At 46.4% G+C, this 72,089-nt stretch overlaps 1 non-coding gene across 1 annotated transcript; it reads left to right on the top strand.

The window, feature by feature from the left end:
- The first annotated feature begins 58,033 nt into the window (after positions 1–58,033).
- Positions 58,034–58,250, top strand: LOC125541990. The gene has a single exon (XR_007297776.1). It is a non-coding gene; the product is annotated as a small nucleolar RNA U3 (small nucleolar RNA).
- The last annotated feature ends 13,839 nt before the right edge of the window (positions 58,251–72,089 follow it).

Raw genomic sequence — 72,089 nt, 5'->3', positions numbered from 1 at the left:
ACTATAACCTGGACTAATAAGGGAAACCGAATATGCACAAGACAGTAACACTCACTTGAAGTTGTAAGGAAACAGTATTATATCTTTGTTTTCATTTATTACCAACGATCGTAGCAAGTTGGCCTCAGTATCTTCGGCACGATATTTAACCTCAGTTGCATCTATGAGATTTGTGTTAATGAACCCAATATCACCAATTTGTCTTTTCTTCAATTCGGCGATCTTCAATCTGCATAATATAGTGAGGATAATTATAAATACATGCAATGAAAGAGCTGACCTATATAGAGAGGCTTAATGACAGAAGTAGTACTACTTACAGACAGTAGCAAGTGATGTTGCTTTATCGAGGGCCTTTTGATTGAAAAACTAGAATAAATCCTCAAATGGAACATTCAACAGTTCAATTCCAACGAGGTCATGCTCCTCTCTAACTCTCAGCGTCAAAGTATTCCTCCCCCCAGACTCTCTGCAGGTTTTCATGTACCAATCATGGAATCTTCGCATCATCGTTGTTAGAGATCTTTCATCTTTGATGAGAGGCTTCCCGTACTCGTATTTGTGTTCCTCCACCTCCAAGAAATCATAATGTACATCGTCGGGCAGGTAATCTCCAAGATTGCTATAACCGGGCACCATCCTCGGATCATTAGCGACGATATCGCTAGACACCTTGAGCCCGAGGCACGATTGGTTCGCTTGTTCGCCGAGCTGGGCAATTTTTTCCCAGCTCATCATTCTTTTATCCTTTGGTCACTGACAGTACTTCCCGACCGCCCCGCTTCGACAAATGTCTTTGCAATAATGCGCTCATAGTTGCCTTTCGGCGGAGACTTTGGTGGTTTTCTCAGGGCAGCCAGAGTGCGCTTCGCTTTCACCGGATCTACCTTCTCCTCCGGAGGTGGATGTTTCTTTGCTTTCACCCCTTGAAAGAAGTTCGTCACTTCGGCTCGCGCGATCTTCGCGTTCTCTTCTGGGGTCCTCTCGTATGGTAACTTCTTTGGAGTCTTCAGAGAAGGACCGAATCTGTATTGCCTCCCGCCTCTGGCTGTACTGCTAGATGCCGGTAGAGCAGACGAAGCGACTGCGGCTGTTCTTCTTTCCTTATTTACGAGGCGGAGGAGAAGGACTACGACGCGCCGGAGCGGCAGCGGGTCTCTTCCGCCCTTGCTGACGAGGCAGAGAAGGAGGAGGCTGGCTGCTCGGGCGCGCCGACGCAGGCGGAGAAGGAGGCGGAGTGCCTCCACGCGCCGGAGAAGGAGGTTGAGTGCCCTGGTCACTCGCCGGAGGAGGAGGCGGAGGAGGAGGAGGAGTGCCCTGACTTGCCGGAGGAGGAGGAGGAGGAGGCGGAGGCGTCCAGTTCAGAAGGTTGATGAGCTCCTTCCGCCATAGGCATGGAGTCAATAGACAAGAACAAAGCCGAGTCTCCCCTTCACCGGTAGGGTGGTCAAGCTGGAGGTCCTAAAATCCCTCTGTTATTTCGTCCACCGTCACCGTGGCATATCCTTCTGGAATCAGACGACGGTGAAAAGTTGCGCCAGGTTCAGGAGGTCGAACAGAACCGACAGCCGCCTTGACTTTAAAGTTCTGCCATTGCGTCCTAAGGTGGCAATGTTGAGACTCCGTGATAGCATCCATGGGGTAGCTAGCAGGAGCCGTCAAGACATGCTCCAGCTGAAGCAGCTTGGTGGACGCCACACTGCTTCTCCGCTGATATGGCGGGGTAGCTTCGGGGGTAGTTTCGGTAGGTCGCTTGCTGCGGGCTACTTCTCGTTCCTCTAGCACTTGAACCCTTTCGTGCAGCATCTGAATTTGGGCATGCTCCACTTTTTTCCTCCTCTCCTGGCATTTGTAACCGCCTGTGTCCAGAAAACTAGCCTTCCACGGAACGGAGCCTGGCGTGCCTCGTGTCCGTCCAGGGTGCTCAGGATTCCCGAGGGCCATTGTGAGCTCGTCGTTCTCTCTGTCTCGAACGAACGTCCCTTGCTGCGCTGCATCGATATAGTGCTTAAGCCTCTTGACTGGTATTCTCATTTGCTTGTCCGTCCAAATGCACTTCCCTGATACATGGTCCAAGGTTCCGCCAGCCCCGAAGAACCAAGTCCGGCAACGATCTGGCCAGTTCATTGTATCTGGTTCGATCCCTTTATCAAGCAGATCATTCTCAGCCTTGGCCCACTTAGGCCGGGCTTTGAGGTAGCCACCTGACCCTGTGCGATGGTGAAGCTTCTTCTTCGCAGCATTTTTCTTGTTTGTTGCCGACATCTTCATACTCTTTTCCGATGTCTTGTGGGCCACAAATGCGGGCCAGTGATCTCTGATCTTCTCATATTTGCCGATGAATTCTGGTGTCTCTTCTTTGTCGACAAACATTTTCAGCTCATTCTTCCACCTCCTGAATAGGTCTGGCATCTTCTTAAGAGCATGAGACTTGACTAATTGCTCTTTAACTGGCTTCTCCGGATCCTCCTCTGGCGGTAGGGTGAAATTTGCCTTCAGCTCAATCCAAAGATCATCTTTCTGCATATCATTGACATAAGACACCTCAGGGTCTTCGTTCTTAGGCTTATACCATTGGTGGATGCTGATCGGGATCTTGTCCCTAACAAGAACCCCGCACTGAGCATCAAATGCTTCCTTTGTCCGGATGGGTTCAATCGGTTGGCCGTCGCGCACAATTGCTGTGATCTCAAACCTTTCATCCGAGCACAACTTTTTCTTCGGGCCTTGTCTCTTTACCGAAGTTGTGGTCGATCTAGAGGGCTAGAAAAAAGAAGAAAGATGAGAGTTAATTAATATAAAAAATGCATCAATTAGCTAGTCAGCACAGGCTTAACTAATATATTTACCTGGCCGAACTCTGTTCGGTCACCGGAGCCGTCACCACGGGCTCCTTCTTGCACCAGCATTGGGTCACCGGAGCCATCATAATCATGTCTTTCCTCCTCCATTATTCGATCACCGTAGCCTGCTTCTTCACCATGTTCTTCCATACCATCATTGTTGTTAAGATACGACAAGACATTACCTCCGGCTAAGATTATGTCCCCCAACACCTCTTCTGCTTCCTCGTCTCGTCCGTGCTCCATTGTTTCTACAAATATTACAACATGGCAATTATTACACAAACATGATAGCATGTGGATATATTAGTGGCAAACGTAGACGTAGCTTATTCCGGGTTTGGGGTGGCCTCGGCAACGCTTCAAGGGTAGGGGCGCGGCAGGAGGGGGTAGGAGACCGACATTTTTCTAGGGTTTGGGTGTCCTCGAGAGTTTTGTTCAAGCGAGAGGGCCGGGGGGTGCTCCCGTGGTATAAGTTATCACTGTCGAAGTTATCCGGGAGGGGGTTATATCGACAACGATGACATACATACATGGGAAAATAATGTTATCGGGGAGGGGGTAGGTCGACCCCCCCCCCCTCGTGTTGAAGTTATCGGGACACGGGGTATATGGACAACGACATACCCGATAAAAAATAAGAAGAAGAAAAAAGAAGAAGAAAAAAGAGGAGAAGAAGAAAGGAATAGAGAAGAAGATTGAAGGAAAAAAAAGAAGAAAAAAAGAGGAGTTCTATTTTCTCTTCTTCTCCTCTATTCCTTTCTTCTTCTTCTTCTCCTCTTCTTTTTCTTCTTTTTTCTTCTTATTTATTTCTCCTCTTCTTCCTCTCCTCTTCTTCTCCTTTCTTCCTCTTCTTATTTTCCTTTTTCCTCTCATTCTTTTTCTTCTTCTTCCTTTCCTAGCTAGATATATAAAACTTTTCTAAAAATGTAACTTTTGCATATATATAAAACTTTTTCTTCTTCCTTCTATTCCTTCTTCCTAAATATATAAAGTTTTCTAAAACTGAAACTAACCTAATACTTACTAAATGAGAGAACATATATATATAACTTTTCTAAAAATCTAACTTTTGCATATATGTATTTTTAAAACATCATTACAATTGAAAAAATACATACATACATACATACAAAGCATATATCCATACATCAACATATATGCAAAAAAACATTAAATCAACATATATGCAAAAAAAACATCATACATATATCCATACATCAACATATATACATGAACATATATGAAAAAAAAGGATTACATCCATTGAAATAAAAATCATATGGCGGCGGTGGCGGTAGGGGGCAGGGCAGGGCGCGGGGGCTCACTATGGGCGGCGTCGGCGATGACGAGGTCGGGCCCGACCTGAGGCAGAGGCGGTGGCGCGCGGGGTAGGGGACGGCCTTGGGGCGACGCGGGGCAGCGGTGGCGTCGAGGCGTCGAGGTCCGGTGAGCGGTGGCGTGGGGCGGCGACGACGTCGGGGCGCCGCGGGGCTGCGATGGCGTCGGGGCGACGCGGGTCGGCGCGGGGAGGTGACCGCGACGGCACGGGGTGGCATGCGGCGACGGCGTATAGCAAAGCCATTGGTACCGGTTCGTGGCACCAACCGGGACCAATGGCCCCCTTTAGTCTCGATTGGTGCCACCAACCGGGACCAAAGGTCAGTTTTCGGCAGCCCAAAGGGCGGGAAACAGAGGCCTTTGGTCCCGGTTGGTCCCACCAACCGGGACCAAAGTCCTTGCGCTGCCCGCGGCCAAAAGTTTAGTCCCACCTCGCTAGTTGAGAGGGGCTCGGAGTGGTTTATAAGCCCCACTGCGGCTGCCCTCTCAAGCTCCTCTCAAATGCAGGTTTACGGGCCTAATCTCACACTATGCTGTGTGTGCGCCTATTGGGCCTTTTGCGGGCCTAAATCCTGGCCTAGGTTGGGTTTCTAGTCGTATTCAGGCCGTGGTGACCCAATAGGTGGCAGTTTTTTTTCCAGTTTTTTTGTTTTGTTTTTTGCATTATTTATTTTCTTTTCTTTTTGCTTTATTTTTTTAATTCTTTTTGCTTTTAGGTCAGAAAAATTATAAACTTTCTGTTAGTGCCATCAGTTTTCAAATTTGAATAGTTTGTGTGAATCACAAGTTTGTGATTAACTTTACTATAAAAATAGTTTTTTTTCATTTTTTTGTTTTGTTTTTTGAATTATTTATTTTCTTTTGTTTTTTGCTTTATTTTTTAATTCTTTTTGCTTTTAGGTTAGAAAAATTATAAACTTTCTCTTAGTGCCATTAGTTTAGAAAAATTATAAACTTTCTGTTAGTGCCATTAGTTTTCAAATTTGAATAGTTGAAATTTGAATTCTTTGAAATTTATGTGAATCACAAGTTTGTGATCAACTTTACTATAAAAATAGTTTTTTTCCAGTTTTTTTTGTTTTGTTTTTTGCATTACTTATTTTCTTTTATTTTTTGCTTTATTTTTTAATTCCTTTTGCTTTTAGGTCAGAAAAATTATAAACTTTCTATTAGTGCCATTAGTTTTAGAAAAATTATAAACTTTCTGTTAGTGCCATTAGTTTTCAAATTTGAATAGTTAAAATTTGAATTCTTTGATATTTGAGTGAATCACAAGTTTGTGATTAACTTTACTATAAAAATAGTTTTTCCATTTTTTGTTTTGTTTTTTGCATTATTTATTTTCTTTTGTTTTTTACTTTATTTTTTAATTCTTTTTGCTTTTAAGTCAGAAAAATTATAAACTTTCTGTTAGTGCCATTAGTTTTAGAAAAATTATAAACTTTCTGTTAGTGCCATTAGTTTTCAAATTTGAATAGTTGAAATTTGAATTCTTTGAAATTTATGTGAATCACAAGTTTGTGATCAACTTTACTATAAAAATAGTTTTTTCCAGTTTTTTGTTTTGTTTTTTGCATTATTTATTTTCTTTTATTTTTTGCTTTATTTTTTTAATTCTTTTTGCTTTTATGTCAGAAAAATTATAAACTTTCTGTTAGTGCCATTAGTTTTAGAAAAATTATAAACTTTCTGTTAGTGCCATTAGTTTTCAAATTTGAATAGTTAAAATTTGAATTCTTTGAAATTTGAGTGAATCACAAGTTTGTGATTAACTTTACTAAAAAAATGAGCATAGATGTGCCTATATAGAGAATTCAACCTAAATTCATAATAAATTTCTATGAATTTCAGAGAAATTCACTCTGAATTTAGGTCAAATTCCCTGTATAAGGGCATCTATTTTTCACTTTGAGAGGAGCTCAACAAGGCAGAGAGGGACGGGCTTATAAACTGGTGTGAGCGCCCTTCGGTTGGCGAGGTGGGACTAAACTCTGACCGCAACGAGGACCAACCCTTTAGTCACGGTTTGTGGCACAAAACGGGACTAATGGTCATGGGCCAGGGGCAAGGTGCATTGGTCCCGGTTCGTGCGTGGGACCGGGACCAAAAGGTCCAAACGAAGCGTGACCACTGGCCCATGTGGCTGCCCTCTTGAGTGTTCTTGGTGAAAACATAGTTGACAAGGAGTGAACCGAGAATAATGGTATTACGAGGGCCGAACCATAAGACATTAAAGCATTTCAAATGAACTCTGAAAAAGTTGAAAGTTGGCATGGTATCATAATTTCACCCACATAGCATGTGCATGTACAAAACGAACAATGGTATCATACTCGTCTGTTACAAAGATGGCATGGTATCATCATAATAGTTGCGGGAGAAAGTCTACACTTTTTCTTCGCTTGTGTCATTTGCTTATTGCGCCGTAACCATGGATAATCTTCATCGTTTATCAAGATGCTTGGGTCATCCTTGACTTTGAAGGGAGGAATTTCATGAAACTTTTCATAATCTTCAGACATGTCTGTCTTGCCCTCCACTCCCATGATGTCCCTTTTTCCTGAAAGAACTATGTGGCACTTTGGCTCATCGTATGATGTATTCGCTTCCTTATCTTTTCTTTTTCTCGGTTTGGTAGACATGTCCTTCACATAGATAACATGTGCCACATCATTGGCTAGGACGAACGGTTCGTCAGTGTACCCAAGATTTTTCAGATCCACCATTGTCATTCCGTATTGTGGGTCTACCTGTACCCCGTCTCCTGACAGATTGACCCATTTTCACTTAAACAAAGGGACCTTAAAATCATGTCCGTAGTCAAGTTCCCATATGTCCACTATGTAACCATAATATCTGTCCTTTCCCCTCTCGGTTGCTACATCAAAGCGGACGACGCTGTTTTGGTTGGTGCTCTTTTGATCTTGGGCGATTGTGTAAAATGTATTCCCATTTATCTCGTATCCTTTGTAAGTCAATACACTCAAAGATGGTCCCCTGGACAACAAGTACATATCATCACAAACAGTGTTGTCACCTCTGAGACGTGTTTCCAACCAACTACTGAAAGTCCTGATGTGTTCACATGTAATCCAGTCGTCGCACTACTCCGGGTGTTTGGAGCGCAGACTGTTCTTGTGTTCATCGACATACGGGGTCACCAAGGTAGAGTTCTGTAGAACTGTGTAGTGTGCTTGAGACCAAGAATATCCATCCCTGCATATTATTGAGTCCCCTCCAAGCGTGCCTTTTCCAGTCAGTCTCCCCTCACACCGCGATTTAGGGAGACCTATCTTCTTAAGGCCAGGAATGAAGTCAACACAAAACCCAATGACATCCTCTGTTTGATGGCCCATGGAGATGCTTCCTTCTGGCCTAGCAGGGTTACAGACATATTTCTTTAGGACTCCCATGAACCTCTCAAAGGGGAACATATTGTGTAGAAATACGGGCCCCAGAATGACAATCTCGTCGACTAGATGAACTAGGACGTGCATCATGATATTGAAGAAGGATGGTGGGAACACCAGCTCGAAACTGACAAGACATTGGGCCACATCACTCCTTAGCCTTGGTACGATTTATGGATCGATCACCTTCTGAGAGATTGCATTGAGGAATGCACATAGCTTCACAATGGCTAATCGGACGTTTTCCAGTAGAAGCCCCCTCAATGCAACCGGAAGCAGTTGCGTCATAATCACATGGCAGTCACGAGACTTTAGGTTCTGGAACTTTTTCTCTGGCATATTTATTATTCCCTTTATATTCGATGAGAAGCAAGTCGGGACCGTCATACTGAGCAGGCATTCAAAGAAGATTTCTTTCTCTTCTTTCGTAAGAGCGTAGCTGGCAGGACCTTCATACTGCTTCGGAGGCCTGCCGTCTTTTTCGTGCAAAAGTTGCAGGTCCTCCCGTGCCTCAGGTGTATCTTTTGTCTTCCCATACACGCCCAAGAAGCCTAGCAGGTTCACGCAAAGGTTCTTCGTCACGTGCATCACGTTGATTGAAGAGCGGACCTCTAGGTCTTTCCAGTAGGGTAGGTCCCAAAATATAGATTTCTTCTTCCACATGGGTGTGTGTCCCTCAGCGTCATTCGGAACAGCTAGTCCACCAGGACCCTTTCCAAAGTTTACGTGTAAATCATTGACCATAGCAAGTACGTGATCACCCATACGCATGGCGGGCTTCTTCCGGTGATCTGCCTCGCCTTTGAAATGCTTGCCTTTCTTTCGACATTGATGGTTGGTAGGAAGAAATCGACGATGGCCCAGGTACACATTCTTCCTGCATTTGTCCAGGTATATACTTTCAGTTTCATCTAAACAGTGTGTGCATGCATGGCATCCCTTGTTTGTCTGTCCTGAAAGGTTATTGAGAGCGGGCCAATCGTTGATGGTTACAAACAGCAACGCGTGCAGGTTAAATTCCTCCTATTTGTGCTCATCCCATGTACGTACACCGTTTGTTGGGGAACGTGGTAATTTCAAAAAAAATCCTACGCACACACAAGATCATGGTGATGCATAGCAATGAGAGGGGAGAGTGTTGTCCACGTACCCTCGTAGACCGAAAGAGGAAGCGTTAGCACAACGCGGTTGATGTAGTCGTACGTCTTCACGATCCGACCAATCAATTACCGAACGCACGACACCTCCGAGTTCAGCACACATTCAGCTCGATGACGTCCCTCGAACTCCGATCCAGCCGAGTGTTGAGGGAGAGTTTCATCAGCACGACGGCGTGGTGATGATGTTGATGTTCTACTGATGTAGAGCTTCGCCTAAGCACTTCTACAGTATTATCGAGGTGCACTATGGTGGAGGGGGGCACCACACACGCCTAAAAGATCAAACAGATCAATTATTGTGTCTCTGGGGTGCCCCCTGCCACCGTATATAAAGGAGCAAGGGGGGTGCGGCCGGCCAAGGGAGAGGGCGCGCCAGGAGGAGTCCTACTCCTACCGGGAGTAGGACTCCCCCCTTTTTTCCTTGTTGGACTAGGAGAGAGAAGGGAAAGAGGTGGAGGAGAAGAAGGAAGGGGGGCGCCGCCCCCCTCTCCTTGTCCTATTCGGACTAGGGGGAGGGGGCGCGGCCCTTGCCCTGGCCGCCTCCTCTCTCTTCCACCAAGGCCCACTAAGGCCCATTAAGTCCCCGAGGGGTTTCGGTAACCTCCCGGTACTCCGGTAAAATCCCGATTTCACCCGGAACACTTCCGATATCCAAACATAGGCTTCCAATATATCAATCTTCATGTCTCGACCATTTCGAGACTCCTCGTCATGTTCGTGATCACATATGGGACTCCGAACAACCTTCGGTACATCAAAACATATAAACTCATAATATAAGTGTCATCGTAATGTTAAGCGTGCGGACCCTACGGGTTCGAGAACTATGTAGACATGACCGAGACACGTCTACGGTCAATAACCAATAGCGGAACCTGGATGCTCATATTGGCTCCCACATATTCTACGAAGATCTTTATCAGTCTGACTGCATAACAACATACATTGTTCCCTTTGTCATCGGTATGTTACTTGCCCGAGATTCGATCATCGGTATCTCAATACCTAGTTCAATCTCATTACCGGCAAGTCTCTTTACTCGTTCTGTAATACATCATCCCGCAACTAACTCATTAGTTGCAACGCTTGCAAGGCTTAAGTGATGTGCATTACCGAGAGGGCCCAGAGATACCTCTCCGACAATCGGAGTGACAAATAATAATCTCGAAATACGCCAACCCAACAAGTACCTTTGGAGACACCTGTAGAGCACCTTTATAATCACCCAGTTACGTTGTGACATTTGGTAGCACACAAAGTGTTCCTCCGGTAAACGGGAGTTGCATAATCTCATAGTCATAGGAACATGTATAAGTCATGAATAAAGCAATAGCAACAAACTAAATGATCAAGTGTTAAGCTAACAGAATGGGTCAAGTCAATCACATCATTCTCCTAATGATGTGATCCCGTTAATCAAATGACAACTCATGTCTATGGTTAGGAAACATAACCATCTTTGATCAACAAGCTAGTCAAGTAGAGGCATGCTAGTGACACTCTGTTTGTCTATGTATTCACACATGTATTATGTTTCCGGTTAATACAATTCTAGCATGAATAATAAACATTTATCATGATATAAAGAAATAAATAATAACTTTATTATTGCCTCTAGGGCATATTTCCTTCAGTCTCCCACTTGCACTAGAGTCAATAATCTAGTTCACATCGCCATGTGATTTAATACCAATAGTTCACATCACCATGTGATTAACACCCATACTTCACATCGACATGTGACCAACACCCAAACGGTTTACTAGAGTCAATAATCTAGTTCACATGGCTATGTGATTAACACCCAAAGAGTACTAAGGTGTGATCATGTTTTGCTTGTGAGAGAAGTTTAGTCAATGAGTCTTCCACATTCAGATCCGTAAGCATTTTGCAAATTTCTATGTCAACAATGCTCTGCACGGAGCTACTCTAGCTAATTGCTCCCACTTTCAATATGTATCCAGATTGAGATTTAGAGTCATCTGGATCAGTGCCAAAATTTGCATCGACTTAACCCTTTACGACGAACCTTTTTGTCACCTCCATAATCAAGAAACATATCCTTATTCCACTAAGGATAATTTTGACCGCTGTCCAATGATCTACTCCTAGATCACTATTTTACTCCCTTGCCAAAAACAGTGTAGGGTATACAATAGATCTGGTACACAGCATGGCATATTTTATAGAACCTATGGCTGAGGCATAGGGAATGACTTCCATTCTCTTTCTATCTTCTGCTGTGGTCGAGCTTTGAGTCTTACTCAATTTCACACCTTGTAACACAGGCAAGAACTCTTTCTTTGACTGTTCCATTTTGAACTACTTCAAGATCTTGTCAAGGTATGTACTCATTGAAAAAAAAAACTTATCAAGCGTCTTGATCTATCTCTATAGATCTTGATGCTTAATATGTAAGCAGCTTCACCGAGGTCTTTCTTTGAAAAACTCCTTTCAAACACTCCTTTATGCTTTGCAAAATAATTCTACATTATCTCCGATCAACAATATGTCATTCACATATACTTATCAAAAATGTTGTAGTGCTCCCACTCACTTTCTTGTAAATACAGGCTTCACCACAAGTCTGTATAAAACTATATGCTTTGATCAACTTATCAAAGCGTATATTCCAACTCCGAGATGCTTGCACCAGTCCATAGATGGATCGCTGGAGCTTGCATATTTTGTTAGCACCTTTAGGATTGACAAAACGTTCTTGTTGCATCATATCCAACTCTTCTTTAATAAATCCATTAAGGAATGTAGTTTTGTTTATCCATTTGCCAGATTTCATAAAATGTGGCAATTGCTAACATGATTCGGACAGACTTAAGCATAGATACGAGTGAGAAACTCTCATCGTAGTCAACACCTTGAACTTGTAGAAAACCTTTTTGCGACAATTCTAGCTTTGTAGATAGTAACACTACTATCAGCGTCCGTCATCCTCTTGAAGATCCATTTAATCTCAATGGCTTTCCGATCTTTGGGCAAGTAAATCAAAGTCCATACTTTGTTCTTATACATGGATCTCATCTCAGATTTCATGGCCTCAAGTCATTTCGCGGAATCTGGGCTCATCATCGCTTCCTCATAGTTCGTAGGTTCGTCATGGTCAAGTAACATGACCTCCAGAACAGGATTACTGTACCACTCTGGTGCGGATCTCACTCTGGTTTACCTATGAGTTTCGGTAGTAACTTGATCTGAAGTTACATGATCATCATCATTAGCTTCCTCACTAATTGGTGTAGTAGTCACAGGAACAGATTTCTGTGATGAACTACTTTCCAATAAGGGAGCAGGTACAGTTACCTCATCAACTTCTACTTTCCTCCTGCTCACTTCTTTCGAGAGAAACTCCTTCTCTAGAAAGGATCCATTCTCAGCAATGAATATCTTGCCTTCGGATCTGTGATAGAAGGTGTACCCAACATTTTCTTTTGGGTATCCTATGAAGACGCACTTCTCCGATTTGGGTTTGAGCTTATCAGGTTGAAACTTTTTCACATAAGCATTGCAACCTCAAACTTTAAGAAACGACAGCTTAGGTTTCTTGCCAAACCATAGTTCATACGGTGTCATCTCAACGGATTTAGATGATGCCCTATTTAACGTGAATGTAGCTGTCTCTAATGCATAACCCCAAAACGATAGTGGTAAATCGGTAAGAGACATCATAGATCGCACCATATCTAATAAAGTACGGTTACAATGTTCGGACACACCATTACACTGTGGTGTTCCAGGTGGCGTGAGTAGTGAAACTATTTCACATTGTTTTCAAATGAAGACCAAACTCGTAACTCAAATATTCTCCTCCACGATCAGCTCATAGACACTTTATTTTCTTGTTACGATGATTTTCCACTTCACTCTGAAATTATATGAACTTTTCAAATGTTTCATACTTTATGTTTCATCAAGTAGATATACCCATATCTGCTCAAATCATCTGTGAAGGTCAGAAAATAACGATACGTGCCGCGAGCCTCAATATTCATCGGAGCACATACATTAGTATGTACGATTTCCAACAAATCTGTTGCTCACTCCATTGTTCCAGAGAACGGAGTTTTAGTCATCTTGCCCAAGAGGCATGGTTTGCAAGCATCAAGTGATTCGTAATCAAGTGATTCCAAAAGCCCATCACCATGGAGTTTCATGCACTTTACACCAATATGACCTAAACGGCAGTGCCATAAATAAGTTGCACTATCATTATTAACTTTGCATCTTTTGGCTTCAATATTATGAATATGTGTATCACTACGATCGAGATCCAATGAACCATTTTCATTGGGTGTGTAACCATATAAGGTTTCATTCATGTAAACAGAACAACAATTATTCTCTAACTTAAATGAATAACCGTATTGCAATAAACATGATCAAATCATATTCATGCTCAACGCAAACACCAAATAACACTTATTTAGGTTCAACACTAATCCCGAAAGTATAGGGAGTGTGCGATGATGACCATACCAATCTTGGAACTGCTTCCAACACACATCGTCACCTCGCCCTTTACTAGTTTCTTTTTATTCTGCAACTCCCGTTTCGAGTTACTACTCTTAGCAACTGAACCAGTATCAAATGCCGAGGGGTTGCTACGAACACTAGTAAAGTACACATCAATAACATGTATATCCAATATACCTTTGTTCACTTTGCCATCCTTCTTATCCGCCAAATACTTGGGGCAGTTCCACTTCCAGTGACCAGTCCCTTTGCAGTAGAAGCACTTAGTTTCAGGCTTAGGACCAGACTTGAGCTTCTTCACTTGAGCAGCAACTTGCTTGCCGTTCTTCTTGAAGTTCCCCTTCTTTCCTTTTCCCTTTTTCTTGAAACTAGTGGTCTTGTCAACCATCAACACTTGATGTTTTTCTTGATTTCTTCCTTCATCGATTTCAGCATCACGAAGAGCTTGGGAATCGTTTCCGTTATCCCTTGCATATTATAGTTCATCACGAAGTTCTACTAACTTGGTGATGGTGATTAGAGAATTTTGTCAATAACTATTTTATCTGGAAGATTAACTCCCACTTAATTCAAGCGATTGTAGTACCCAGACAATCTGAGCACATGCTCACTGCTTGAGCTATTCTCTTCCATCTTTTAGCAATAGAACTTGTTGGAGACTTCATATCTCTCAACTCGGGTATTTGCTTGAAATATTAACTTCAACTCCTAGAACATCTCATATGGTCCATGACGTTCAAAACAACTTTGAAGTCCCAATTCTAAGCCGTTAATCATGGTGCACTAAACTATCAAGTAGTCATCATATTGAGCTAGCCAAACGTTCATAACGCCTGCACTGCTCCTGCAATAGGTCTGTTACCTAGCGGTGCATCAAGGACATAATTCTTCTGTGCAGCAATGAGGATAGTCCTCAGATCACGAATCCAATCCACATCATTGCTACTAACATCTTCAACTCAGTTTTCTCTAGGAACATATCAAAAATAAAACAGGGGAGCTAAACGCGAGCTATTGATCTACAACATAGATATGCTAATACTACCAGGACTAAGTTCATGATAAATTAAAGTTCAATTAATCATATTACTTAAGAACTCCCACTTAGATAGACATCCCTCTAATCATCTAAGTGATCACATGATCCAAATCAACTAAACCATAACCGATCATCACGTGAAATGGAGTAGTTTTCAATGGTGAACATCACTATGTTGATCATATCTACTATATGATTCATGCTCGACCTTTCGGTCTCAGTGTTCCGAGGCCATATCTGCATATGCTAGGCTCGTCAAGTTTAACCTGAGTATTCTACGTGGGCAAAACTGGCTTGCACCCGTTGTAGATGGACGTAGAGCTTATCACACCCGATCATCATGTGGTGTCTGGGCACGACGAACTTTGGCAACGGTGCATACTCAGGGAGAACACTTATACCTTGAAATTTTAGTAAGGGATCATCTTATAAAGCTACCGTCGAACTAAGCAAAATAAGATGTATAAAAGATAAACATCACATGCAATCAAAATATGTGACATGATATGGCCATCATCATCTTGTGCCTTTGATCTCTATCTCCAAAGCATCGTCATGATCTCCATCGTCACCAGCATGACACCATGATCTCCATCATCTTGATCTATATCAATGTGTCATCACATGGTCGTCTCGCCAACTATTGCTCTTGCAACTATTGCTATCGCATAGCGATAAAGTAAAGCAATTATTTGGTACTTGCATCTTATGCAATAAAGAGACAACCATAAGGCTTCTGCCAATTGCCGATAACTTCAATAAAAACATGATCATCTCATACAACAACTTATATCTCATCATGTCTTGACCATATCACATCACAACATGCCCTGCAAAAACAAGTTAGATGTCCTCTACTTTGTTGTTGCAAGTTTTACATGGCTGCTACTAGGCTTAGCAAGAACCGTTCTTACCTACACATCAAAACCACAATGATAGTTCGTCAAGTTGGTGTTGTTTTAACCTTCGCAAGGACCGGGCGTAGCCACACTCGGTTCAACTAAAGTTGGAGAAACTGACACCCACCAGCCACCTATGTGCAAAGCACGTCGGTAGAACCAGTCTCGCGTAAGCGTACGCGTAATGTCGGTCCATTCTGCTTCATCCAACAATACCGCCAAACCAAAGTATGACATGCTGGTAAGCAGTATGACTTGTATCGCCCACAACTCACTTGTGTTCTACTCGTGCATATAACATCTACGCATAAAACCTGGCTCTGATACCACTGTTGGGGAACGTAGTAATTTCAAAAAAATTCCTACGCACACGCAAGATCATGGTGATGCATAGCAACGAGAGGGGAGAGTGTTTTCCACGTACCCTCGTAGACCGAAAGCGGAAGCGTTAGCACAACGAGGTTGATGTAGTCGTACGTCTTCACGATCCGACCGATCAAGTACCGAACGCACGACAACTCCGAGTTCAGCACATGTTAAGCCCGATGACGTCCCTCGAACTCCGGTCCAGCCGAGTGTTGAGGGAGAGTTTCCTTAGTATGACGGCGTGGTGACGATGTTGATGTTCTACCGACGCAGGGCTTCGCCTAAGCACTGCTACAATATTATCGAGGTGGACTATGGTGGAGGGGGGCACCGCACATGGCTAAAAGATTAAACAGATCAATTGTTGTGTCTCTAGGGTGCCCCCTACCCCCGTATATAAAGGAGCAAGGGGGGGTGCGGCCGGCCAAGGGAGAGGGTGCGCCAGGAGGAGTCCTACTCCTACCGGGAGTAGGACTCCCTCCTTTTTTCCTTGTTGGACTAGGAGAGAGAGGGGAAAGTGGTGGAGGAGAAGAAGGAAGGGGGGCACCGCCCCCCCTCTCCTTGTCCTATTTGGACTAGGGGGAAGGTGGCGCGGCACTTTCCCTAGCCACCTCCTCTCTCTTCCACCAAGGCCCACTAAGGCCCATTAAGTCCCCGAGGGGTTCCGGTAACCTCCCAGTACTCCGGTAAAATCCCGATTTCACCCGGAACACTTCCGATATCCAAACATAGGCTTCCAATATATCAATCTTCATGTCTCGACCATTTCGAGACTCCTCGTCATGTCCGTGATCACATCCGAGACTCCGAACAATCTTCGGTACATCAAAACATATAAACTCATAATATAACTGTCATCGTAATGTTAAGCGTGCGGACCCTACGGGTTCAAGAACTATGTAGACATGACCGAGACACATCTCCGGTCAATAACCAATAGCGGAACCTGGATGCTCATATTGGCTCCCACATATTCTACGAAGATCTTTATCGGTCTGACCGCATAACAACATACGTTGTTCCCTTTGTCATCGGTATGTTACTTGCCCGAGATTCGATCGTCGGTATCTCAATACCTAGTTCAATCTCGTTACCGGCAAGTCTCTTTACTCATTCCGTAATACATCATCCCGCAACTAACTCATTAGTTGCAATGCTTGCAAGGCTTAAGTGATGTGCATTACTGGGAGGGCCCAGAGATACCTCTCCGACAATCGGAGTGACAAATCCTAATCTCGAAATACGCCAACCCAACAAGTACCTTTGGAGACACCTGTAGAGCACCTTTATAATCACCCAGTTAAGTTTTAACTTTTGGTAGCACACAAAGCGTTCCTCCGGTAAACGGGAGTTGCATAATCTCATAGTCATAGGAACATGTATAAGTCATGAAGAAAGCAATAGAAACAAACTAAACGATCAAGTGCTAAGCTAACGGAATGGGTCAAGTCAATCACATCATTCTCCTAATGATGTGATCCCGTTAATCAAATGACAACTCATGTCTATGGTTAGGAAACATAACCATCTTTGATCAACGAGCTAGTCAAGTAGAGGCATGCTAGTGACACTCTGTTTGTCTATGTATTCACACATGTATTATGTTTCCGGTTAATACAATTCTAGCATGGATAATAAACATTTATCATGATATAAGGAAATAAATAATAACTTTATTATTGCCTCTAGGGCATATTTCCTTCATGTTTCCATTCCATAGCTGTAAAAGTTCTTCAACTAATGGCCTTAGGAACACATCAATGTCGTTGCCGGGTTTCTTAGGGCCTTGGATGAGAACTGGCATCATAATGAACTTCCGCTTCATGCACATCCAAGGAGGAGGGTTATACATACATAGAGTCACGGGCCAGGTGTTGTGATTGCTGCTCTGCTCCCCGAAAGGATTAATGCCATCCGCGCTTAAACCAAACCATACGTTCCTTGGGTCACTTGCAAACTCAGGCCAGTACTTTCTCTCGATTTTTCTCCACTGCGACCCGTCAGCGGGTGCTCTCAACTTCCCGTCTTTCTTACGGTGCTCACTGTGCCATCACATCAACTTGGCATGCTCTTTGTTTCTGAACAGACGTTTCAACTGTGGTATTATAGGAGCATACCACATCACCTTCGCAGGAACCCTCTTCCTGGAGGGCTCGCCGTCAACATCACCAGGGCCATCTCGTCTGATCTTATACTGCAATGCACTGCATACCGGGCATGCGTTCAGATCCTTGTACGCACCGCGGTAGAGGATGCAGTCATTAGGGCATGCATGTATCTTCTGCACCTCCAATCCTAGAGGGCATACGACCTTCTTTGTTGCGTATGTACTGTCGGGCAATTCGTTATCCTTTGGAAGCTTCTTCTTCAATATTTTCAGTAGCTTCTTAAATCCTTTGTCAGGCACAGCATTCTCTGCCTTCCACTGCAGCAATTCCAGTACGGTACCGAGCTTTGTGTTGCCATCTTTGCAATTGGGGTACAACCCTTTTTTGTGATCCTCTAACATGCGATCGAACTTCAGCTTCTCCTTTTGACTTTCGCATTGCGTCCTTGCATCGACAATGACCCGGCGGAGATCATCATCATCGGGCACATCGTCTGGTTCCTCTTGATCTTCAGCAGCTTCCCCTGTTGCAGCATCATTAGGCACATCGTCTGGTTCCTCTTGATCTTCAGCAGCTTCCCCCGTTCCAGCATCACCGTATTCAGGGGACACATAGTTGTCATCATCCTCTTCTTCTTCGTCGTCTTCCATCATAACCCCTATTTCTCCGTGCCTCGTCCAAACATTATAGTGTGGCATGAAACCCTTGTAAAGCAGGTGGGTGTGAAGGATTTTCCAGTCAGAGTAAGACTTCCTATTCCCACATTTAGGGCATGGACAACACATAAAACCATTCTGCTTGTTTGCCTCAGCCACTTCGAGAAAATCATGCACGCCCTTAATGTACTCGGAGGTGTGTCTGTCACCATACATCCATTGCCGGTTCATCTGCGTGCATTATATATAATTAAGTGTGTCAAAAACCATTACAGAACATCATGAATAGATAATTAAGTGACCAAATTAATAGAAGTTCATCATCACATTAAAACCAAAGTACATACATAGTTCTCATCTAACAACATATAGCTCTCCAGAGCATCTAATTATTAAACCATACATTGAAACTATGTAAAACATTTCAATGCGAAAACAAATGCGATCATAATAGCAACCAAGGTAACAATTGATCCAACGACATAATGATACCAAGCCTCGGTATGAATGGCATATTTTCTAATCTTTCTAATCTTCAAGCGTATTGCATCCATCTTGATCTTGTGATCATCGACGACATCCACAACATGCAACTCCAATATCATCTTCTCCTCCTCATTTTTTTAATTTTTTCCTTCAAGTAATTGTTTTCTTCTTCAAGTAAATTTAACCTCTCGACAATAGGGTCGGTTGGAATTTCCAGTTCAACTACCTCCTACATAAATAAAATCTATGTCACGTTGGTCGGCATAATTGTCATAAACAATAAATGAACCAAATAGTTATAAAAAGATAATATATACCACATCCGAATCATAGACAGGACGAGGGCCGACGGGGGCGGATACCAAAACCATCGCACTATATAATAACAAGCAATAAAATAGTAAGAAAATTAGACAAGTATCTATCTAAAGTAAGATTTTTTTTCTTTCAGAAAGAAGATAAGAAAAAGAGGCTCACCATGGTGGTGCCGGCGACGAGATCAACGCGGGCGATCGACGGCGGTGAAGACGGGAATGGGACGTGACAGGCCGCTAAACCTAGACAAATCTCGAGGAAAATGGAGCTTTGAGGTCGAGCTTCGACAGGAGAAAGCTTAACTAGTGTGGCTCGGGCATTTCATCGAACACCTCATGTGCATAGGAGGTGAGCTAGAGCACCACAAAGCCCTCCCCTCGCCGACCAAAGAAAAAGAGAGCACTGGAGTGCTCTGCTCGCGGGCGAGGGGTATATATAGGCACCTCATTGGTCCCGGTTCGTGGCATGAACCGGGACTAAAGGGAAACCTGTGGTCCCGGTTCAAGCCAGCAACCGAGACCAATGGTGGTGGGCCAGGAGCGAGGCCCATTGGTCCCGGTTCGTCCCACCAACCGGGACCAATGCCCCCACGAGGCCCGGCAGGCCCCTGGCCTCACGAACCGGGACCAATGCCCCCTTGGGTCCCGGTTCTGGACTGAACCGGGACTAATGGGCTGACCCGGCCTGAACCAAAGTCCTCTTTTCTACTAGTGAGTAGATGCAGGCACGAGTCGGTCTACTTGTCTCAGACATGATCCTATATACATGATCATTACCTTGAATATCGTCATGATTATTCGCTTTTATATCAATTGCCCAACAGTAATTTGTTTACCCATCGTATGCTATTTTCAAGAGAGAAGCCTCTAGTGAAAACTATGACCCCCAGGTCTACTTTTTTATTATATATTAAAACCAAAAATACCTTGCTGCAATTTTTCATTACTTTATTTTATTTTGTATTTTAATTATCTATCTATCACCATGAGATTTGATCCTTACAATTAACCGCCAAGGGATTGACCACCCCTTGTTTGCGTTGGGTGCAAGTATTTGTTATTTTGTGTGTAGGTACTGCTAACGAGGTGTTTCTTGGTTCTCCTACTGGATTGATAACCTTGGTTCTTAGCTGAGGGAAATACTTATCTCTACTGCACTACACCATCCTCTCCTCTTCGGGGATATCCCAACGCAGCTCACAAGTAGCAGGCGTGTGGAGCTGTGTCTTTGGCATGTGGATTCAGCCGGTGGTTGTTTTTGGTGGATCTACCCGGATCTGGTCTTTGTTCGTCGATGTTCGTGTGTCTTCGACTTTGATCCTTTTGATCTACGCGTCTCTTCATCGGTGACAGTTGCTATTCTGGTGTGTTGGTCCTATGGGGCCTTAGCATGACTTCTCGATTGTCTACTACAAGTTTTTCCAAGCTCCGGCGAGGAAGGGGCGATGACGGAGGCGAGCCTTTCACTCGCTTCAGTGTATGTAGTTGTCGTTAGGTGGTCTATGGATCTGGATGTAATTTTTATTATTTCTGGTGTTCATTGTACTGCCATGATTGAAGAATAATAGATCAGATGGTTTCTCACAAAAAAACTCATGACACCCCTTCAAAATATGAGTTGTCGCGGAAGGAGATCCCATATTTGAGTTCTCGCCTCCACTATACCCAAGCAATTTGATTCAACTATTAATGCATGTAGGTTACCCTTTTAGCAAGCTTTAACCATTGTCGTGCCCGGTGTTTGATTTACAGTACATCACGATGCCCCTATAATCCATGGAATCCTCACAGACAACAACTCCGCAAACGACATTTCCATCTTGTCCGGGAATTGTTGCATCAATGTTAAGGATCTGCGAGTTGGCAGGGGATACTTTCCATGAATTCAGGTGCACCTAGCTTTCCTGCAACTTTGTTGAAATTCATAGGTTCTGCTTGAATTTTACCGCCTTGCGCTTCGGGGCATGGACATGTCCATCATGGACCAATTGTCTTCATTGCCAACATATGTGCCAGCTCCCCACTGCATCAACCAACCAAACACGTTTTATTGTACTCCCAAGTGTAGAGGCATTAGCATTGGCTTCAAATGATGTGTGCATGTTCTCTTTCACAGATAAATTATGTTCTGTGTATGAAAAGAATTGGTTGTGCGCATGAACGATGAAGAGGCCATGACGATCCTTGTTAAAAATCATGGATACAATTTTCCTATGCAAACTTTGTCCATCATCTTTGATGCGAACATACGAGTTTAAAAAAATGACAACACTTTGATATTAGTTTTATCCTCAAGTCTTATGTTACTAATTTTGGGATTGTCTAATTCTATTGCTACATTTAAAAGAATCACATTTACATTTTTAAGCCTCTGGATCAAGAGCTCTTCTAAGGTGGTCCCTCTTAGCGATGTGAGAGAAATATTTGATCTAAGCCACCCATTTATCAAGGGTACATTTAAAAGATTTTCCTCCTCTTTTTTCAGTATACTAAATATTCCATATGAATAAAAAATGTGTTGTAATATATCGCATGTATACACATTACAATCACACACAAAAACATTACAAGTGGCCTCATTAGCATTCATCTAGATTGCAAATGTAATAATCATTGATACGTTTATTCACATCAGTTCGAGTAAGTTAGTAAAGAAAATAAAATGTGCACGTTCCATGTTAGAAACATGTATGGTACTCCCAAATGTAATATATCGTATGCTTTTTTGTTTGTTTCTCGGCATGACAATGTTTGTACACTTTTGCACTACAAAATAAAAATTGCAATACTAAAAGGATCGAGATGGACCTAGGGGGGCTGAATAGGGACAACCACAAGTTTTAATTTGATTATTAGCAAGTTTAGAGTATGTGAAATATAAAGATGTGCCAAAATAAATGCTAAGGGGAGATAAACAACGTGTATGATGCTTCCAAGGTCAAGTGACAAAAGGGAACCACAAGTAAGGAGTTAGGGCTAGGGATAATTGAAGACACAGAGACGAGGATGTATCTCGATGTTCACTTCCTTAGATGGAAGCTAATCATCATTGGAGGGATGGGTGTTACCATGAAGGTTGACACTTTTCTCATTGATATATCACCACAAAGGCAATTCCTAACCACTAGTGGTAGACCTTGAGGCGACCTCGAAACCTTCACAAACTTTTCGGAGCTAAATTACAAGTTGATTCCTCACCGAAGACTCCTGTCGCCTTGGAGTCTTCAACCTCCATTACTAACAAGAAAAAAGGGAAAAATTCTCATAAATTGTACAAATACTGAATTGCTTTGATCTAAAGAGAGAGGAGTCGATCTATGCTTGTGTGAAATTTCTCAAGAATCCCTCAAGAAATCTTTGATTTGGTGCGGGGGGTATGAGAGGAGCCTTTCTCAGATTTAGTGCAACATATCTGAAATGGTAAACCCACCCATGAAAAGGTGGGGGCGGACGGCGGATAGCTAAGACAACAATGCACAAGAACATGGCTGGACAATCCTGTCATTTTAGGCCCAGACAGTCTAGCACCTAGACAGTCCCCAGCCAGTTTGATCGGCGTCCAGCACGACATTTTGGCCCTCGGATATCAACCAACCGCCTAACCGGGCAGTCGGACAATGATTGCACCTAGACACTACCTAGATAGTCTGACCATCGTCTGGCTAGGATTTTAGGCTCTCAGATATAACGCCTAGCCTAACTGGATAGTTCAGCCACATGAGAACTATCCTTTTGATTGGTTTTTGACATAGGCTATTTTGGTGCCTTTTTGGCATTGGGCTCTTGGAAGGATAGGCCGGTGATGATTGTGACTTGAGGTTGTCCTATGCATGCCCTTTGGTTCCCTCTTAATAGTGTGAGATCCCTATAACTCAAGCACAAAATAGAAAAGCTACGCTTCTCTCATTGCCGCACATCTCTTTTAGTAAATTGCAGTTTGAGGTCCATGGTCCACAGCATGACGTATCCACGCGGACTAAAACATGTAAATCTACGTAGCAAATGTATTAGTCCCCTATAAGTACATTGTCGTCAATATGCACATTTTAAATGGTAAACCGAGAGGGTTAGCTCCCCCTAAATCATATAACCAAAAGTGCATTTCTTCAAATAATATGCATTATCATGATGCATACGATGTCATGGCAAGGTTGTGATAAACCAAATGAACTAGATGATACGATCAATCACTAGATACTAATAACTACAACAAATAACCTCAAGTACTTTAAACATAGAATATGCTCCCACAACCACAAACAGGTAAAAAAAATGTAGTACGACACTATATCCACATATGCTTACAACTCATTACAATAATAATTATTAGAAAGTCCACATGCCCATAAGAAGCAACCAAATGGAAAGCAAACAACATGTGACTACGCATGAGACAACCTAATAAACCACTTCTCCCCCTTTGGCATCAACAACGCCAAAAAGGGGAATGGGAACTACACGGCAGCCCAAGTAGATCTTCGGTGGGGGACTCGGTGGGACAACCGGAATTGTCTCCTTCAATAGTTGAATTGATTAAAAGGCCCCCCACCATATTAAGCACCGGAGGTTTGACATCCCAGCAGCTGGAGGACTTTCATCTACATGTGGACCACATTTGCGATTTTGATCATATATAGCCATATTAGTTTCCTTAGAGACACCATTGTACCATCCTCATTATCTCTATTCTCATATTTATTATCGATATTCTCATCATACTCCATATCCATGCCTGGACCAGATGTTCTGCTAGCCCTCCATGCATGACAACCACATCAACGATCAAATGGGTGTGATTGCTAGTGCTACACAATAGTGGCTCAGCCTGCCGATCCTTGAAGATGTGCACTGATGGTGGGTGGATATCTTCAAAATGTTCTTTGTGGGTATGCCCGAGGAGCCCACACACCGCACACCAGTTTGGCAACGTTCATACTTGGATGTAAAAATTTGGCGATGCTTTGCCCGAGTAATTGTACTACATGTCATCCTCCTTCAAGGCCAAGCAGTTCACCACCCCAACATCGCCATCTTGTTCCAGAGATATAGATCGGAATCATGCATGCAACTTTCTTCGCCATGAAAGCCAAAGAAACCCTAGCTATCGGTTTTGATATAATGCATGCAAAACCTCGGGAGACTCTTCATTGGTTAACTAAGGCTGGAAGACGACACTGCACAAATACGCCATGATCGGCCCGAGTATCACTAGAAGCTAGATTTCCATTGAGTCGAAAGAATCTCACGAAAGAAACCATAGCGAGAGGGTAATCTGCAACAACACGTTTCGACTTAACCAAATGTTCTTGGTTAACACTGGTAGAAAAAGGGCCTGTTGTCCCGGTTCCTGAACCGGGACTAAAGGGTCGGTACTAATGCCCTGACCCTTTAGTCCCGGTTCAAACCAGAACCGGGACTAAAGGCCCTCCATGTGGCCGGTCCACCTTTAGTCCCGGTTGGTAACACCAACCGGTACTAAAGGAAATTTTCTGATTTTTTTAAAAAAAAATTATTTTCAAATTTCTGAATTATTTTAACCTCTAATCTCTAATCACCCCTCATCACTGCTCAATTTAATCTCTAATCACCCATCATCATTCCAAATCATCTAACTTCTCGGACGGTCACCCATCCTCCCACTCCCCCAGCCTGAGCACGCTTAACTTCTGGGTTCTATTCTCCCTCGTTTCCAAGTCTGCACTCGTTGTTTTCCTGACAATAGTAAGATGTCAATCCTATTAATCCTCAGGAGTTTAGCTTGAGCATGAAGTCACATATTTCACTGTTTGATTTTGAAACTATTGTTCTAAAAAATAATAATTTTTTAGTAACACTAATATTTCTTGAATAAGTAGTTTGACCATTGTTTGACCACAGTTTGACCATAGTTTGACCAGATTTGACCAAAATTCAAAAAAACTGAAATAATTATTTAATAACACTAATATTCTTGAATAATTATTTAGTAACACTAATACTTCTTGAATAAGTAGTTTGACCATAGTTTGACCAGATTTAATGAAAATTTAAAAAAACTAAAATTTGAGCATAACCTTTTTTCCTTTTGGAATTTGAGGATTCTACAAATTTGCAAACATGCCGTAGGCGGTCTCCATCGGATGTAACTTTTTGAGTAGATGATTTTTCATATAAAAAACTTTTTAATCCGAGTTCGTATGCAAAAGTTATGCCCATTTTACAAATTCCAGAGAGATTTTGTAAATAAAGTCGAAATTCATATTTGTAAATTTTCCCAACAACTAGACCACATATCACATGGGAAACTTATTTTATTTTATTTTATTGACATTTCCATCATTTTCTTTTATTTTTTCTAAAATTGAAAAGGCGGTCCCGGGGGGGGGGGGGGGGAGTTTGAAAATGGGACCTTTAGTACCGGTCCGTGCCATGAACCGGTACTAATGCCTCAAAGCCCATTAGTCCCGGTTGGTGGCACCAACCGGGACTAAAGGGCCCAGGTGAACCGGGACTAATGCCTTAGCCGCACGAACCGGGATAAATGCACCCATTGGTCTCGGTTCAGTCTGGACTAAAGCCCCCTTTTCTACTAATGTAAGTGAACTTTAAAACGCTAAAACTGGTTAAAAAAGCTGATTTATCTTGATCTACTTTAATTGCTAACACAACCTACATGTGATACTTACAAATTGGGATCGCAAAAATCATATATTTTCTCCTTTCCTCTCTCAACATCATTCAAATACTCATCAGCAAGAAAGAGCTGCCTTTTTTACAATCTTTTAGTTCGATATTTTTAAATTTATTTGACAGTATGAGTAGTTCAGATTAACAAGACATACTCCATATCTATACATAGTAATAGTCATTAGCGCTTTTGCCTGCTTGTTCTAAAATTACCACCAAAGTTGCCATAAATTACACACTATGCCACCCATAAGTGAAGAAAACGATTTGATTTATTTTTTCAAAGTTGCCGACGGGTTTGGTTGTTTTAACGTGATACTCTCATATATCACACACACACACACACACACACACACACACACACACACACACACGCACGCACGCACGCACGCACGCACACGCACCCCGCAACGGCTAAGGCATTGCTCTTCCACATTGAAGACCTGGATTTGATCGCCGGTCCTACCTTTTTTCTCTCATTTTCTTACTGAAAAGCAAGCGCGCACCTCCTCCTCCCCGCACGCGTTCATGGGCCGGCCCATGTGCGGGGCATGATGCCCCCTGTTTTTTCATTTTGTATTTTTAACTTTTTGCCTTTTCTTTCTTCATTTTCCGTTTTTTGTTTTCCCTTTTTCAAGTTAATTCAGGATTTCCAAGAATTCCAAATTTCTAAAAGTTGCGAGTTTTGAATAAAAATTGAGAAATCATAAAATGTTCAGGAAAATCATAATTTTTTTATGATTTAAAAAATTGTTCACATATTATAAAAATAATCATGATTTTGAAGAAATGTTCGCGAAATAAAAATTGTTCATAATTTTTTAAAAATGATCATCTATTCAAAACATATTAAAGAATTTTAAAAAAATGTGCATGAAATTTTAGAAAGTGCACACAAAAATTAAAAAAGATCCATAAATAACGAACAAAATGAACCATCGCTTAAATAGATGTTTTTTCAGAGATCTTTAGAGGTTGTTTTACGATTTTATTTAGTCCATCACACGTCGAGCAAAGAAAAGATTTCCTTGTTCTGTACATCGCTGAGCCCCCCTCCCCCAAAAAAAAAAATTACACAACTTCCTATGGGTTAGTTTTTGCAAGATCTATCAAAATGAATAAATGTCTAATCTGCCTCCATACGCAGTTATGTTTATTCTGGTACCATAGTTTTACTAGTCATGAAAAACACCGCGATGTCAGGTCAAGTCAAGACTAATCATTCATCAGTCTAGCTCAGGCAGAGTCCATCAATACAGTTTGCTCAGTCAAAAAAAATCATTGCGTGGCCTTAGGAAATCCAGTCATGACAGGACCATCACATTTTCAGTTTTTGAAATGACTTTTAAAAGTCCTCTGATTCATACGTAGTTTATGAAATGACATTTTAGAAGTCCTTATCTCATCATGGCATATGTTTTAGACTTTTTTTAATTACTACCACATCTGCATAATCTAATTGTTTTTCTGCCGTTGCAACTCACGACGTACTACCCCCGCCGGAGTTTATTAGGCCACATTGTATTTTGGGTCCAACTTTAACCATGTATGTGACTACAAATATATAAAGTATATGCTTTAAAAAGCATATTGTTGGATTTGTATTTGAAAGAGGTATCTATGACATAATTTTTATGACATATTATTTTAATTTTATTAGTTAAATTCATGATCAAACTTTAGTTCAAAATAAAAAGAGCCTAATAAACCGGGAGGGAGGGAGTATTTACTAGCGAAACAAAGAGGAATCGGGCCCCAAGCTAGCGGCTGCGGTGTCGCAATGCGCGTGGGCCGGCGCATGCATGCAGTGTGAACGCCACCAACCAACTTTTCTCAAACTCAGCGACGAGTAATCACTCGCTCTCGCGCGTAATTCTCGATAGGTGCGTGCGTGCGTGCATCTAGGCCGCCCCGGCTGTCCGGCCGGCACGGAAAGCGCTGCGACTGCGACGCGAACCAAATCGTCGACACGATACGCGCTGCACACACACGCACAGAGCACGGGTCCCCGTACGGAAACGTGCGGCATTAAAGTGGGCGCAGCTAGCCGTGCATGCACCGGGGTCCCGGCCGGTGCATATATGCCGCGCTCCGGCAACTGTTTTAGAGTACCACAGCGAGTAGAGGTCGGCAAACCAATTTCTGTTTACCATGACCTGTCCTATATTGGGTCCAGTTCGAGCTACCCAAAGTACCCATGCATATACTTCTTGTTACGTTCGATCACGTCATCAAGGGCGCTTCAGCCTCGGTTGCATTTGCATGGTAGCTAAGCAAAGCAACCATGACTCCATGAGAGTAGCGGATAGTAGCTAGACTAGATAGACTTGAGCCCTGGAGACCGGGCGAGAGCTAGCTAGCTAGATCGAGCTGGGGATCCCGGCCCTTTTACATGTTGCACGCTCCTCCTTGCACTAGAATATGGTTGGGCGTCACATGGAAGGATGCTTCTCATTCCCATCATGGCCCATGCCTCTGCGTGCGACTGCGCGCATGTGTGCATGGCAGTGCCAACTGATCGACTGATGAGGCGTGACGATGGCCGGAGTGAGATACTCTACCGAGGGCGACGCGATGGCGCCGGGAATTTTTTAAGCTCGACCGGCCCAGGGCCGAATGTGGGAGTTGGGCAAGGCAGTTAATGGCGGTGAGCTGGACAAAATCCAAAATCATTCTGCACCACTCGGAGGTTGGTGCATGGCATCGCCATCGCCGCTCCTCCAATTCGGTAACGAACTTTGAAAGGGCCAACGGTTACAGGGAAATATACTAGAACTAGTAGAATATGGGATTGGGGCCTCCCTGAATTGCTGCATGCGTCCATTGGCTCGGCCACCCGGTTCTTGTTTGAAAGATACTACTCCCTTCGTTTTAAAATAGACGACTCAATTTTATATAAAGTTATTATACGGTTGACTTAACTTTGTATAAAGTCAGTACAAAGTTGAGTCATCTCTTTCAAACAATTTTTTCTTTAGATGAAAGAACTTAGCAACATTCTTTTTCAATATGGGGTACTATAATGTACCTGAGAAGATAAAGACAAAGGGTATCTGAGTGTACAATGGATGAACCGGGTCAAGCGGTAAGGCAAAAGTGATTGGCAAAATCAGAAAGATTAAAGCTAGCTAGGACCATGACCAGTTCTCTCGCAAGAGGACAAGATCAGCTAGGGCTGCACCTTTGCCATAGTTCGAAGCTGCAGGACCACGGCCGATTAAGTTACCCTATCTCAGCAGTGCAAGTGCCCCCAGAAGATCCACTAGCTAGAGGACTAGTCCGTCGAGCTTGCGAGATCACAAAGTTACACGACGACGCTTATCATCGGGAATCTAAAAAAGACAAGAGTGGAATGCATGAGCAGCATTCCCTCCGCAAGAAACAGTTGAAAAAGCAAGAACTCTTGTCATTACTTAGCTGCCACTACACTAATTTAACTATTCCATATTTATTTGGATCTCTCCTACTACTTGTACGCGTGTCTCTATCCTTCGCCATATTGATTGTTCCCCTGTTTGGCTGCAGTTTAAGGAAGCTCGAAGGATAAGGGCATACATCATTCCATGCCAAATGCATAATGTAGGTAGCCATATGTTGATGCATATATACACATTATCATATGCTTCCGCAGATGTTTTCAATATGAAACAAAGATATAGTACCGCTTAATCATCCATATGTAGCTGGTTTGAATCTTCAGCTGATCATATCCAGGCTAGAAAATGGGCGCTCTTGATCAGATGCTGAGATTCTCTAGCCATTAATCAAAACAGATCACATTAATCACAGCATGACACACACTGGACAAATGTATTCCACCTAGAGTTCTAGACTGTACTCCATCCGATTTGTTTAACTAAGCTACATGGTTTAAACAATGAGGAGGTGGTCAGTATTTCTAATGCAAGGACAGGCTGCCCTCAATTCCAATCCAGCGACAGTTCCCCGTAACTAACTCCAAAACAATTCTTTCTGGTGCTTTGCGAGATCAAATAAATTATTATGGATGGACAACTGATCGCCTTCTGGACAGAAGTACTCTACAGCAAGTGTCAAGAAGTCAATCCAGATCGAGAAGCAAAACAACATGTAGTAATTAGTGAGACCATTAGCAGTATAATAGCACATCAATTTGGAATCTTTTTGGGACCTTGAGAGAGAGAGAGAGAGAGAGAGAGAGAGAGAGAGAGAGCAGTAGTAGTAGTAGTAGAGGGGGATTAAAATACAGCACTAAACTGACAGGACGTGTACGCTGTCAGCAGAAAAGAAACATTAGTGCACAACACTCCAAAAATACCGCATGCTTGAATGTGTGTGTGTGCTGCGAGACTCTTGGCCTTGACTCGATTCCGGGGCCTTTGCTAAGTCAAACTGATCAAATTCATATCCTCATAATTCTTTGACAATTAGTTTACCAAGGATGATGCCTAAACAGATTCCATTGGGCAGAGGTAAAAAGAGAGACGCGGGTTGAATTGATGGTTGACTAGCAAACTCATATGCATACGTTGGATTCTTTTGTTTCTTCCTTACACTTGTTAAAAACTGTTGTTACATATGGACATAGTAAACACATACAAATCTGGAAAGTTACCATTACATTTTTAATTAATCCTCATTTTAACTCATATATTTGTATTCTTATTCAACAGTTAACTTTTGAAGGTAATATATGTTTGTGTGCTCCTAATTAACTGACTCATACATGCTCTACGCAAAAAAAAACTGACTCATACATGCAGTATTGCATCTTAAGAGGACCAAATACCTACATTTATGCAATATTACCCAAGAAATCCATGGATGAGGAAGGAGAGTTGGAGTGTGACGGGATCTCAATTTCTTTTATTTTATGAAAAATTATCGTTCTCAATTAAGATGACGACCTCAGAGTCTAATCAAGACACATGCATGCAATATTGTATTTCATGAGAGGGAACAATGCCTACATCTATGCTATATATACCGAAGAAATCATATGAATGAGGAAGGAGCAAAGTGGGAGTAGTGTGACAATATGTCTCTTTCTTTTCAAACAGTAGTCCTTATTTTACCTTGGAGTCTAGCTGAGGACCGGCCCGAAGTCATCATATACCCTTTTATTTTTAATCATCATATACGTTTAGCACTTTGTAATATGCTAGTTTAACCGAGTCCTCAAAAATATAAGTAGGTTTCTAGGTGTAGCAACTGTTTTCAGATGTACACGACTGTGCTTACGAATGAGCACAGACTCGATCAGCATAAGTTTAGTCTATTTAATGCCGGCAGAATACAGGAAGAGATAACATCATACTTTATCACCCCCTCCAAGCAATGTCTTATTCTGCGTCCAAAATGCCTCCAAATGCGGTCTCCCGATTTTCTGCACCAAGAAAAATCATGGCGCGCGCAATATTGCAGACCCCTTTGTCATGGAAAAACTTGGCCACAAGGTTATGCGCGTGCAAACGATCCCATGTACCGGATGTCATTCAGATTCAAAGAAGCTTCCCTCAGAAAGCTACTTGTGTTTAACTAAGAACCACTTGATGCTGATTGACCCTAATAATATTATTATAGTTCCCGCCAAAAATATATATTATTATACTAAAACCATAACGAAACTAAATTAGCAGCGAGTTCAGTGTGATTTGACCCATTCCAGATGACCACAATCTATCTGTGTGTGTGCCTAAACGGTTCTCAGTGGGATATGCATGCATGTGAATTTATTTGCAGAGGCTTGGTTGGCATTGTAAGCAACGGAATTGTCTACGTGATTTTTTAGTTATATACCTAACTGGTTTTGGTTTTGTCGTTCATGTTTTTTTAAGACAAGATTTGTGGTTCATGTTGCTAACACTGAGAGGGTGCTTGGATACGTTTTAGTCCCATGACTAAAAGTAGTGGGACTAAAACTTGCTAGCCTCACCCATGCTTGGATCCAAATACTAAAGAGACTAAAATCAAGTTATTGAGCACTTATTATTCTCCAAACTCTTCAATCCAGAACTCGCATGTGTTAAAGAAGAGACATTAAATGATGAGAGCGAGGGCTAATACATATTTTAATAGGTTTCCTATGACTAAAAAATTTTAGCCTTAAGACTAGTCCTAGTCCTAGTCTCTTTTTAGTCAGGGGTGCTTGAAACTTTAGCCTCTAAAAAAGACTATTTTTAGTCAGACTAAAAATAGTCTCTTGGATTCAAGCACCCTCTGAATAATACTGCAAGTATAGTAGTATCGTATGCTCATGTGGCGCATCTTAATTATTATCGTGTCGTGGTCTGTGATGAGGCGTTTACAGGTAGTTTACACCTCATTAGTTAATTTAGTTTTATTAAATAACTAGTCTATCTGACATCAAGAACCAGCAGGCCGGATACTATTCTTTCTCCGGTCAGCATATTGCTGTACATGTCCGCGAATACCACGAGCACGTTCATATCTATGAAATCAATCGACAACAAAACGGCCGGATGATGAAAAGAAATAAATAAGATGATAACGTAGTATACTTTCTCAAGAGAAAACTATGCTCCTATCACTTTCGTATCTGCCAGCATCTAATTAATAATCCAACCTTTTAGGTATTTTATCAATTTACTAGATTTACGTATGTATACCAAATGATGCTCCGTGATTTGGTACATCAAAGTTCTTCAAACAAGAACCAGCTGTTGAGTTTGCAAACAATATACCCTCTGGAGCAAATAAAAATCTCTTCTTCACCTAATAAATTGAACCCTGATAAGCGTCACACATGTGGCATGACCGCATGACAGCTCAGAATATTTTTTATGGCAAATTTAGGGACACAAGTATGACTACTTTAGTTGTCAAGCATGACAACTTTCTTTTCGGATGGCAAGTTTCGGTTTTTTTGGGTTTACTTTTTCTTTTCGGATGGCAACTTTAGTTGTAAAAAAATGTCAGGGCGAGAGTACTTCGTGTCACACGTTTGGCACTTATCATTTGGGAATAACTTAGCATGCCAGATGGCTCGTGGATTTTCGTACTATTGTTGCCGGGATATATTACTCTACTTTAATGTTTATAGGGGTCTCTTTGATTCGTAGGGTTCTAAAAATGTGGAAATAGGAAAACCATATGATAGAAATGTCATGCTCATCTCAATCCTATAGGATTTTGAGGCCTTTGTAGGAATCTTGCTGGAATTTCATAGGTTAGGATTTTTGAAGGTAAAATTCCTATGACGCCCTTTGGTTTGTAGGAACAGATTCCTATTTCTATGTAGGATAGGAACCAATCCTTCATATTTTAAAAGAAAAAAATGAGCACAGACGCAATGAAAAAAAATTCATATCCTATGTATCAAATGGCATCTCTTTCCCTATTAAAATTGATATGCATATCATCTCATTTTCTATAATTTTTCTATTCCTATAATATTTCTATCCTATGAATCAAAGGAGCCCTGAGTTGTTTGATTGCATCATAGAAAAAACAGAGGATTCTTTCAAACATGTTTGAATGGATATTAGAAATCCAATGGAAAGTAGTACAAAACTCCTTCGAAAAAATCCCTATAGGATTCAATCCTATGAATCAAACAACCAACCTAGAAAAAATTCCTGTTGATTCTAATCCTTCAAAATTCCTATGAAAATCCTTTGAATCAAAGGAGCGCCTATAGAATGGTCTGCTATTTTGTGAGTCAGATCGTATGTGCTCCTTCTAGTTTTATTTACACTCATGTTAGCTTTGTCTCAAGTCTCTTGTGACCTTATGGCCATGGAGTCGTGATGGAACCCGACCCTTGCTAGCGAGAGAATTCCTTGTCATTTCTAGCCATGCCTTTGAGTTTGGTTAGGGTTTTTTCTTCTGCTCAGGAAGGCAAGGCGCCCGCGGCTTCCTTAAGATGGAATAAAATTCTCCCTACCTAGTCCTCATCCTGGCAGTGCGTCTAGCATCATCGGATGGCGTGTGGAGGTGTGTCTTCGGTGGATCTTGCGGTATTCGGTCAGCATTTGCCTTCGGTGGACCTGCTTGGATCCGGTCTTTGCCCGTCTTTGTGTGTCTACAGGTTGGATCATTTTGATCTATGTTTCTCTTCATTGGCGACGGTTGCGGGTCTGGTGCGTTAGTCTCTTGTGAATTCTTAGCACGATGACTTTCCAACTGTTAGATACCATAAGTTTTTCCTGGCTCCGGTGAGGGATAGGCTATGACGGCATCACGCCTTCAGCTCGCTCCAGTGCTTACAGTCGTCGCCAGGTGGTCTACGGACATGGATGTAGCTTTTGTTGCTTATGGTTCTCTGTACTTCCACGATAGTTGATGAATTGATCTAAAGTTTTCCCCGCCAAGAAAAAACTTTGTCTCAAGTCAAACTTTGTAAACTCTGATCAAGTTTATACAAAAAAAATTAACATCCACAATACCAAATAAGTAATCAACATTGAATATAGTTTCACGTCATATTTTTCTGAAATTTTATACTATTTCTCGTAAACTTAGTTAAAGTTTATAAAGTTTGACTTAGGTCAAAGCTAATACACAGAGTAAATAAAGATGGAGGGAGTAATGAAAGTGGTATTTGACATTGCAATGGGTTCTTTCAACAAGTTTTATCCTACTTTCTGTTTGGCCAACATTTTCTTCTTCCGTTTCTACAGCTATATTTACAAAATAAGTCCAGTACACCATAATTGAATTTGCCCTGCAAAAAGAAAAACATAACCGAACTCACGGACTACCTCAAGCTGAGCCTAAGAGCATGGTTAATAATATAGCCAGCAGCTGGCTATATAACATTGTCATGTCATTAAGAGCTAGCAATATCATTCACTCATACAATAGGGTTGGCTATAAGGTTGGGTCAAGGCTAGTGATTTTTTTCACTCTCTTTTCTCTTATTTACTCATTTTACCTTGTTTGAGTAAATTTTACTCTTTACCTAGGAGCACCTGAAATGGTTGGATATTGCATTAGCCCACTTCCGCCCTTTTTGCTTGTCTCTTTTCTCCACATATGCAAAAATATCATGTAAACGGGCTTAGAGCATCTCTAGCCGCGCCTCCAACAAGGCCCCCCAAGCAATTTTTCGCCCGCCGGCGCCGAAAAATTGGCCCAATCGCGCCTCAAAGGCCCTTTTTTCGCCGGCTCGGGCCGAAATTGACGCCGGCGGACCAGGCCGAACCCGGCGCGCTGGGGGCGCTTGGGGGCGCCGTCTGAATCGTTTGTGGCACGAAAATCGGCGGGCCCTCCTTGGCAGCGACTCGGCTCTTCTCGCTGCTTCGTCGTCCTCACCGCCTTGGTTCCCGCGGCGGAATCAATGCCAAAGCTGCCGCGCACTGCCGCGCCGGTCAACATCATACATTGATGCCTCACGGGTGGCGCAGTGAAGACGGGACGACGCGCGTCCCTCGCCCGCCACGCATACACACGACGGCCGCGCGTATGGGCGGCGCCTCTGCCTATATAAGCCGCCCCCCTGCGCGCCGGTGACGCACAAGCTCTCCACCGCCGACGCCCCCGTTCCTCGACACCCCCGTTCCTCCCTTTCTTCTCGCCGTTTCCATTTCAACCATGGCCGAGCGCTTTCCAGGCGATGGCGCGGCGGCGAACGGCTTCGGCCGCCGCCACCTTCACGAGGACGAAGCTCGGCTCCTCTACGAGGCCGAGTACCCGGTCCCGCCGGACATGCGGGTGCCCGGGGCATGGAGGATCAGCGCCGACGGGGTCCCGGTGCCACCGCCGCACACCGGGGCGGCGCGGCGTGTGGAGATTACGCGTATCCGCGCCTCTGTGCCACAGGCGGCGAGGGAAGGTCCGCGGTACGTCCCCGACAGCTCGCTCTGGGAGCAGTACTTTCGGTGCCGCCACACCGAGCAGGTCAAGGCCACCAACGGCGTCGTTCCCTTCGGAAGGCTCAACTCCGAAGGCCGCCGCCGATGGTGGGGCGTGCCCGGCCGCACGCTGGAGGCCGTCCTCAAGTACATCGAGGGCGGCAACACGCCCAGGCTGGAGTACCCCTCTCCCCCGTCCTTCTCCCGCCGGCGTGGGAGCTCGTGGACGCCGAGGCACATGGATCCGGGGGCATCCTCCTCCTCGTCCGGCCGCTCGTCCGGCTCTCCCTGCCTCCGCCCTGTCAAGCCGGAGCCCCAGGAGACGCCGGTCAGCCAGCGTACCCACAGCTCTGGCGTCCCATAGCCGACTCCCCCCCACCTCTGGCTGCCTCGTCCTCATCAGGCCGAAGGAGGAGTCCGGCCTCCCCGCGGAGTACGAGGCCATTGTCCGGCGTGGCTTCTCCGACGAGGCCGCCCTAAAGTGGGCGAGGGACGACTACCTCCGTGACGAGATGGTCCGGCAGCGCCGAGCCCTGGAGGAGATAGCCGCCTGCAAGCATGGGCGCGAGGACGAGAACGGCGTGGTGATCCTCGACAGCGACGAGGACGAGGACGCCCCCGGACCATCCAACCCGCCGCGCCAACCTGTGGAGGGGTGCAGCAGGGATGGCGGCCGCGGAGGAGGCGATGACGACGGCGATGACGATGACGACGGCGATGACGACGACGACGACGGCGGCGACTACACGAAGTTCTACAGGCTCCTCGGCATGTAGAGCTTCAAGGGCGGCGGGCGGCGAGGAACGGCGAGGGCGACGGCGGCGACGAGGAGTGGCAAGGGCGACGGCGTTTTTTTCCTTCTTTTGTAAAATATTTTAAATATGTATAAACTCGCCGAAGTTTGTGCTTTATTTGCGCCTTGTTTGTGCCGAATTTTAGTTTAAAAAAATCGTGGGCGCTGCGACTGGGGAGTATCACGCCCCAGCACGCGGTTTGCGCCGGTGCGCATTCGGGGGCGATTTTTAGCGCCTCCTGAGGGGCCAACGGCCGAAGATGCTCTTATAGCTCGCTGTTTACTTGCTCTAAGGGACCTCAACCCAGTCAAAATGTAGGGTTTTTTTACTCGAAAATGAAGTCACTAGTAGTAATGAGTTGGTTTGATATGGTCTACTCTTCAGCTAGGCTAAAGGTACCTGCCGTGAAAAAAAAGGTACCTGCCGTACTACAACACACTTACCATTAAGCGCCCATTACATGCATGTACAGAAGAAGACAGCGCACGCCCATTTTCAGATCAAAAGTACGTGTATATGGCGTGCGTGGGTGTGCGCGCGGTAAACGACCAAAAGTAAATGGAACAATGCATCACTGTACGTACGAGCACATATGTGATAGTATTTGTCATGTACTACCGTTCAATCAATATGTAACTGGCCGCACGCAACCATCACAAGCTACCCGATATCCAGTCAAACCAACTATCTCTTGCTCCCATTTCAAAAAATTCAATTTTAAACATTTCAGAAAATTCTGCAAAAAATGTGGATAGTGTCATTTTGAACATTCGCATTGCACTTTGCCGCTCTCGGAGGACGGCGCCCGGCCGATGGACGAATCTGTCTGGCACGACTCCATATAGCGTCGGCTCAACGGACGCTCGGGTCCTCTACGGCTGGATCACTGCAGTCTCGACAACCAAAAAATCTCTCCTTCCCCATCACCGTCGGGTAGACTATGAGTCCCACCGGGAACGGGCTGCCGTCGTGGGAAGGAGTGGATAAGGGCCGCCGAGGCGCGTATCGCGACGGAAATGGCAGCGGTGGAAGCGGCTGATGCGGCGCCGCGGGCGGCCGCAGAGGAGGAAGCCATCCGCACCCGCAAGAAATGGCAGCGGAGGAACATGCGCGCCCTCACCCGAGAGCAGAATCCGTCGGTCTGTGCCATGGCCGGATTGCCACCGAAGGAGGATAACGACGACGCGTACAACTCTGGCGACGAGCAGATCCGGCTCAATCCCTACCGCATCTTTGTACTTCCGCGAGAAGGACGGCAAATGCGCTAGGAAGGGCAAGGAAGCTGTGGATGATCTCCACCATAGCCAAACATGCCAAATTTTGGTAGTCCGGTGGCATGTTAGTAGTGATGAAGTAGCCGGACGATGTGTATAATGCATCGACGTAGTTGCATGAGTTTGTATGGATTTGAGATTTGATAATTAAGGTGTCCGGATGTGGATTGCATTATTTGAGGCGTGACTGATTAGTGTCCGCGGACGCTTCCCTGAGCGCGTCCGTGGGCGTTTGAGGGCCGGATCTGCCCATCACGGTTGTAGATGCTCTGAAGCTTCTTGTAATTCCTCATTTCTTTATGGTCGGTAAAGACAACCCCCTGCATGAAAAATAGTTGTTGTTGTGCGGCGTTCGTGGATGAACTCGGTGCATCACCACAAACGGCACGCACGGAACCTCCTCGTAAAGATCTACAAAATAAATTTTCAGTCCAATACAATTAAACAATATTGATCCTACGGTAGTCACAACATCATACTCCTTTAAAAACATCAACAAATCCAAGCCAAACTCAAATTTGGATAAAAAAATATGCAAACCCTAGACATGGAAATGCTAGGCTTGTAGAACAAGGATTCACAAAAAATAAGTTGGGGTATAGTCAAAAAAAAGTTGGGGACCGGAGGAGAAACATACCGTAGATCAATCACACAGAAGGATTTAAACGGAAGTCGCACGAGTAGGAAGATAGGGCAAAGTTGTGGTAGGCTTTGCAGAGGTTTCGAGGAAGAATATGGAGAAATAAAAGATATACGGGTGATTTACCTCCTTCCTCGGGCTCTTTATGGCCTCCATAGATCCGTACGACCGGCCATACGAGAGGGAGCGCTTCTATGGAAGGCCGTCGTTCACTCTATTAGCACTGTTGTTTCTGTGCATACCTCATACGACCGATGATGCAACCAGCAGCACTCCCATGAAAAACTGTCGTTCACTCTGATCTTTTTCTCTTCTAGTCGAGATTGTTATATGACCGTCCATACGAGCGCGGGCACTCGTATGAAACATTGTCAAATACTCTAGACTCCTCTATTTCTTAGAAGAAATCATACGACCATCCATACGAGCGGGAGCACTCGCATGAAACGCCGTCGACTACTCTGGTGCCTATTGTTGTTTTCTGTTGGAGCCGCCAGGACATCATAGACCACCCATACGACCTTGGTGGTCGCATGATTGGACGTCTTTTGTTCTATTTCTATTGAAACTTCTATTTTTTTTAATAATCATGCGTGGTTTGTTCCAACATAATAGATAGGCATATATCTTAGGCATTCAAATGTCAGTGCAACACATAACAACTTTGCGCATATCAAAGCCTTCATTAGAACGACTCTTCCAAACTCAACTTCTTTGATTAGAACTTCAACATTCTTTTTATTGAAATGAAAATAAAACTTACGTTTTTTTACTTTATTCGTGTGGGTTGCATCCCACGAAGAACTTGTTTTTGGTCGGATATCTCGACCGTAGTGAAGATCATGTAGGTGCAAATACAGTGAGACAATAGCTTGTAGCATTGACAACAATGTCGTCTCCTGTGTAGGTCTTCATTTTTTTTTCTGGGAAAATGTCTCACAAAAGGATCTTTAGTAGGCAAATCAAATCTAACATTCCCCTCAAACATGTTTATCACAGCTTTGATAGTCCTTAGAAAAGGTCTACTGAGAATTATAGGAGCAATAGGATCTTCTCCCATGTCAACAATCACTAGATTAATCATGAGAGGGCAATCATTTATTTGGACTATAACTCCATGCTTAATCCCTACTACCTGAGTAAAAGCCAGCCTAATCTCAGTAGTAACATATGGATCAAGATTGAGACTATCATATATTGACTTAGGGATAGTGGAAACACTAGCACCTAGATCACATAAAGCACTGAATTTATTTAAATCAATCTCAATCTCTATAGTAGCCTCAAAAGCATCTTCTTGCTTAGCAGGCAACTTATTGTACAACTTCTTTCTTTCATCATCTAATTCACGTACTTAGTTGCAATGTGATCAACAAATACATTACATGTCTCGTCATTTGATACCTCAGGTAGTGGGTGCTTCATTGCTATCATCTTTACAAAGTCTACATCGGTGTAAGTGTACTCTAGCACATGGCTTGTATCATGCTCTTTTACATTTTCTTCATTGTTTCTCGTCATTTGATTAGGACAATTCCTCAAGGATTCCTTCAGACGATCCCAAGCAAGCGCTAGTGGCTCACGATCTTCGTGCTTAAAACACGTTATGTGAGAACGTAGTTTCATAATTTTTGCAAGTGGGAAAAACTTAACCAAAAACTTGCTGCAACAATCATCCTATGATATATTACCTCTAGATAAAGCTAGAAGCCATTATTTTGCTTTTCCTCTCAAAGAGAAAGGAAATAGTCAAAACTTCAAAGCGTTAGGATCATAATCTCTAATGCGCGTCATGTTGCACAATTCACTAAAATTATGCAAGTGCATACTGAGGGAGTCCTGGATTAGGGAGTCCTCGGACAGCCGGACTATATACTTTGGCCGGACTGTTGGACTATGAAGATACAAGATTGAAGACTTCGTCCCGTGTCCGGGTGGGACTCTCCTTTGTGTGGAAGGCAAGCTTGGCAATTCGGATATGTAGATCTCCTCCCTTGTAACTGACTCTGTGTAACCCTAGCCCCCTCCGGTGTCTATATAAGCCGGAGGGTTTAGTCTGTAGGACAACAACAATCATAATCATAGGCTAGCTTCTAGGGTTTAGCCTCTACGATCTCGTGGTAGATCAACACTTGTAATACTCATATCATCAAGATCAATCAAGAAGGAAGTAGGGTATTACCTCCATCGAGAGGGCCCGAACCTGGGTAAACATTGTGTCCCCCGCCTCCTGTTACCATCGGCCTTAGACGCACAGTTTGGGACCCCCTACCCGAGATCCGCCGGTTTTGACACCGACATTGGTGCTTTCATTGAGAGTTCCACTGTGCCATCATGATAAGAGCTTGATGGCTCCTTCGATCATCGGCAACAATGCGATCCAGCGTGAGGTTTTTCTCCCCGGACAGATCTTCGTATTCGGCGGCTTCGTACTGTGGGCCAACTCGCTTGGCCATGTGGAGCAGATCGAGAGCTACGCCCCTGGCCATCAGTTCAGGTTTGGAAGCTTAAACTATACTGCCGACATCCGTGGAGACTTGATCTTCGACGGATTCGAGCCCATGTCAGGTGCGCCGCACAATCACGACGAGCAGGACATAGCTCTGCCGTCAGATGGTGTTCGGGAGATCACACCTGTGCCTACTCCGGCCCTCAATCCGGAACAAATCATGCCATCCGAGGACGGGTGGATAGACCCCGCCACGGAGGCCGCACACTCAGCAGCGATAGAGCCGGATACTGACTTCATCTCCTATGAGACCTGTGTTACCGGACCCTTGGATTCGTCCGCGGTCACAGGCTCCGAACCGCTTGCGTCCGTGCCTATCGAATCTGATTGGGCACCCATCATGGAGTTTACCTCCGCGGATATCTTTCAGCACTCGCCCTTGGGCGACGTGTTAAATTCATTGAGGTCTCTCTCCTTGTCAGGAGACCCTTGGCCGAAGTATGTCCGGCTTGAGTGGGAAGCAGACGACGAAACTCATACCCCACCCACCACCCACTTAATAGCCACTGTCGACGATTTAACTGACATGCTTGATTTCGACTCCAAAGACATCGAAGGTAGGGACGACGATGCATGAGAAGAAAAGGAACCATCGCCCACAGGGCGCTGGACATCCACTTCATCACACGATATATACATGGTGGATACACCATAGAAAACAACGACGAGGAACGGGAGGATGCAGCGAAGGATAGTCCCCTCGAGAAGCGAACGGCGAACAGAGTACAGAGCCGCTGTCCGATCACGGCGACACCGAGGGTAAAACTCATCAACCTGTCTCCGGAGAGGAGAACAGTCCGGACGAAGATGCAAACATCATCCCAGAAAGGCACTTGGAACAAGAGAACCTCCATAGAAGGCTTATTGCCACCGCGAGGAGCCTGAAGAAACAGAAGCAAAGGCTTACGGCCGCGCAGAATACGCTCAACAGCAGATGGAACAAAGTGCTTGACACTGAAGAAAAGTACGGCGACAGTCGCCACACAAAGAGCTATCCAAAGCGCAAGCTACTGCCTGAATTTGACGACGAGGCTTTAGAGCCCATTCAGCCAAAAAATAAAACGGCCGATCAGCCGGATCGGCCACCCCGTGGCCGCGATAGAGCGGCTAACGATGCCGCACACAAGTCAGCACACGATTTACGTGAAGACCAGCACCATAAATCCGGTATGACCAGGTCCATCTATGGATCTAGGAAGCGCGCTCCGACACAGGATCAGGGCCGCCCAAACGACTATACTGACCGAATAACAGCTCGGAATCAAAGCCAAACGCTGCAACCGCCCGAAGAATGCCATGACACATCAAAATACAGGGGTGCCGCGCACCCCCTATGCTTCACCGATGAGGTGCTGGGCCAGGAATTTCCAGAAGGATTCAAACCCGTGAACATAGAGGCATACGACGGAACGACAGACCCTGGGGTCTGGATTGAGGACTTTATCCTTCACATCCACATGGCTGGCGGAGATGATCTCCATGCCATCAAATACCTGCCCCTCAAGTTGAAAGGACCAGCTCAGCACTGGCTGAAAAGCCTCCCCGAAAACTCAATTGGAAGATGGGAGGAGCTTGAGGATGCTTTTAGGGCCAATTTTCAAGGGACCTATGTCCGACCTCCGGACGCAGACGATTTAAGTCACATAATTCAACAGCCCAGAGAGTCAGCCCGAAAGCTTTGGAACAGATTTCTCACGAAGAAGAATCAAATCGTCGACTGCCCGGATGCCGAAGCCCTAGCGGCTTTCAAGCACAGTGTCTGGGACGAATGGCTCGCCAGACTCCTCGGCTAGGAAAAACCGAGGACAATGACAGCCCTAACAAGCCTTATGACCCGCTTTTGTGCGGGCGAAGATAGTTGGTTAGCCCGTAGCGGCACCAACAACCCAGGCACATCCGAAGTCAGGGATGGCAACGGTAAACCGCGACCCAATAAAAGCAAGCGTCGAAACAATGAAGACAGCCCAGACAACATGGCGGTAAACGCCGGATTCAGGGGCTCTCGACCCGGTCAACGGAAAAAGCCATTTAGAGGCAACAGAGATGGACCGTCCAGCCTAAACAAGATTCTAGAAAGATTATGTCAGATTCATGACACCTCTGACAAACCGGCAAACCACACCAACAGAGAATGCTGGGTCTTCAAGCAAGCCGGCAAGCTAAACGCCGAACACAAGGGGAGGGAGACACCAAGCGAAGACGAGGATGAGCCTCGCCAGCCGAACACTGGGGGACAGAAAAAATTCCCACCAGAGGTCAAAATAGTGAACATGATTTACGCAACACACATACCGAAGAGGAGGCGCCAGCACGCACCCCGAGACGTATACGCCATGGAGCCCATCAGCCCCAAGTTCAACCCTTGGTCGGCCTGCCCGATTACTTTTGATCGCAGGGATCACCCGACTGGTATTCGGCACGGAGGATCGGTTGCCTTGGTGCTAGACCCAATAATTAACGGATATCATCTCACCCGAGTCCTTATGGACGGCGGCAGTAGTCTTAATCTGATATATCAGGACACCGTCTGCAAAATGGGGATAGACCCGACAAGAATCAGCCAAAGTAATACTACCTTTAAAGGAGTAGTACTAGGCCCAGAGGCCCGCTGTACGGGCTCTCTAGTACTAGAGGTTGTATTCGGTTCTCCCGACAACTTCCGAAGTGAAGAATTAACCTTCGACATCGCTCCATTCTGAAGCGGCCATCACGCACTACTCGGGAGAACGGCCTTCGCTCGTTTTAATGCAGTACCGCATTACGTATCTTAAGCTGAAGATGCCCGGTCCACGTGGCATCATCATAGTTAGCAGAAACACAGAGCGTTCCTCACGTAGGGAGGACTATGTGGCGGCTCTAGCCGCCAGCCACTGAACGACCTCTCCAACTAGAAGAAATGATCGGTCGTCAAGACCGCGAACGCGGTTATACGAGTCCGGTGCACCACTAGCTGTAACAGTTCGGATAAACCTGTGATTGGGTCGATGGATATACCCCCATAGGTGGTGCTAGGGGCTTCCCGCATGTCAAAAGGGCTATAGTTCGGCCTGACCCTCTTTAGATTGCATTTTAATGGTTCATTAAGAGTAAGAAATTTTTCGCACGAAGACTTTCACCTACGTTTTTCTCTTTTATAGATGATCATCATGCTACACCCTTCTAGAATACGGCACAACGGAGACACAGGCGCAGACGTACAGCAGGGCCCCGCTCAAAGGCTTCTTTTTAGATTAAGACCCTGTGTAAACCTTTTTTACTGTCTCTTGTTTCTTCACTCCCTCCGGATACTCAACACAACCAAAAGGAATGCTGGCGTTATTGACATTTCGTCACGTCATACTAATGCAAGTACCTGGAAATTAAGGGCCCATAATCGAGGGTGTTTCCCAGCCCAGTATATGATGTAAAAGTCCGAACACCTTAGGAAGTGTTCGGCGTCGCGAGTTTGGCCTTATATGCATCAACTCCGAATCATGTCTTTGGTCAATAGTTGGGTTTGCCCGGCTCCCCTGTTTTGCTACCTTACATTCCACTCTATCGGCTAAGGTGGCACCGGGAGAACTACTGCGATTGTGCCCTGGTTCATCTGGATGAGCACCTTAGTAGAGAAAGCCGAAAACTGACTGTCATGATAAAGCGCGAGACTAGTCAACCACTCGATGACTCATTGGAATCTTCGCGATTCCTCCGCATTAACGAAGGACCGGTTTTCTGGTCATGTATGTACGCGCACCGTGTTCGGATGAGCGCAGAAATACCAGGGGCTATATAGTAGCCCCAAAGTCAAACTCCTATGGCTAAGTGAAAGTGTTAAAGCTATATAGTCCAATTGCCTTGTTCGCTGCGCTATCACCTCCTTAATGGACCAAGATGTTGGGTCAAGTGTGAACACGCGCTTTTCCGAACACCCCCACATTATATGCGTGGGGGCTGAAGCCGACGACTGCAAACTTGCAGGTTATATACATACATAAACGGTCGCATAGGAGGCATCATAATACTTTTAGGCAAAAGTATAAACACAGCCTTTATAATCCAAATAGCATTGTTTTTACAATTGGGATACATGTCACTCGAGCATGATACTCTTCGAGCACTGAGCCTCTATTACACGAGCGCCTTCCAGGACTTCTTCAAAATAGTGCTCAGCCGAGACCTGGCCTACAGTCGGATCCCAGGTCGCAATAGCGGTGGTCTCCATCTCTGCCCAGTATATCTTAACACGGACAAGAGCCATCCGCGCACCCTCTATGCACGCCAACCTCCTTACATCGTCGATATGCGACACAACACCAAGGAATCGTTGCACTAAACCAAAATAACTATTCGGCCTTGGCCCCTTCGGCCAAAGATGATCCACGACAGACCTCATGGCAAGTCTGGACAACCTATGGAGCTCGGCCCACTCGTCCATTTGTTCATTCAACAGCAGCGGACGCGTGGGAGCACTGAACTGCGACCAGAACAACTTCTCCACTTCATGATCTTTCTGATCTTTGAAAAACTCAGTCGCACCAGCAGCACTCATTGCCAAGTCCGAATACACGCTTGCATCACTCCATAATTGATCAGAGGGGCATATTTCGGATCTCCGAACTTTGACCGCAACAAAAAGGGCTTCCCAGCCGTGATATCTCCGGCTTGAGGGAGCTCCTCCTTCGCCACTCTAATTTCAGAACGGGTTTCCTTGGCTGCTTCCATGGCTTTCTTCAGGTCAGCCGCTTTCGCTTGGCTTTCCTTTTCAAGGAGCTCATATCGGCCAGCGACATCTTTCAGCTCAACAGCCATCTTGGCTATTCTATCTTCGCTCTGGCGACAAGCAGCCTGTTCGGCTCTTAAGTCTTCGGCCGCCTTCAGGGCGGCTGCATCACTTCTCCTCGCCTATTCCTTGGCTCGGGCAAGTTCCGCCCGAAGGCTCTCCACGGCCGCAGCTCCATCTATAGTCACAACATATTATAGATACTAGCATCATGCTCCTCTTAATATTTGTTGACCACCCGAAAATACATACCCTGTGCCTCGTCAAGCCGCTTGTTCACAAGCGCAATATCGGCATCTGCTGTGTCAAGTTGCCGCCTCAGTCCGGCAAACTCAGCAGTCCGGCCAGCCACTGGACCCTCAGCCGCATGCACATGAAAGCAGCGTGATCGTTACCTGGGACTATGATCCTCTGTTTGCCACCTCTGGACAACAACCAGAGTCTCAGGGGCTACTATCTGTATAGAGCACACCTAGCATGTGCGGTATCATCAAAAAAAATTATATTATTTTTCGTACCTCAAAGCCTCTTAGCAGGCTCATAAAAGCCTCATGCAATCTGCTTTTGGCGGATGCAATCCTCTCAACCACCGTACCCATTAAAGTACGATGCATCTCCGAGATAGCCGCTTGCTCCAAAAGACCCATCAGTGCATCCGGTTGTGCACCGGACAAACCCAGACTCTTTCTGTTGCTCTCCTTAGGAGCGGAATACTCCGGACTTCGGGTGGCCGAAGGGTCACCTTCTGGCCTTAACAGGTCAGGAGAAATCCTCCGTGATGACACCTCAGGGTCGTCCGCCCCAGGTGGTAGGGAGGCTACCTTAGGGTCGTTTTGCTCCCCATCATCTCCGGAAGAAGATCCCCCGAAGACGAACTCTGTCGAGAAGGGCGACGAGCCGGACTGCAAGATATATGTCATGGTTATTGTCCTCGGAGATAAAGCAGGATATATTTACCAAAAGTACTCTTGTTCACTTACAGCTCGGTGGAGGGCTGGCCCCCTTGCGGGCACTGTGCGGTAAAGACGCCCTTCGGGGCAGGGCCCCCTGGCGAAGGTTTCTTCCCTCGTTTGGAAATCTTTGTTTCCAAGTCTTCAGAGGCGGTCCTTTTCCTTCCTTGGGGTGAGGGGATTCTGGATTCTTCTCCCCGATTATCCTCCTTCGTGGAGACACTAATTCCCCCGGTTTGGATGAGTAATGCGTGAAGCCCGCTTTTGGCTTCTCTATTCCTCCCTTTATCTTCCCCCGTTGGCACTTGATAAGGTGCGCGCTCAAGCATCCTGGCTAGCACAGGATCCGGTGAGCCTTCGGGAAGGGGGCCGAACACCTGATCATCTTCGCCTTTCTTTTCCAGTCCTGGCCGAGAGTGATTTTTTCAGAATGATGTTGTGAAAAATAAAAAGACAACATGTTCGGCTGCAGAATTACTTACGTGGGTATCTGGACGGTTGCAGTTGAGACCCGCATCCTCGGTGGTGTCTGGACACTTTATTCGTGATCCGAAGAACAATCCGTACATCTCTTCGAGCGTCGTGCCGAAGAATTGCTGAATAGTTCACGGTCCTTCCGGGTTGAACTCCCATAGACAGAGAGATCGGCGTTGGCATGGCAGGACCCGACGAACTAGCATAACTTGCATTACCTTGACAAGACTGACATCCCTCTTGAGGAGATCTTGGATGCGACTTTGCAATGTCAGCACGTCATTAACTGGCCCCCAGTCCAGCCCCTTGTTGACCCATGATGCTAGTTGCGGCGGGGGGCCCGAGCGGAAGGCAGGGGCAGCTGCCTACTTTTTACTTCGGGGAGCTGTGATGTAAAACCACTCCTGCTGCCATAAGTTGGACACCTCCGGGAAGGAGCCCTTAGGCCATGGAGCATCAGCGCCTTTGCTTATTATGGCAGCTCTGCATTCTGCGTGTCGCCCGTCGATCATCTTCGGCTTCACATTGAAGTTGTTGAGCCATAAGCCGAAGTGTGGGGTGATGTGGAGGAAGGCCTCACACACGACGATAAACGACGAGATGTGAAGGATGGAATCTGGAGCTAGATCGTGGAAATCGAGCCCGTAATAGAACATAAGCCCTCTTACAAAGGGATCAAGACTAAAGCCTAGCCCTCAGAGGAAGTGGGAAACAAATACGACACTCTCGTTGGGTTCGGGAGTGGGGATGACCTGCCCTTGAGCGGGCAGCCTGTGCGAGATTTCGGTGGTCAGATACCTGGCTTCCCTTAGCTTCTTGATGTCCTCCTATGTGACAGAGGAGGCCATCCACCGACCTTGAAGGTTGGATCCAGACATGGTTGAAGGTCCGAAGCGCTTAGCCTGAGCCTTGGGTTTTGGAACTCGAGGTGGGAGAGGGGAAGGGTTGGGCGCGAGAAGAAAAGGACATGCCTTGGCCCCTTTATAAAGAGGGTGAATATCAAGCGTCCTCCGCGTGGCCGTTTGGAACTTGCCTAAAATCGAGGAGTCATACTAACAAACACGATTGGGTTACCCACACCCGTATTGATGAGAATCCCGTGATAAGGGGAACACGATCTCTGCCTCGACAAGACGTGCCAATAAAACCGCCTCGCAACACGTGCAGTGGCAGGTAGGGAAAAACAGTTCGTAATGACCGGGCAATGACATGACGTCACATTATGAAAATTTGTCAGCAGATTGGATTTGTGGAATAATATACTCTCTACGATAGTGAGTGGAATTTGTTTTGCAGAGCCGGACACGATCCTTGTGTTCAAAATTTTCTATGGATTATTCGGAGGAGGAACCCGCCTTGCAATGCCAAAGACAATCTACGCGCCAGACTTATCGTCATTGAAGCCTGGTTCAGGGGCTACTGAGGGAGTCCTGGATTAGGGGGTCCTCGGACAGCTGGATTGTTGGAAATATGCCCTAGAGGCAATAATAAAATGGTTATTATTGTATTTCCTTGTTCATGATAATTGTCTATTGTTCATGCTATAATTGTATTATCCGGAAACCGTAATACATGTGTGAATACATAGACCACAACATGTCCCTAGTAAGCCTCTAGTTGACTAGCACGTTGATCAATAGATGGTCATGGTTTCCTGACCATGGACATTGGATGTCATTGATAACGGGATCACATCATTAGGAGAATGATGTGATGGACAAGAACCAATCCTAAGCATAGCGCAAGATCGTGTAGTTCGTCTGCTAAAGCTTTTCTAATGTCAAGTATCATTTCCTTAGACCATGAGATTGTGCAACTCTTGGATACCATAGGAATTATTTGGGTGTGCCAAACGTCACAACGTAACTGGGTGGCTATAAAGGCACACTACGGGTATCTCCGAAAGTGTCTGTTGGGTTGGCATGAATCGAGACTGGTATTTGTCACTCCGTGTGATGGAGAGGTATCTCTGGGCCCACTCGGTAGGACATCATCATGAGCTCAATGTGACCAAAGAGTTGATCACGGGATGATGTGTTTACAGAACGAGTAAAAGTGACTTGCCGGTAACGAGATTGAACGAGGTATTGAAATACCAAGGATCGAATCTCGGGCAAGTAACGTACCGATTGACAAAGGGAATTGTATACGGGATAGATTGAATCCCCGACATCGTGGTTCATCCGATGAGATCATCGTGGAACATGTGGGAGCCAACATGGGTATCCAGATCCCGCTGTTGGTTATTGGCCGGAGAGTTGTCTCGGTCATGTCTGCATGGTTCCCGAACCCGTAGGGTCTACACACTTAAGGTTCGATGAGGCTAGGGTTATTAGGAAGACTTGTATGTGATTACCGAATGTTGTTCGGAGTCCCGGATGAGATCCCGGACGTCACGAGGAGTTCCGGAATGGTCCGGAGGTAAATATTTATATATGGAAAGTTGTTGTTCGGGTTCCAGGAAAAGTTCAGTTTTTTCCGGTATTGTACCGGGAAGCTTCCGGAGGATTCCGGAGGGGTCCGGAGGTCCGAAAAATGTTCCACCACGTCCAATACAGCATCATGGGCTGTAGGGGGCTCCCTAGCCTTAATGGGCTAGGGGCACCAGCCCCCCTAAGGCCCATGCGCATGGGAGAGGGGAAACCCTAAGGGGGAGGGCCTCCACTTGACTTGGGAGGCACTCCTCCCCCCCTCGGCTGCCGCCCCCAACCCTAGATGGGATCTAGGGGGGCCGGCCCCCTCCCTCCCCACCTATAAATAGTGGAGGGGTGGGAGGGAGGCCACACCCTTGCACCTGGCGCAACCCCTCCCCTCCAATACCTCTCCTCCTCCGCGTGAGCTTGGCGAAGCCCTGCCGGAGAACTGCCACTCCATCACCACCACGCCGTCGTGCTGCTGTTGGACTCTCTTCCTCAACCTCTCCCTCCTCCTTTCTGGATCAAGGCGCGGGAGACGTCTCCGTTCCGTACGTGTGTTGAACGCGGAGGTGCGTCCGTTCGGCGCTAGGATCATCGGTGATTTGGATCACGACGAGTACAACTCCATCAACCCCGTTCTCTTGAACGCTTCCGCTTAGCGATCTTCAAGGGTATGAAGATGCACTCCCTCTCTCTCGTTGCTAGTATCTCCTAGATTGATCTTGGTGACACGTAGGAAAATTTTGAATTATTGCTACATTCCCCAACAGTGGCATCATGAGCTAGGTCTATGCGTAGATTCTATGCACGAGTAGAACACAAAGCAGTTGTGGGCGATGATTTGTTCAATTTGCTTACCGTTACTAGTCTTATCTTGATCCGGCGGCATTGTGGGATGAAGCGGCCCGGATCGACCTTACACGTACGCTTACGTGAGACTGGTTCCACCGACTGACATGCACTTGATGCATAAGGTGGCTGGCGGGTGTCTGTCTCTCCCACTTTAGTCGGATCGGATTCGATGAAAAGGGTCCTTATGAAGGGTAAATAGCAATTGGCATATCACCGTTGTGATTTTGCGTAGGTAAGAAACGTTCTTGCTAGAAACCCATAGCAGCCATGTCAAACATGCAACAACAATTAGAGGACGTCTAACTTGTTTTTGCAGGGTATGCTATGTGATGTGATATGGCCAAAAGGATGTGATGAATGATATATGTGATGTATGAGATTGATCATGTTCTTGTAATAGGAATCACGACTTGCATGTCGATGAGTATGACAACCGGCAGGAGCCATAGGAGTTGTCTTAATTTATTTATGACCTACGTGTCAATGAAAACGCCATGTAATTACTTTAATTTATTGCTAACCGTTAGCCATAGTAGTAGAAGTAATAGTTGGCGAGGCAACTTCATGAAGACACAATGATGGAGATCATGGTGTCATGCCGGTGACGATGGTGTTCATGCCGTACCTCGAAGATGGAGATCAAAGGCGCAAGATGATATTGGCCATATCATGTCACTTTATGATTTTGATGTGATGTTTGTCATGTTTTTACATCTTATTTGCTTAGAACGACGGTAGCATAAATAAGATGATCCCTCATTAAAATATCAAGGATTGTGTTCCCCCTAACTGTGCACCGTTGCTAAGGTCCGTTGTTCCGAAGCACCACGTGATGATCGGGTGTGATAGGTTCTAACGTTCGCATACGACAGGTGTAAGCCAGATTTACACACACAATACACTTAGGTTAACTTGACGAGCCTAGCATGTACAGACATGGCCTCGGAACACGGAATACTGAAAGGTCGAACATGAGTCGTATGGTGGATACGATAAACATGAAGATGTTCACCGATGATGACTAGTCCATCTCACGGGATGATCGGACATGGCCTAGTTGACTCGGATCATGTATCACTTAGATGACTAGAGGGATGTCTATCTAAGTGGGAGTTCATTGAATAATTTGATTAGATGAACTTAATTATCATGAACATAGTCAATAGGTCTTTGCAAATTATGTCGTAGCTCATGCTTTGGTTCTATTGTTTTAGATATGTTCCTAGAGAAAATTTAGTTGAGAGTTGACAGTAGCAATTATGTGGACTGGGTCCGTGAACTGAGGATTGTCCTCATTGCTGCACAGAAGGGCTATGTCCTTAATGCACCGCTCAGTGCGTTGAACCTCAAGCGTCGTCTATAGATGTTGGGAAACATCTAACATACACGTTTTGATGACTACATGATAGTTCAGTGCGTAATACTAACAGTTTAGAATTGTGGCACCAAAGACGTTTTTGAAATGTCGCAGAACATATGAGATGTTCCAAAGACTGAAATTGGGATTTTAGACTAGTGCCCACGTCAAGAGGTATGAGACCTCTGACAAGTTTCTTAAGCCTGCAAACTAAGGGAGAAAAGCTCAATTGTTGAGCATGTGCTCAGATTGTATGAGTACTACAATCGCTTGAATCGAGTGGGAGTTAATCTTCCAGTTGAGATAGTGATAGTTCTCCATAGTCACTGCCACCAAGCTATTAGAGCTTAATGATGAACTATAACATATCAGGGATAGACATGATGATCCTTGAGCAATTCGCGATGTTTGACACCGTGAAAGTAGAAATCAAGTAGGAGCATCAATTGTTGATGGTTAGTAAAACCACTAGTTTCAAGAAGGGCAAGGGAAAGAAGGGATACTTCATGAGACAGCAAATCAGTTGCTGCTCTAGTGAAGAAACCCAAGGTTGAACCAAACCCGAGACTAAGTGCTTCTATAATGAGGGGAACGGTCACTGAAGCAGAACTACCCTAGATCCTTGGTAGATGAGAAGGCTGGCAAGGTCGACAGAAGTATTTTGAATATACATTATATTATTGTGTACTTTACTAGTACTCCTAGTAGCACCAGGGTAATAAATACCGGTTCGGTTGCTAAGTGTTAGTAACTCGAAATAAAAGGCTACGGAGACTAGCTAAAGGTGAGATGACGATATGTTGGAAGTGTTTCCAAGGTTGATGTGATCAAACATCGCACGCTCCCTCTACCATCGAGATTGGTGTTAAACCTAAATAATTGTTATTTGGTGTTTGCGTTGAGCATAGACATGATTGGATTATGTTTATCGCCATACGGTTATTCATTTAAGGATAATAATGGTTACTCTGTTTACTTGAATAATACCTTCAATAGTCTTGCACCTAAAATAAATGGTTTATTGAATCTTGATCATAGTGATACACATGTTCATGCCAAAAGATATAAGATAGTAATGATAGTACCACATACTTGTGGCACTTCCATTTGAGTCATGTTGGTATAAAACGCATGAAGAAGCTCCATGTTGATGGATCTTTGGACTCACTCATTTTTGAAAAGATTGAGACATGCGAACCATGTCTATTGGTAGATATGCATGAAGAAACTCCATACAGATGGATCATTTGGACTCACTTGATTTTGAATCACTTAAGACATGCAAATCATACCACATGGGCAAGATGACTGAAAGGCCTCATTTTCAGTTAGATGGAACAAGAAAGCAACTTGTTGGAAGTAATACATTTTGATGTGTGCAGTCCAATGAGTGCTGAGTCACGCAGTTGATATCGTTATGTTCTTACTTCACAGATGATTTGAGTAGATGCTGAGTATATTTACTTGATGAAACACAAGTCTGAATTATTGAAAGGTTCAAGTAATTTCAGAGTGAAGTTGAAGATCGTCGTGACAAGATGATAAAATGTCTATGATATGATCATAGAGATGAATATCTGATTTACGAGTTTGGCACACAATTAAGACATTGTGGAAATTGTTTCACAACTAATACCGCCTGGAACACCATAGTGTGATGGTGTGTCCGAACATCATAACTGCACCCTATTGGATATGGTGCATACCATCATGTCTCTTACCAAATTACCACTATCGTTTATGGGTTAGGCATTAGAGACAACCTCATTCACTTTAAATAAGGCACCACACAATTCCATTGAGACGACACCCTATGAACTATGATTTAGAGAAACCTAAGCTGTCGGTTCTTAAAAGTTTGGGGCTGCGACACTTATGTGAAAAAGTTTCAGGCTGATAAGCTCGAACCCAAAGCGGATAAATGCATCTTAATAGAATACCCCAAAATAGTTGGGTATACCTCCTATTTCAGATCCGGAAGCAAAAGTGATTGTTTCTAGAAATGGGTCCTTTCTCGAGGAAAAGTTTCTCTCGAAAGAATTGAGTGGGAGGATGGTGGAGACTTGATGAGGTTATTGAACCGTCACTTCAACTATTGTGTAGCAGGGCACAGGAAGTTGTTCCTGTGGCACCTACACCAATTGAAGTGGAAGCTTATGATAATGATCATGAAACTTCGGATCAAGTCACTACCAAACCTCATAGGTCGACAAGGATGTGTACTACTTCAGAGTGGTACGTAATCCTATCTTGGAAGACATGTTGCTAGACGACAATGAACCTACAAGCTATGGAGAAGCGATGGTGGGCCCGGATTCCGACGAATGGCTCGAGGCCATAAAATCCGAGAAAGGATCCATGTATAAAACAAAGTATAGACTTTTAAAGAACTACTTGATGGTCGTGAGGCTGTTGGGTGCACATGGATTTTAAAAGGAAGACGGACAATGATGGTAAGTGTCACCATTAAGAAAGCTCGACTTGTCGTTAAGATGTTTCTCGACAAGTTCAAGGAGTTGACTACGATGAGACTTTCTCACTCGTAGCGATGCTAAGAGTCTGTTGGAATTATGTTAGCAGTTACTGCATTATTTATGAAATCTTGCAGATAGGATGTCAAAACATTGTTTCCTCGATGATTTTCTTGAGGAAAGGTTGTATGTGATACAACCAGAAGGTTTTGTCAATCCTGAAAGATGCTAACAAGTATGCAAAGCTGCAGCAATCCTTCTAAGGACTGGAGTAAGAATCTCGGAGTTGGAATGTAGACTTTGATGAGATGATCAAAGATTTTGGGTTTATACAAAGTTTATGAGAAACTTGTATCTCCAAAGAAGTGAGTGGGAGCACTATAGAATTTTTGATGAGTATATGTTGTTAACATATTGTTGATTAGAAATGATGTAGAATTTCTGGATAGCATGCAGGGTTATTTGAAAAGTGTTTTTCAATAGAAAACCTGGATTAAGCTACTTGAACATTGAGCATCAAGATCTATAAGGATATATCAAAAAACGCTTAATATTACTTTCAAATGAATACATACCGTGACAAGATTTTGAAGGAGTTCAAAATAGATCAACAAAGAAGGAGTTCTTGGCTGTATTACAAGGTGTGAGTATTGAGTAAGACTCAAGACCGGACCACAGCAGAAGATAGAGAAAGGACGAAGGTCGTCCCCTATGCTTTAGACGTAAGCTCTTCAGTATGCTATGCTGTGTACCGCACCTGAAGTGTGCCTTGCCATGAGTTAGTCAAGGGGTACAAGAGTGATCCAGGAATGGATCACATGACATCGGTCGAACTTATCCTTAGTAACTAGTGGACTAAGGAATTTTCTCGATTATGGAGGTGGTAAAAGAGTTCGTCGTAAAGGGTTACGTCGATACAAACTTTGACACTAATCCGGATGACTCTGAGTAGTAAACCGGATTCGTATAGTAGAGCAGTTATTTGGAATAGCTCAAAGTAGCACGTGGTAGCTGCATCTATAAGATGACATAGAGATTTGCAAAGCACACATGGATCTGAAAGGTTCAGACCCATTGACTAATAAACCCCTCTCACAAGCAAGATATGAACAAACCCTATGGGTGTTGGATTCATTACAATCACATAGTGATGTTGTCGTGGTATTCTCACGGGGGGTGTGCAAGACGACATATGCCACAAGGTGGCTTCGTGTGAGGGCAAGACTGCTGCTAGAATATCCAGGGACGGGTATGCGAGTAGCACGCGCTAGTTTACCTAGGTTCTGGCTCTCCGGAGAGATAATACCCCTACTCCTGCATGTCTGAGTATATGTGGTATATCTGGTACAGAGTTGCTCCTGGAGCTGTATCTCGGGCATGCGTGCCCATGGCCGAATGGCCGTATGAACTAGTGGCCATGCATGTGTGTGTGTGCTAGCTAGCTATCTTGCTAGCTAGCTTGCATGCGTGAGGCCTCCCCTGATGGATGGATGGAGCTAGCTTATATAGGAGTTGGCATGGGTGGTAGTGGCTTTGGTTGTAAGCTACCTTGGGTAGCTTACAAGCCAAGCTATGTAGACATGGCTAGTGGCATGGTGCATGTCATGCTTGTCCCCTGGGGTACTTTATAAATCAGTACCCAGGGGACACGGTACACTGTAGATGATGTCGCGGTATGGTCGTCCCGTCGGTGTCTCGTCAGGCTGCAGTTGGCTTCGGGCAGTCGGCCTGGCGGAGGAGTCGGCAGCCAGCAGTCGGCCTGGTGGAGGAGTCGGCAGCCAGCAGTCAGCCCGGTGGAGGAGTCGGCAGCCAGCAGTCGGCCTGGTGGAGCAGTCGGCAGCCAGCAGTCAGCAGCCAGCAGTCGGCCTGGTGGAGTAGTCGGCAGCCAGCAGTCGGCCTGGTGGAGGAGTCGGCAGTCAGTAGTCGGCCTGGCGGAGCAGTCAGCAGCCAGCAGTCAGCCGTCGGCCAGGTAGTTGGACTGAGGGGCTTTGCTAGCCCCGATATCTTGAATTCTTGTCTCGCCGTCTTCGGGGTATCCATGTCCAATTACTCCGACAGTAGCCCCCAAGCCTCCGGGCAACTTGGCAAAGTTGGGCGGAGGTTTTTTGGCGAGTGTTCATGGAAATGATCATGAAAAAGACAAAGTTAGTCCACGCAGATATATCAAATGTTTGCTTTAAACATTGCAAGTTTTATGCGGAGGGTGCCGACTCGGTTTCATCCGAGCCCCCTTAATCTTTTTCGTGTTCCCTCAGCTTTTTGGCTTGTGCTCTTGCTTGCCGGACAACCACTCTGCGGTCTGTGGCTAAGAGTGGGCCGCGAAGTGGAGTGTACAGTACTCAGAGTCTGGGAGCAGACTCGACCGAGCAGATACTCGTAAAGGAAACGGCAGGATCGCCCGATCTGTTTTTCTTCCCGGACATTTTTCGCGTGGGTGGCCTCCAGCGTTCACTCTTGCTAGTTGGACTGCCGCTCTGCGGTCTATGACTAAGAGTGGGCCTTTGGTACCGCGCACGGTACTAAGCCGTCTGTGGGAACTAACGTTTCAGGCCAAGCGGACAGCCCCCGGGCCAACTCTGGCTGGCGCCGGGGCGAACAGTGATGCTACTGTAATAAAATGCGGAGATAGCCCCCGAGCATCGCTCGGGGTTGTCCGTGCTTGCTTGGTGCAAAAATATGTGGGTGAGGAGCTTACATTGGTTTTCATGTAGCCGAGGCGGAGTTTGCCGAAGACAGCCGGCGCGGCTCAACGCTTGCTGAGCGCGCTGGCACACCCGCTGGGTGCAGCCTTCGGGTGCTCGAAGGGGTCCCGGCCAGTCAGGCTCGACCGGCCAGGCGGCGAGGCGTCTTGCAGCACCTTTTTTTCTTCTTGTTCTCTTCTGCCGGCTGCTGGAAGCCGGGAAAAACTCTTCTCTTGTCTGCAATCTTCCCTGGGGGCGCGCCAGCGCACCCACTGGGTGTAGCCCCCGAGATTCGGGGCGACTACTGAGCAGTCGGGCCGGATCTCCTAGCAACTACTTTGTCTTCTTCCTCGCGGGGGCGCGTCAGCGCACCCGCTGGGTGTAGCCCCCGAGATTCGGGCCGACTGCTGAGCAGTCGTGCCGGATCTCCCGTCAACTACTTTGTCTTCTTCTTCGCGGGGGCGCGTCAGCGCACCCGCTGGGTGTAGCCCCCGAGATCTGGGCCGACTGCTGAGCTGTCAGGCCGGATCTCCCAGCAACTACTTTTTTCTTCTTCTTCACGGGGGCGCGTCAGCGCACCCGCTGGATGTAGCCCCCAAGATCTGGGCCGACTGCTGAGCTGTCTGGCCGGATCTCCCGGCAACTACTTTTTCTACTTCTTCGCGGGGGCGCATCAGTGCACCCGCTGGGTGTAGCCCCCCGAGATCTAGGCCGACTGCTGAGCTATCGGGCCGGATCTCCCGGCAACTACTTTTTTCTTCTTCTTCGCGGGGGCATGTCAGCGCACCCGCTGGGTGTAGCCCCCGAGATCTGGGCCGACTGCTGAGCTGTCGGGCCGGATCTCCCGGCGACTACTTTGTCTTCTTCTTCGCGGGGGCGCGTCAGCGCACCCGCTAGGTGTAGCCCCCGAGATCTGGGCCGACTGCTGGGCAGTCGGGCCGGATCTCCCAGTGACTTCTTTGTCTTCTTCTTTTTCTTCTTCAGACGGCTGGGCGGGCGGACCCCGACACAGTAGTCGGGCTCTTTGCAGCCGGCCAGGTAGCCAACGGTCGGACACACACTTCTTTTCTCTCTCTTTGTTTTTGAGCAGCGGGCTACGCGAGCGGCCCAACCCACTTTTTCCAGCGGCCCCTAGGCAATCGGCCTCTTCTTTTTCTTTCTATCCGGCTCCACGCGGCGAGCCGGACCCTCCTCTTTTTTTTCACGGCCAGCCGGCTGGGCACACAGCCCTTGACTCTTTTCTTTAACACTGCTCTGCTCTTTTCTTTGCCCATCCCTGTGTGCTCTGCTCTTTTCACAGGATATGTTCTGTAGGCTCGTAACGCTGCATCCTCCACCAATAAGGAGGCAAGCACTTCAGTCTGATTGAGTCATTCTGAAAACTGGGCCAAAGCATGATTAACGGCGAGGATTCGTCTGATGGATGGATCCGACGGCTGTAGAGGATCGTTCCTTCCAGTCTCACACCTGGGCAGGGTGGCCCAGTGGTTGTCTGACAGGCTCAAAAAATTCTACATCCAGCGGATGATGAAGAAGATGGTCCCGCCCGGACTGCGAAACCAACAACAACGCGGTAGCATAGTACCGCCCCACGGTGGGTGCCAAATGTCGTGGTATTCTCACGGGGGGTGTGCAAGACGACATATGCCACAAGGTGGCTTCGTGTGAGGGCAAGACTGTTGCTAGAATATCCAGGGACAGGTATGCGAGTAGCACACGCTAGTTTACCCAGGTTCGGGGCTCTCCGAAGAGATAACACCCCTACTCCTGCATGTCTGAGTATATGTGGTATATCTGTAGTACAGAGTGCTCCTGGAGCTGTATCTGAGGTCAGTGCCATAGGCATCTGGCCTCGTATATGCATGTGGCATGGTGACCGTTGCTCTTGGCCGAATGGGTGTGCTTGGGCATGCCTGCCCGTGGGAGTGGATGGATGGATTGCTAGCTAGCTCTCTTGCTAGCTAGCTAGCTAGCTTGTGTGTGTGCGTGAGTGTGTCCATCCCCCGATGGATGGGTGTCTGCCTATATAGGCAAGCTTGTCCCCTGGGGTACTTTATAAATCAGTACTTTATGGCTAGTGGCATGGTGCATGTCATGCTTGTCCCCTGGGGTACTTTATAAATCAGTACCCAGGGGACACGGTACCCTGTAGATGACATCGCGGTATGGTCGTCTCGTCGGTGTCTCGTCAGGCTGCAGTTGACTTCGGGCAGTCGGCCTGGCGGAGGAGTCGGCAGCCAGCAGTCGGCCTGGTGGAGGAGTCGGCATCCGGCAGTCGGCCTGGTGGAGCAGTCGGCAGCCAGCAGTCAGCCTGGTGGAGCAGTCGGCAGCCAGCAGTCGGCCTGGTGGAGCAGTCAGCAGCCAGCAGTCGGCAGCTAGCAGTCGGCAGCCAGCAGTCGGCAGCCAGCAGTCGGCCTGGTGGAGCATTCAGCAGCCAGCAGTCAGCCGCCGGCCAGGTAGTTGGACTGAGGGGCTTTGCTAGCCCCGATGTCTTGAATTCTTGTCTCGCCGTCTTCGGGGTATCCGTGTCCAATTACTCCGACAGATGTGAACTAGATTATTGACTCTAGTGCAAGTGGGAGACTGTTAGAAATATTCCCTACAGGCAATAATAAAATGGTTATTATTGTATTTCCTTGTTCATGATAATTGTCTATTGTTCATGCTATAATTGTATTATCCGGAAACCGTAATACATGTGCCAATACATAGACCACAACATGTCCCTAGTAAGCCACTAGTTGACTAGCTCGTTGATCAATAGATGGTCATGGTTTCCTGACCATGGACATTGGATGTCATTGATAACGGGATCACATCATTAGGAGAATGATGTGATGGACAAGACCCAATCCTAAGCATAGCGCAAGATCGTGTAGTTCGTCTCCTAAAGCTTTTCTAATGTCAAGTATCATTTCCTTAGACCATGAGATTGTGCAACTCTCGGATACCGTAGGAATGTTTTGGGTGTGCCAAACATCACAACGTAACTGGGTGGCTATAAAGGCACACTATGGGTATCTCCGAAAGTGTCTGTTGGGTTGGCACGAATCGGGACTGGGATTTGTCACTCTGTGTGACGGAGAGATATCTTTGGGACCACTCGGTAGGACATCATCATGAGCTCAATGTGACCAAAGAGTTGATCACGGGATGATGTGTTTATGGAACGATTAAAAGTGACTTGGCGGTAACGAGATTGAATGAGGTATTGAAATACCGACGATCGAATCTCGGGCAAGTAACGTACCAATTGACAAAGGGAATTGTATATGGGATAGATTGAATCCCCGACATCGTAGTTCATCCGATGAGATCACCGTGGAACATGTGGGAGCCAACATGGGTATCTAGATCCCGCTATTGGTTATTGGCCGGGGAGTTGTCTCGGTCATGTCTGCATGGTTCCCGAACCCGTAGGGTCGACACACTTAAGGTTCGATGACGCTAGGGTTATTATGAAGACTTGTATGTGATTACTGAATGTTGTTCGGAGTCCCGGATGAGATCCGGACGTCACGAGGAGTTCCGGAATGGTCCGGAGGTAAAGATTTATATATGGAAAGTTGTTGTTCGGGTTCCAGGAAAAGTTCGGTTTTTTCCGGTATTGTACCGGGAAGCTTCCGGAAGGTTCCGGAGGATTCCGGAGGGGTCCGGAGGTCCGGAAAATGTTCCACCACGTCCAATATAGCAGCATGGGCTGTAGGGGGGCTCCCTAGCCTTAATGGGCCAGGGGCACCAGCCCCCCCAAGGCCCATGCGCATGGGAGAGGGGAAACCCTAAGGGGAGGGCCTCCACTTGACTTGGGAGGCACTCCTCCCCCCTTGGCCACCGCCCCCAACCCTAGATGGGATCTAGGGGGGCCGGCCCCCTCTCTCCCCACCTATAAATATTGGAGGGGTGGGAGGGCGGCCACACCCTTGCACCTGGCGCAGCCCCTCCCCTCCAATACCTCTCCTCCTCCGCGTGAGCTTGGCGAAGCCCTGCCGGAGAACTGCCACTCCATCACCACCACGCCGTCGTGCTGCTGTTGGACTCTCTTCCTCAACCTCTCCCTCCTCCTTGCTGGATCAAGGCGTGGGAGACGTATCCGTTCCGTACGTGTGTTGAACGCGGAGGTGCCGTCGTTCGGTGCTAGGATCATCGGTGATTTGGAACACGATGAGTACGACTCCATCAACCCCGTTTTCTTGAACGCTTCCGCTTAGCGATCTTCAAGGGTATGAAGATGCACTCCCTCTCTCTCGTTGCTAGTATCTCCGAGATTGATCTTGGTGACATGTAGGAAAATTTTGAATTATTGCTACGTTCCCCAACACGGATTATATACTTTGGCCGGACTGTTGGACTATGAAGATACAAGATTGAAGACTTCGTCCCCTGTCCAGGTGGGACTCTCCTTTGCATGGAAGGCAAGCTTGGCAATTCGGATATGTATACCTCTCACCGTCGGCTGAAGCAGTGGGCGCGTGAGGTCACTGCAGCAGAGCCATCATTCGATGCCCAGAAGCCACTGAAGTGGTCCAGCACACCTATCATCTTTGACACTGAGGATCACCCTGATTTCACAACTGCGGTCGGGTGTTTGCCATTGTTGGTTTCACCAACAATACACAACCTCAAGGTGACAAAGGTGCTAGTTGATGGCGGGGCCAGTCTGAACTTGATCTCACCCACTATGATCGAGAGGATGCAAATCCCCGATGGAGATCTTGAAGAGACGGGCACATTTCAAGGAGTCAAGCCAGGGTGGAGTCAGCCGAAGGGTAAGATCACGTTGTCCGTTACATTCGGGGACGAGCTGAACTACAGGACAGAGAAGATCGTTTTTTATGTCGCCAAGATCCCCCTGCCATATAATGGGACCCTTGGTCGCCCAACGCTGGCCAAGTTCATGGCAGCATCACATTACGCCTACAACACGTTGAAGATGCCCGGGCCATTGAGCATCATCACCGTCCCCTCTGACAAGAAAGACGCACTCATCTGCGCCGATCAACTCTACCGGGAGGCGGTTGCAGCAACTGCCACCAAGGCACTTGCTCCTGCCGCTGTAGGCCCTTGAGGGAAGTAGACCGGCAAGACCTCTTTCGGCAAGACCTCTCACACCCACTCCGGCAAGCGCGCCTCTTCGGAGTGCAGCGCTCCCATCAAGGACGTGCCAGAGAGTTCCACTGGCAAGAGCAAGAAATCCAAGGCAGCAGCACCAGAGACCAAGAAGGTGTTCGTCAAGGAGGACGACACGGGCGGGGATGTTACTATAAGCTCCACCCTTGATAGCAAATAGGAAAGCATACTCGTCGCCGTCCTGCGGGCGAATGTCGACGTGTTTGCGTGGCAAGCATCTGACATCCCCGGCGTTCCCAGGGAGGTGACTGAGCACCATCTTGATGTCTGTCCTCATGCGCGGCCCATCAAGCAGAAGGTCAGGAAGCAAGCTTTGGAGCGGCAAGAGTTCATCATCGAAGAGATCAGGAAGTTGGAGGTGGCAAGTTTGGTCAAAGGAGTGCTCCACCCCACGTGGTTGGCCAATCCTGTGGTGGTGCGTAAGGCAAATGGGAAGTGGAGGCTGTGTATTGATTACATAGACATCAATAAGGCTTGTCCAAAGGATCCCTTCCCTCTGCCACGCATCGACCAGATTGTGGACTCCACTACCAGGTGTGACCTGCTGTCATTCCTCGACGCCTACTCAGGATACCATCAGATCTTCATGATGAAGGAAGACGAAGAAAAGACCGCGTTCATCACCCCATGTGGTACGTACTGTTTGTACGAATGCCTTTCGGGTTGAAAAGCACTGGTTCGACATTTGCCCGAGCGGTCCAAATTGGTTTTGAGCCCCAGCTGCATAGAAATATGGAAGCTTACATGGATGATATAGTAGTCAAAACCAAGGACAAGGCTACGCTCGTGCAGGATCTGGAAGAAACATTTGCAAATCTGTGCAAGATCAACCTCAAGCTCAACCCAGAGAAGTGTGTGTTCGGTGTCCCATCCGGCAAACTTCTTGGGTGTGTCTCATCACGGGATCGAAGCGAATCCCGACAAGATCAAAGCAATTGAGCAGATTGAGGCGCCGAAGCGAGTCAAAGACGTCTGTAGGCTTGATGGATGTGTTACTGCCCTAAGTAGGTTCATCTCCAAATCTGCTGAGCACGCCCTCCCCTTCTTCAAAGTTTTGAAGAAGGCGGGTTCGATGAAATGGACCCCAGAGGCAGAGGCAGCACATCAAGATTTTAAGAGGTACCTCTCCTCCACGCCAATGCTAGTCGGGCCTAAGCCACAAGAGTCGTTGCTGCTATATCTAGCGGCGACGAATCAAGTGATCAGTGCTGCGCTAGTAGCACAGAGGGAACTTGAGGAAGAAGCAGCAGTGGCAGCGGAGCCGTTGGATGATGGGCCAGGGCTCTTCCCGACAGGGCCTGGTGCAGGCAAGGCAGAACCCCCGGCAAGACATAGTCTGCGCATATGGGCGATGTTGAACAAAAGAAGAATGTGGTGTAGCACCCAGTTTATTTTGTCAGTTCCCTCTTGCAGGGGGCTACGTCAAGATATTCTGGTATGCAGAAGCTGCTTTTCGTCCTCCTTATGGCCTGAAGAAAGCTGCGCCACTACTTTCAAGCGCACGAGATCACCGTCGTCACCCGCCTCCCTTTGCAACAGATCTTGCACAACCCAGATGCGACTAGAAGGATCATGGAATGGGCATTGGAGCTGTTGAGTTTTGGCCTCAAGTTTGAAAGTACTTCAACCATCAAGAGCCGAGCCTTGGTGGAGTTCATAGCAGAATGGACCTCAACGCTCGACGAGGTGGTTCAAGAGACCACCCTTCCCGGCAAGGAGACGAGCCGTGATTGGATAATGTACTTTGCTGGAGCTTTCTCGCTGCAAGGTGCTGGTGCCGGCATGCTACTCGTCGCACCCACCGGAGAGTGCCTCAAGTATGTGGTCCAGATGCACTTCCCCCAGGAAAAATCAATGAACAACACGAAAGAGTACGAGGGATTGCTTGCCAGTCTTAGGATCGTGGTAGACCTCGGAATCAAGAAGCTCATCATCAGTGGTGATTCGTAGCTCGTCGACAAGCAAGCTAACAAGGATTATCAGAGCCTGTTGATGGAGGCATATGTGGATGAGGTGAGGAAATTGGAGGAGTGTTTTGACGGTCTGCAAGTAGAGCATGTTCCTCGAGCAAAGAACAGCATTGCCCACGACTTGTCAAAGCACGCTGCCCTCAAGTTGCCTGTGGAACCAAGTACCTTTGTGCTTCAATTAACCCAGCCATCCGTTGAGCCATCAGCAGGAAAGAATAAACGAAGGAAAGTGGGCCCCGGCAAGTACTTTCCCGCTGTGCTCCCACGAGCCGCCGGCAAAGTCGTTGCCGGGTGCCACAAGCTAGCCGAGGAGCAGTGACCTCCGGTAGGGCCCCAAGACCTGGCCGTGGAGGTAGCTGCCCCTACTGCCGAAGATGGGCCTTTAGTCCTTGCCGTCGAGCCCCAGGCTCCGGCATGGACGCGACACACCGTCTGTTTCCTCTAAACAGGGGAACTCCCTGAGGAACGGGAAGAAGCAGAGAAGGTAGCCCGTCGGTCCAGCATGTACCAGTTTGTTGATGATGCTCTATACAGAAGAAGACCGAACGGCGTGAAATTGAAGTACATTCCTCGGGAGGACGGACTGGAGCTATTGGTAGAGATACATGGAGGCATGTGTGGCTCCCACGTAGGGTCAAGAGAGCTTGCCGGCAAAGCGTTCCGGCAAGGTTTCTTCTGGCCCACCGCTCTCTAGGATGCAACTGCACTAGTAACCAAGTATGAAGCTTGCCAGTTCCATTCAAAGAAGCTTCATCAACCAGCTCAAGCTCTTCATACAATCCATCTTTCCTGGCCATTTTCGGTCTGGGGGCTCGACATACTGGGCTCCTTTCCCCGTGATGTCGGGGGCTTTGAGTACTTGTACGTCGCAATCGACAAGTTCACAAAGTGACCGGAAGTGGAGCCGGTGAGAAAGGTGACAGCACAGTCAGCCGTCAAGTTCTTCAAGGGGCTAGTCTACCATTTTGGTGTGCCAAATAGGGTCATCACCGATAATGGCACACAGTTCACGAGCCGCACCTTCATGCAATACATCCAAGACCTTGGCAACAAGGTTTGTTTTGCTTCTGTTGCTCATCCTAGAAGTAATCGCCAGGCCGAGAGGGCAAATGCTGAAGTGTTGCGAGGCCTCAAGACCAGGAATTTTGACAAGCTCCACAAGTGTGGAACGTGCTGGATTGACGAGTACCAACGGTTCTTTGGTCGATCAGAACGACACCAAATCGAGGCACTGGCCAGACACCCTTTGCCCTGGTATACGGGGCAGAAGCAGTTCTCCCCACGAAGCTCATATACAGGTCACCTCGAGTGCTCGCTTATGATGAGCTTGAGCAAGAGTAGTTGCACCAAGATGACGCGACGCTCCTTTAGGAAGATCGTCTCCAGGATCCTGTGCGAGCTGCTCGCTATCTGCAAGCCTTGCGTCGCTACCATAGCCGCAAGGTTCATGCCCGAAGCCTTGAGGAAGGCGACCTTGTTCTTTGGCGGGTTCAATCCGCCAAGAATTCCAACAAGTTGACGCCGAAGTAGGAAGGCCCTTATCGGGTGATACGAGTCACCAGGACCGGCACAGTCCGCTTGGAGACCGAAGATGGAATTCCAGTGAGCAACTCCTGGAACATCAAACATCTTCGCAAGTTTTACCCATAAGGCGCGGTTGACTGGCCTCCCGGAAGGCCACTTTTTGTACAAGCCTTGCCAGCAAGGCATGTAACCCTTTGTAGAAAGCCAGGCGCAGATCCTGAGAAACAGATAAATAAATGAAGCGCGGGCACCCTAGAATTTAGCATGCATGTTAGCTTGAGTCTCTCTCTCTCTCTATTAGGGTTGATAGTGCTTGGCGGCAGCTAACCCCTAGCATAGAGGTCGAGTGCGTGTCTTTTTGTCTCTTCTAGTCCTCTTTTGGCTCGCAGGCCGCACATGCATTTCTGCAGAACCGTTTGGAGAAAAGAAGATGGACCGACACCTCGACCCCGACAAGCTATGGTTGCCGGGGCTGCAGATTCTGATGAGTCTTTTCTCCCCCGCTGTACATTTCCATATGAAGCTTAAACATACGGGACTTCGTTCACTCCTAGGCCACTGTGCTCCCTCCTTCCTATACCGAAAGATTCTCCTTTGGGTCGAAACTTGGTTGTAGTCGCGGTAGAAAGGGGACGAGCGAGGGGCCTAATCCTGCTTTACCCCCACCTCCGCCAAGGGCATGAGTATGGTCGGGCTATAAAGCGGGAGGACGGCAAGGTTTGTAGTCGGGCGACGTTGTTTGCTTAAAATAACAAGGACTTACTCCTCGATGTGGGCCTCGCTCACGCACAAAAGAACCCGTCAAACACCCTTTTCATTAATATGTTGATCAAACGAGTACAATTCATACAGACTGAGCAAGGGTTTATAAAGTCTAGATTCGACAAGTCCCCGCAGGCTTAAGATCTAAAAAAAGAAGATAAGATGCCCGTAATCCCTTTCTTGTCCCTCTCTGGAAGCGGATCGAGACAGCAAGAGGGAAAAAGGAATGCCTAGGCGAGGTACGAGCAGCAGAAGACACCAAGAGAACGTCCCGGCGGCCACCCAGAAGAAGGCTGGTGATGATGGTGCCGGGGAAGAAGCTGGAAGATGAGGCAGCGGACCGCCAATACATGACGAAGGCGTCAATGCCATCATACTCCGAATTGACGGCCCGCCACCCGCCTTCTTCATATTCTCCGGCCCTCCAGCGCCAGCCTCCAGAAGCAACGGCCCTGAGAAGTTCAAGGAGCTGGCTCAAGGAGTCGCCGCCAAGAACTACCCCTCCCCGGCAGATCACTCTGCCAGGGAGAAGGCCAGGTGCAGATGGTGCTGCTGCCGACGTTGCCTAGGGACGGGGCATCCGACATCTTGTCGGACCCGTCCTCGTCGTCCACCCCACCGGTCCCCTCCTCGTCGCCATCGCTCGAGGAGGAGCTCTCGTCGTCGGTCGAGCTCTTCGCGCAGCACCCTAACCTGTGCCCCGAGCGCCCGAAGACCTTGATGGAGAGTAGGTTGCTCTCCACTAACTTGAAGTAGAGGACGTGCCCTTTCATCAAGCAATGGGTGCATGTGAAGGTTTTCCAGCCCCGACGAACGAGCATCACATGAGGGGAGGGAAACCTTGTGTTCACCGCATGTCGTCGTTGCAACACCCCTTCATGTGGAGCCTTAGCCTCGGTGGCTGGTCGATCTCCAGCACCCTCGCGAACGCCTCGAGAAGGCGAAGGTAGCTGTGCGGCGGCTCACACAACTGCAGGATGAACTCCAACATCGTGTCCCCGACATGGCCGCTCGACGAAGCAGGAGGAGATGGTGGAGGAGATGGTGACGACGCAGGTGTCCCCCTTCCACGCCCACCTCTGCCTCGACCGCCTCGCCGGCCGCGGCCCTGTCCAGCGCCTCTGCCTCGAGCGTGGCTTTCACCTTGGGCGTCTGGCTCTTCCTTAACCGCCGCGGCTCTCTGATGGGAGGAAGACCTAGTCGCCTCCGCAGAAGGACGGCCACGACCGCGCCCTCTCGCCATGGCAAAGGAAGAGAAGGGATCAAACTGGAAGAAGACAAATGCGAAAAGACGCTACCCCTCTCCCCTTTTTATAGGCGGACAGGGCCGAGCGAGCCTGAGGGCGGCCGCCCCAATAAACCAATCCAGCAGCCGGGGGCGCGAGGAATTAGGACCGACCCGCTACTCCAATCAGCGGTAATCGGCCCCCCGCCTCGGCATTAAAGCCCGTACCCTCCGTGTCCATTGCTTGCCCTCCCCGAGGCATGGGCGACACGTGGCGGGCGAGCTAGCATTCAGATGGAAAGTGGGACGGCCGTTTCACGCCCCGTGATTGAGGGGCGCAGGCGCCATGATGACCACGACCCGAGTCCACTTAGTAAATGAGCCGCGCCCCTGCGTTTTCCTCTTTTTTATGGGGAAGACGCGGGCCGCTTCTTTACTATTCATCGTGAGGTGACGCAAGCACACTACAACCAAACCACGCACGACCCCCACATCACGCACTCAATGCGAGTCATGGCGAAGGAGTTGCCGAAGTAAAAACTCTGCCACGCGTGCCCGCGCCCGTTTTGGGCCTGGCCCAACAATGCTCCGCGCTTATGTATGGCTCAGGCCTGGGGGCTCCTGTCGGTGTACGAAAGTAGGGGCCCTTCTGTACCCCTTAACTTGTGCACGAGCAGTCGTAGCCACACCTGCAGCCGGGCTCGGCGGGGCAGAGGAAGCGAAGATACAAAGATGCCGAGATAGCATGTAAGCCAGAAGCATAAAGAGCAAAGGAACAAGATGGGCTTCCCTCGGCAAGAGCCTTGCCTGGGTGGCCTACATGGCCCCGACGAGAGCCTTGCCGGGGCAACTTACCCAACACCAGCAAGACCGCCACCGTTGAGCCTCAGAGTTATGACACCATCGACAAGCGTCAAGACCGAGGCTCGGGCGTGCCTGCATGGTGGCATGCAGATCTTAGTGGAGACTAAAGGCCTGCAAGACTAGATGAGAACCGAAAGACAAAGGCGCCCCGGCAAAGACCCTTGCCGGGGATGCCCGCAAGACCCTAGCAAGATCCTTGCCGGGGCCCCGGCAAGACTCTTGCCGGGACATCTGCGGGGCCACAACCAGGCCCGCACTTACCAAGGTTTCACTGCCCCATGGCCGTTCCGACGCAGCAGCTAGCCTGCCAACTAGGCACACACCTACGTGGCAACATGCTGCTTCTAGGCCAACCAGGCAAGCACCTGCGTGGTGGCATGAAGATCTTCGAGAAGACCCTGCCACCGCACCAGCGCAGCAGCCAGCCAGCTAGCGTGGCGCTACATGCCTCGTCGGCTTGGACGCACGTCGAAGCAAGGCAAGGCAGCGGCAGACAAGACAAGCTTCCTTGCCGTCCCCGATAAAGCAAGTGGACACGTCGGCAGCGCATTAATTGTCTTTTGTCCCACGATGTCAGGGATAGACTTGTACATTGTAGGCACTTTCCACCTCCTATGTGCCGATGTGGCAGCCCCTTTGACATATAAAAGGAGGCCCGAGGCATACCGAGAGAGGATTCGGACTATTCGGACTCTTTGGACTAGGCATGCATCGTAGCTAGTTCAAGATCTCAAGAACACCAAATATACACTGAAGCAGGACTAGGGCATTACCCATCGTTTGCGGCCCAAACCTGGGTAAAATCCCCCCGTTGATCTTCTAAACCCGCTCTTTCCACAGCCCCGCGCCCTATAAACTATAGTAGGGATTCCCCATGATCCCATAGGTGTCGTTCTCCCTGACACACACCGTTCTCAAAAACATATAAGTGAAGCACTAGAGAAACTCCATAGCTCAAAAATTTGAGTGAAGCACATAGAGCAATTCTAACAAATCATAGCATTATCATAGCTCTCTCAAATAGGTGTGTCCAGCAAGGATGATTGCGACAAACTAAAAATAAAAGCAAGCAAACACTCATATAATATAAGACGCTCCAAGCAAAACTCGTGATATGTGACAAATAAAAATATAGCTCCATGTAAAATTACCGATGGTCATTAGAAGAAAGAGGGGATACCTTCTAGGGCATCCCCAAGCTTAGTTGCTTGGTTCTCCTTGAATATTCACTTGGGGTGCCATGGGCACCCCCAAGCTTAGGATCTTTTTACTCCTTGATCCTTCATCCATCATGATCTCACCAAAAACTTGAAAACTTCAATCACACAAAACTTAACAAAACCCTCATGAGATCCATTAGTATAACAAAGCAAATCAGCACTCTAAGTTCTGTTGCGAAACATTCAAATTTTATTATTGCATTATACCTACTGTATTCCAAGTTTGCCATGGCTTATACCCCCTGATACAATCCATAGATTCATCAAAATAAGAACACAATGCAATGAAAACAGAATCTGTCAAAAACAGAATAGTTTGTAGTAGTCTAGACTTTGTCCATACTTCTGTAACTCCAAAATTCTGAAAAGTAGGACAACATGTGCAATTTGTATATCAATCTGGTGCAAAAAAATCAGAATTTTATCGCGCTTCTGTGATTTTTAAAAATTCTGCTACTGGGCGCAAAACTTTCTGTTTTTTAACAAGATCAAATCAACTATCACCCAACATGATCCTAAAGGCTATTTTATTCATTGGGTTGCCTCACAAAAAGCAACATCGTTTTATGCCCTAGCTAGGCATAATGCATAGATTCAAGTATTGTCATCTTTGGTTTTTGCTACCTTAGTGAGGGCTTCTCAAACCTGGGAGGTTCTTTACGCTTTCTAATATTCCCGGGAAAGGAGACCATCTTGAGATCTAAAATATTCAACCGCTTATTACAAAGAGTAATCAGAGTATTCATGGGATAGAGATTTCCATTAATACGTTTGAGGGGTTCATTACATTTTTGCAACTCACTCAATTTTTCAGTAGGTCACCCAATTTATCTAATATTTGAATCCCTTCTTGTGTAAAGGTAAACCCCTTTTTTGGTGGTGGAATTCCCAATAATCCCTTTATTATTTCATAGGTAACATTAGAATCAACTAAAACAAAATTTCCTTTAGCGGCAAAATCCAAGAGCCGCCTATGATGCAAGGTTAAACTTATACAAAAACTACGATGCAATATCTTGGCGTCTCCTTTTTTGTTCCAAATATGGCAGGATTCCATCAACCTATACCATGCATCTTTCAATTTTTCTCCTTGATTTTGTTTGAAGTATAAAACTTCAAAATCTGGTGACAAAGGAGGGGTGGTCTTGTTGACCCAAGCAAAGGGTAAACTAAAGAGAAGGTAAATAAAAGGCAAATTTTTGTGATGTGGCGGAGATGAAAACGAGAAGCAAATGGAAAATAATGTAAATTACAAGGAGATGAGATTTGTGATTAGGAACCTGATAGATGTTGATGATGTCTCCCCGACAACGGCACTAGAAATTCCTTTTGATGTGGCTTGAAACTACGTCGGTATTTCCCCAAAGAGCAACACTACTGCAGGATGGTCCAAACGTGACACTATGATAAGAGACCCTTTGACGAAACTGTGTGTGATGCCATAATCGCAAACGGTGGTGTAAAAGAACCGTCAAAAAAGGTGCAAAACGTTTGCGATGGCGGAGCTATCAAACACACTTCAGATTTTAGTTGCGTGTGCGATGCAAGGCATACGGTTCAGCTCAATGAACTATTTGTGATGAGGTGGAACAAAAGAAACAGGCACCTTGATGAAGGCGTGTGCGATATAGAGCATAGAGTTCACTTGGATGAACTGTTTGTGATTAGGCAACACAAAGAAACGGTCAGCCAGATCAAGGTGTGTGTGATACGCAGCAAACAGGTCCGTAATCAGAAATGTGTGCGAAGACCAATAATAACACAGACGATTGCTGCTAATAAGCCATGTGATTTGCTTTGTCTATAGTAGAATAACATGTATATATATAACTGAAATAAACATCCAATTACATAAGTGACTATATAGATCATTCACACACACCTTAATAAACAATTGCGTGCATTCTAAAGTAGGAGAAACAATCGTCTAGTCATCTACTTCTTGTGACGCTCCCGCCATTGCTATGTGGCTCGATCCCTCGTTTGGGTCAGGAAAAAGGCAGTTCCTCATGTCAACGATCTGCCTGTACATCTCATAGCTTGTGTGCGCATCCATGGCCATGTATTTGACATGTTGTTCATCCAGTCTCTTATGCCACACACTGTGCCAGGCGTTCCTGTCCTTATTGCTCTCATTCTTCATCTTCATATAGTAGGGGTCGACGATGGCCAAGGCGAGGTCAACCAGAGAGTTTAGTTTGTTTTTGTCGCTGCCCCAGACCTTGTAGTGGCTTTGGATGTTGACAAGATTCGGGCATTTCAAGTCCGAAACCTTGAGCGCTTTTAGATCGTTGGTGGTGTCCACCGTAGCGAAACTGTAGTTGGAGCTGTTGATAAACCTGGAGAAATGCTCGCAAGGCCTTGTGGCAAGGTGGTAGTGGTAGACGAGGACATCATGTCGCACGCACAACTAGGCGACGACAACCTTCTGATTGTGCCCGGCATGACCGATGGTGTATTCGAGGTCGAAGCCGACCACTTGGTACTTGTCCTTGGCAAGGAACTGATCCATAGTTTGGACGGAGCTCTCGGGTAACTGCATCGTCGCGCCGCGCCCGGCGCAACCGCTTGCACACGAACATGCGTGATCGTGCGCCAGCCCCAAACAGTGGCAGCCCGTGTGGAGGGACGAGGGCAGAGCACCCGGAG

The sequence above is a fragment of the Triticum urartu genome, chromosome 2 (assembly GCF_003073215.2).
Source record: "Triticum urartu cultivar G1812 chromosome 2, Tu2.1, whole genome shotgun sequence".
NCBI lineage: Eukaryota > Viridiplantae > Streptophyta > Magnoliopsida > Poales > Poaceae > Triticum > Triticum urartu.
Note: the sequence above shows the minus strand (reverse complement) of the source record. Positions and strands in the feature narration are given on the sequence as shown.